Genomic DNA, 71818 nt, shown 5'->3' with positions numbered 1-71818 from the left:
CCTCTTCGATACGCTGCACTTCCTCACTAGTCAATGGAGAATTCTTCATACGGCGCACATCCTGCATTATTTCGACCAAGAATATGCTTAGTACTTTGGTAGTATGTTGATTTTTTCAAAGACAGCAGTCAAGTAAATCAACATCTACATCCTATCGGGGATCACCATAACAGCCAGTAGAGCACGAGGATCGGGTCATCCCAGTTTCAAACCAGTATTGGTTCTTGCTAAACGGGAACATATTGACCTACTATTTTAAAACACACAGGAGTGCTCTTTGGAACTTCCAGTGACAAGAGGTAAGCTCATAGAGCCCCACCAAAGCACTATAAATTTCGTCATTGTTCTATACCCTTTAAAAATAGAGCTGGTAGAAGTCATTTCTCAGCTTGCTTCTAATTATAATAACCAAATGTGATATGGTCCATATTACAGAAGTTGGCTTTTACAGTTTCCCAGGGATTTTTTGAGTCCTACTTTACGTTGACACATAAGAAAAACTGAAAAGATATGTTGCAAAAACATAAAAGATTAAAATAATGGTGATTCAAACACTGCCAATACTTCTTCAGGGGCTTCAGTACTTAGAATATCACTATAGAAAAGAAGTCACTGCCGAGGAAACACATATCAGTTTCAAAACTAGACGATGGGATGAACCGGCACCCCATACTTATGCTAATCAGTTAAGACCTTTAGAAATATTCTTGAACCTCAAAGGCTTATAAGAATTCCTTAAGCATATTATGTACCAGTAAATGGAAAGATGTATACTTACTTACCTTGACTGGATTGTCAGTAGCTTTCGCTGAGCTGCGGTTCTTCTGTCTCACAAATATCTACACTACAAAAAGTTATGTTACTGAAACAGCATAAAGCATACAAAGAGAAACCAGGATTTTGAGCAGCTGAAAACTTGGTCAAGAGACAAAACTAAGCACTGGGCAAAATAAGAATTTGCCCATATGATCTGGAGCTGTGGTTCTTAGCTGGGATTAGAGGATCAAGATTGATCTAAGCTTGCTCGTATAACGGCAACAAAAGCAGAACAATTTACAGGCAGTAGCCTTTGTTGAAATTAAGCATATAAGAGTCACCAAATCTTTATTCAAAACATGCAACCTGGTGTATTAGTTATTAGGAGTAGATATCAAATTAGGCCGGCCGTAGTGCCAGCACCCAGCAGTTTGGAAACTCTCACTTCCATGTCAATACAATCAAAACAACACTTGTTTCTAATACCGACTCTTTAATGAATTCCATTCCTTCATACTATCTGATAGTCAGACAAAGTCTGTCATAACACCAAGGGCACGAAACAAGTGATGAGAATACTAAATTGGTATGTCTAGCAAATAATAGAAAACTGCGAGGTACTCAATGAAACAAATAAATGACACCACAATAGTACCTGATGCGTTGATTTGCAAGGAAGAAAACGCTTTTGTATCGCTTCCCAGTCATTATTATATTCCAGAAGTCCTAGAGCTAATAACCTGCAGGCAGAACATAAAGTAAGAATGTTACATAGCCAAGAAAACAGATGATAGCACAGTTGTATTTGGATGATATATAATCATGCAATTGAAAAGGGTAATATATGATGCCACACTAAGCAAGTGGACAAAAAATATCAAACTTAATATGATTAACCACCCAAAAGGAGACCTTAAAAAAATTTCAATATGAAGATGAAAGGACAGCTTCGTAAAGCCATATACAAATTGCATAAAACAGTGACAGTAATACAGGAAAGAAAACATTACAATCTCAATGGAGACTACAAGAAAATTTTGACATTCAGCATTCCTTAAACCTTACATTTTGAAGATTGAAATTCATGCATTATGGATAGATTAGAATTAACAGAAAAGAAAACCATAATGCATGCCTTATAAACATTAGTGAAAATGTAAATCATACCCGTCCTCTGCATCAGTGAAAAGCAGTCTACTGACCATAGCTGCGGGAGGTGGCTTATGAGGAAACAGCGAAAAATTGAATAGTGGATAAAATCTCTGCGCCAATCTTGCAATATCAAATGGAACAAGAGCAACCGACTCCTTTTTAGTACTCTCAAAAAGGGTAGCAGCTAATGATTTCTTGGGCTGTGACTGGCCAGGTGAAGCTGGCGTTGATGTGGACACATTATTTGGTCTGTCTTGAGAAATATTGTTAGCATCTCTGCCAGTGCTAAGTACCGGTGATGGAAAAAGTGGTTCTTTCCTAAAGCGGATCCTCTCTGGAGTGCCATCCACATGGCTTTTTCTATACTTCACAACAGCTGTCAATTGAGTAAAAAAAAGATTTTAAGTCATGGCAAACAAGATGAAAAAGAGTATTTGCAAAAAAAAAAGGGTACTTGCTTACTCACCGCCTGCAACATCACTTAAATAGCTGAGGGCCAAATGAAGTGGTGAGACATCAAGGATGGACATAACAGGATTCTTAATTAATGGAATCCATTGGCATTGCGAGCTCTCAGAAGAAGCATGACTAATTGCTGACCGAAGATGCTGCCCTTCAAAATAGAATTGTTGACGAATAGTGTTTTTCCTAGCCAATGCTTGATCACGGTAGCCAACCAACTCAACTATCATTTTTTTAACATCAGCAGCCACACGCTGTTTAGATGGGTCGAGAACGCATAGAGAGAAGGTTTGGATCATGAGCTGAACATGTTCATATATCAAAATATGCAATTGGCCAAGTTGCTCATCAGTAAACCCCTTCACTACAGCAGCACCAGTTGCTGATGATGATGAGGAAGGGACATTGATGTTCTGGGATGGATACTGCCCAGGAACCTGGGGTGTAGGTGAGAAATTTGGGACAATCGGCCGCAAATTAGGTTTAGTTGATTCCTGTTGATGATTGACTGCCCTAGACAACTCAGGTCTCTTCTTCCTAGTCTGAGGCCTATGACCATCTTTCTTATTCTTACCATTTATGTTCTTATCATTCTCGACATTTTCACCACCATCACTTTCCAGGGCCTCCTCAATTTCGAGCTCAAAGTCTGCATCATTCTCATCTTCATCCTGGGTTTCATCCCCCTGGCAAGCCTGTGTGCCATCGCCTCCACCAGACAGGACAGCTGAAAGAAACTTGCGGTATTCCTCTTCCTCATCAACATTCTGCAGGTCACCATCATCGTCAGATTCCTGGAGAAAGGTCTCTAACTCGTCGAGTGCGTAATTTGCCAGAGAGTATCTTGCCCGTGTCCGCCTGCAGATTGCATCTTCCTCGGTACCTTCATGCAACAGGGGATGAGTATTCTGTACTGGTGGAGAGAAGGAAGCTACAGTCTGTAAGGGTTTCTTTCCCAATCCATTAACACGGCCTTCTCCATTCTCACAATGCAACTGGGTAGAACTGCTCTCTGGAACATTTTCTTTGCAGGCACCTTTGGCTGATAAACTTTCTTTGGGAAGCACACAATCACCTGCATTTTCTTTGCAGGCACCTTTGGCTGACAAACTTTCTGTGGGAAGCACACAATCACCTGCGTTTCCATTACCAGGACTATTGCGAAGAAGCACCTCAGTGCTTGGTTGATTTTGAAAGCTAGTTCCCTCGCATTCTGCCTCTGAGGTGAGGCTTGACGAGGTCTCGGATGGTGATCCTTCCCTATATAAAGGGTTGAAATCCATGTCATCGTCCTCCACATCATCATCGACGTCCATACTAAATGAAGCAAGGGTAGCTTAGGCAAACAGCAGAACTGCCTACACCCTGCCATTCATTAGGTGAAGACAAATAAGTCAACAGTCTTAAAAATGTTGCTTGCTAGAAACAATAACAAGAGGCACAGCAATGAAACTTAAGACTAATACATATATCAAATGCCTTAAATAACACGTAGGTAAAGCCGTAAAGGATCGTGGCGAAGTAATTTTAGCTTTTTATAGGAGATGACTTATAGGTGCAAGACGGCCATTTAAGTTTGGGGAATGATATTAAGTCACAAAAGCTCATTTAGTATTTAACTCGACGGTCGCAAATGTAAATTCTTTTATGATTACATCTTTAGTTACAGTGCATAAAGACCGACATAAGCATGTGATTATCAAGGATTAAGATGATGAACAGAACTTTCTTCGTGCATTTCACACGGCCTTGTCTAGAATAAATCATATCTTCCAAGTCTTTGGAGAATCAAGTCGCAATGGATGGTGACTAGAATGTATACAAGCACAAAGTAGACATGCCTAGAGTGTAATACTTAGGAAGAGGCATATATATCCTACAAACAACGCAATCCGGCCATAAGAAGGGTGAACCACGAACAAAATAGACTAGTTACCAAGCTATTCGAACCCTAGTAGCGTAATAGCGCCCGGATTTACAGAATTTTGGTGTGAAGGGGAACCAAAATTGCAGGTTTCCTCGCGAGAGAAACTTCCAAATTCGCGACCGACAGAGCGGGCCTTCGACAGTCCCGATGAAATTGATGAAAAAGATCGGGGCAAGGAGGTGAAATTAGGGCTTACAGTTCAGACCCGGTCAGGCGACCCCCTACGCCGAGGGGGACGAGCGAGAGGCGCGTTCAACTGGGCACGGGAGGAGCGGACCTCGTCGCCTGGGAGGGAGAGCTCGTCGCCGGCGGCGGCCTCGCGGGGGGAGGACGCGCGGCCTCGGCGGCGGAGGCGGACGACGGCGACGGGGAAAGAGGGTGCGGCCGTACGTGGTCGGTTACCCCCCAGCGGAACGAACCGATCGAAATCGGGTCGCGGACCGGCTCGCGACCCGTGGGCCTGGCGAGGCCCACGCGGAGAGGTGAAACAAGCCCACCGCCCAGCGGCCCATCTACCGCCGTGACATTCGTCAAACCCTAGCCCGCTCCGACCCACCGTGCCGAGGCAAATCGAGCCGTCCATCCCGCGCGGAGAGGCGATCTGCGCCGTCCAGATACCGCCCGCTGCCTACATATAAGCCGCCTCCGCCAGCGGCCGCCGTCGCGTCGCCCTCTCCCACACGAAGCCCCCCACCCAACCCCCGAGCTCCTCGTCTCCGGCGGCGGAAGGAAGCAGCGGCAGCGGCAGCCATGGTGAAGGGACGCACTGGGCAGCGCGTCAGGCTCTACGTCCGGGGCACCATCCTCGGGTTCAAGAGGTGAGCGGCCCCTCCTTCTCGCCGGATCTGGCCGTTCATTTCATGGCGGCGCGGATTGGGCGGCGCGCTGACGGGAAAGCGGGGAAATTTCTGCAGGTCCAAGTCGAACCAGTACGAGAGCACGTCGCTGGTGCAGGTCGAGGGGGTGAACACCAAGGAGGACGTGGCGTGGTACGCCGGGAAGCGCCTGGCGTACGTGTACAAGGCCAAGACCAAGAGCAACGGCACCCACTACCGCTGCCTCTGGGGCAAGATCACCCGCCCGCACGGCAACTCCGGCGTCGTCCGCGCCCAGTTCAAGTCCAACCTCCCCGCCGAGTCCATGGTCAGTGCCCGCCCGCCTCTAGTTTTTGATGTGCTGCTTGCTTGCTTGCCGGTGCCTTTTGCTGAGGCTGTTTGTTGCTTTGCGTTTGTTGTGTGCAGGGGCGCAAGGTCAGGGTGTTCATGTACCCGAGCAGCATCTAAGGTTAGCATCTGCCGCACTATCGCTGATGTTTGTTTAAGGCTGTTTCTTTGCTCTGCATGATTTACCCTACCATGTGTGTGACATTTTGTCCTACGTCTTGAGAATGACTAGGATGGATGTTATAGGATACCAAGTGTAGTCGCAATATATAACATGCCTGAATTATATGGACTTGTGCAATGTGTCCATCGAGAGATTGATGGTTTGGTTTGGGTCATTTAGTGTTGCTGATGTAGGATTCTGTGATCCTGCCATTTTTGTCCCTGAAAGATGCATACTCGGCTAGTCAATATTGTCATCATGAGTTATCAATCTGAATTGTGTCCACAGTTTGATCCGTTTACATTTAGTATCTTGTTGCTATTTTGGTGCCGTTTGTCAAGTTATATTGCACACAACTTTATTGTGTGAAGTTGGAAACACACTTAGATTAAATATTCTGCTTAGATTAGAAATCTGATTTCACTTTGGTGTTTTTACTTGTACCTCAAACTGCTGACTATTTAGCTATTACAAATTCATCTAAAACAAATAGCTATTGCAAATTGTTGGCAAGCTGGTATTAGTTTGGATGTTATGGTAGAGTTGCATAATTAATAATTAAGATTAGAAGTCACCTAACTAATGCTTTGACATCAGTTGTTATGGGGCATTCCTTGTTTTTAGCAGCATAAAGTGGCCTTATTTTTGGAAATGAGATACTGTCTTTGTTGCTTCAAATTATGTACATGATTTGCTATTTGTCGTTCTAGCCATGTCTGACACATCCATTGGGTTGGCTATGCTAACGTTGCCTCTCTTTTTGTTTTGTTCAATGCAGGTTTTTTCGATCTAGGGACAGTAATGCTTGTTTCTTGTGATTGTCATGAGCTGAGAAATGTCATTTTATGGTGAATCTATGCTATGTTGGCAACCGAAACTGATCATGTATTCCGAGAACCTGTGGAAGTTTTGGCTAGACTTGTTTGTCAAATGTGCGGACCATTTTAGTATATTTCTATATCAGCACTAAAGCGTAATTTGTCATGAGTTTGTGACTGTTTTGCAATGTTTGAGTGTTATATCAGATGTTCTCTGCTGTTTGATGCTTATGATAACTTGACATATAAGATGATGAAGCAGATGCATCCTTAGTACTGCTGATCCAAATTCCTGATGCCAGTGGTCTATTTCATAGTGCAGCCGCATTGTGGAATATGATGCCCAAGATCAGGCTAGGGAATGAGACATGGCAGCATCGGCTAATAATTTGCATAGTTCTCCAGCAGTTTTGGTTTATTTGACATTCCTTAAAATTTAAAAAAGGAATAAAATGATTTCTTTATGTTCTTGTGGCACGCTAGCTTGGCTCACCATATGTGAGCTGCATAACAATTTGCCTTCTTCTGGTATATTGGATTGGCAACAAGGGGAACCTCTATAAAACAACACAAATATTTGATATAAATACATTATTTATCTAAAATGGCTTGGTAGTGTAGCAGCTGAATATGGGGATTGAAATGTGGCATCCATCTCTTGCATCTGGCATAATAAACCAACGTTAAAGTTTTATTTTAGCACAACGACCATTGATTAGAACCCTTGTATAAATTGGCAAAAAAACTGATAGCCACCAGAACGGTTAACTCAACAACTGGCCACAAGACCATAAAGGCAAACAAAGATCCATCAAAGTCATATGTCCTTTAGGTTTGAGTGGCAACCGTAATCTCCCTCTTCCTTGGTTCAATGAGGTCTGCAAGGAGATTGAGCGCGGTTAGGAGTTGGTTGCGATTTTATTTGACCAATGCTTCTCATTGAAGGTACCAGATCAAACATTTTTGGCAAGCCGAGTGTGTTCACATATAATATTGCAAGAAATTTTTCATGTGCCACGACCTAGTGGAATATCCGAACAAAAATTATTGAGCTCTTTTCGGTAAAAGTACTATAGCGGGAGATGTTATGTGGACTGTAAAAATAACTATGCAACATACAGATTATGTTCCTGCTTCACAGTGTGAACAATTGCCATTGTTGTGTGTCTATTATTAGACTATCTAGGTGGTTCACTAGTTATATCTAATATTCTTCTTCACGAACTCATGACTACTCTTGAGTGATTAAATTGTCCAGTGGCTTTGAGGATTCAACATACTATTTGATCATACAATATGTTATTTCCTTATTTGAAGTTTTGAACATATAATGGGCTATTTGAAAATCCCAACGTTTAGAGGATTGATGTCTAATAGGATTCTGCTTTTGCATGTTAGCTCAAGTTTATCTCAATTTCATATGTAAATATTTGTATTGCCTAATTCCGCCAGTGTTTGCCTATATCACTATATGAGCACAATGCACTAGTCCTTTTGTACAAGATAAATAATGTTTATATAACTAGTTTGATTATGAGTAAGTTAGGATGATCCACATTCCGCAAAGTAGTTGGCTTCTCTACCAGTTCCAGCATATAAGCATACTTAGGTTGTGTGTTTGGGATTAATTTGATTCATCCCTAATTTTTCTTCCATGTGGTATGTGCCAAATACTATTTCCGCACAACTATTTACATATTTAGGTTGTGCATAAGTAAATGGAAGCAAGTTTATTTCCGCAACACTACATTGGGATAAAATGTCTTTGATGTGGCAGCAAAGTCACACGACACCTATGGAAGCAATTTTAGATAATAATGAAATCAAGATCTCACTAGTAGAAAAGAGGGCTTTGGTTCAGGCCGGGTCAGCCCATTAGTCCCGGTTCAGTCCAGAACCGGGACCAATGGGGGCACTGGTCCCGGTTCGTGAGGCCAGGGGCCTGCCGGGCCTCGTGGGGGCATTGGTCCTGGTTCGTCTGGCCCCTTTGGTCCCGGTTGGTGGGACGAACCGGGACCAATGGGCCTCGCTCCTGGCCCACCACCATTGGTCCCGGTTGGTGGCTTGAACCGGGACTAATGAGGTGCCTATATATACCCCTCGCCCGCGAGCAGAGCACTCCAGTGCTCTGTTTTTCTCTGGCCGGCGAGGGGAGGGCTTTGTGGTGCTCTAGCTCACCTCCTATGCACATGAGGTGTTCAATGAAATGCCCGAGCCACACTAGTTAAGCTTTCTCCTCTCGAAGCTCGACCTCAAAGCTCCATTTTCCTCGAGATTTGTCTAGGTTTAGCGGCCCGTCACGTCCCATTCCCGTCTTCACCGCCGTCGATCGCCCGCGCCGATCTCGTCGCCGGCACCACCGTGGTGAGCCTCTTGTTCTTATCTTCTTTCTGAAAGAAAAAAATTCTTACTTTAGATAGATACTTGTATAATTTTCTTACTATTGTATTGCTTGTTATTATATAGTGCGATGGTTTTGGTATCCGCCCCCGTCGGCCCTCGTCCTGTCTATGATTCGGATGTGGTATATATTATCTTTATAACTATTGGTTCATTTATTGTTTATGAAAATTATGCCGACCAACGTGACATAGATTTTATTTATCTTGGAGGTATGTGAACCGGAAATTCCAACCGACCCTATTGTCGAGAGGTTAAATTTAGTTGAAGAAGAAAACAATTTCTTGAAGGAAAAAATAAAAAAAATTGAGGAGGAGAAGATGATATTGGAGTTGCATGTTGCGGATGTCGTCGATGATCACAAGATCAAGATGGATGCAATGCGCTTGAAGATTAGAAAGATTAGAAAATATGCCATTCATACCGAGGCTTGGATCAATTGTTACCTTGATTGCGATTATGATCGCATTTGTTTTCGCATTGAAATGTTTTACATGGTTTCAATGTATGGTTTAATTAATTAGATGCTCTGGAGAGCTATACGTTGTTAGATGAGAACTATGTATGTACTTTGGTTTTAATGTGATGATGAACTTCTATTAATTTGGTCACTTAATTATCTATTCATGATGTTCTGTAATGGTTTTTGACACACTTAATTATATATAATGCACGCAGATGAACCGGCAATGGATGTACGGTGACAGACACACCTCCGAGTACATTAAGGGTGTGCATGATTTTCTCGAAGTGGCTGAGGCAAACAAGCAGAATGGTTTTATGTGTTGTCCATGCCCTAAATGTGGGAATACGAAGTCTTACTCTGACCGGAAAATCCTTCACACCCACCTGCTTTACAAGGGTTCCATGCCACACTATAATGTTTGGACGAGGCACGGAGAAATAGGGGTTATGATGGAGGATGGCGAAGAAGAAGAGGACAATGACAACTATGTGCCCCCTGAATACGGTGATGCTGCAACGGGGGAAGCTGCTGTAGATCAAGAGGAACCAGACGATGTGCCCAATGATGCTGCAACGGGGGAAGCTGCTGAAGATCAAGAGGAACCAGTGCCCGATGATGATGATCTCCGCCGGGTCATTGTCGATGCAAGCACACAATGCGAAAGTCAAAAGGAGAAGCTGAAGTTCGATCGCACGTTAGAGGATCACAAAAAAGGGTTATACCCCAATTGCGAAGATGGCAACACAAAGCTCGGTACCGTACTGGAATTGCTGCAGTGGAAGGCAGAAGATGTTGTGCCTGACAAAGGATTTGAGAAGCTATTGAAAATATTGAAGAAGAAGCTTCCAAAGGATAACGAATTGCCTGACAGTACATACGCAGCAAAGAAGGTCGTATGCCCTCTAGGATTGGAGGTGCAGAAGATACATGCATGCCCTAATGACTGCATCCTCTACCGCGGTGCGTACAAGGATCTGAACGCATGCCCGGTATGCGGTGCATTGCGGTATAAGATCAGACGAGATGACCCTGGTGATGTTGACGGCGAGCCCCCCAGGAAGAGGGTTCCTGCGAAGGTGATGTGGTATGCTCCTATAATACTACGGTTGAAATGTCTGTTCAGAAACGAAGAGCATGCCAAGTTGATGCGATGGCACAGTGAGGATCGTAAGAAAGACGGGAAGTTGAGAGCACCCGCTGACGGGTCGCAGTGGAGAAAAATCGAGAGAAAGTACTGGGCTGAGTTTGCAGCTGACCCAAGGAACGTATGGTTTGGTTTAAGCGCAGATGGCATTAATCCTTTCAGGGAGCAGAGCAGCAATCACAGCACCTGGCCCGTGACTCTATGTATGTATAACCTTCCTCCTTGGATGTGCATGAAGCGGAAGTTCATTATGATGCCAGTTCTCATCCAAGGCCCTAAGCAACCTGGCAACGACATTGATGTGTACCTAAGGCCATTAGTTGAAGAACTTTTACAGCTGTGGAATGGAAACGGTGTACGTACGTGGGATGAGCACAAACAGGAGGAATTGAACCTGCACGCGTTTTCGTTTGTAACCATCAACGATTGGCCCGCTCTCAGTAACCTTTCAGGACAGACAAACAAGGGATACCACGCATGCACGCACTGTTTAGATGACACTGAAAGTATATACCTGGACAAATGCAGGAAGAATGTGTATCTGGGCCATCGTCGATTTCTTCCGACCAACCATCAATGTCGAAAGAAAGGCAAGCATTTCAAAGGCGAGGCAGATCACCGGAAGAAGCCCGCCATGCATACCGGTGATCACGTACTTGCTATGGTCAATGATTTACACGTAATCTTTGAAAAGGGTCCCGGCGGACTAGCTGTTCCGAATGAAAATTATCATAAAGTAAAATAAATAAGTAATTAGAAACAAAATAAAATAAAATAAACAAGTTTTTTGTTGTAAGTAGAAACAAAACAAAATAAAGAAAACAAAAAAACAGGCAAAAAAAATTTATGCCACCTACTGGGCCACCACGGCCTGAATACGACTAGAAACCCATCCATGGGCCAGGATTCAGGCCCGCAGAAGGCCCAGTAGGCCCACAGGCATGTACAGAGAGGTTAGGCCGTAAGCCTGCTTTAGAGAGGAGCTCGACAGCTCAGGCGCACCGCACCTTATAAACAGGTGCGGCTCTCTCTCAGCTAGCGAGGTGGGACTAAACTCCCACCACCACGCCGCTGTGCAAGGCTTTCCGTCCCGGTTGGTGGCACCAACCGGGACTAAAGGGGGCCTTTGGTCCCGGTTGGTGGCACCAACCGGGACCAATGCCCCCCTTTAGTCCCGGTTGGTGCCACCAGCCTGGACCAAAGGCCGCCGCTTCCCGCCCTTTGGGCTGCTGAAAAGAGACATTTGGTCCCGGTTGGTGGAACAAACCGGGACTAAAGGGGTCATTGGTGCCGGTTGGTGCCACGAACCGGTACCAATGCCCCGGATATATAAGCAAACACTTAGCAGTTTCGACCAAATCCATCACTTCTTCACCCCCGACGCCCCTGCTTCTCCTCGTCGTCGCCGCCCGACGCCCCTGCTTCACATTGCCGTCGCCGCCGCCACCGATGCCGTCAGGCTGCTCGACGTCGCCGTCGCCACCGACGCCGTCAGGCTGCTCAACGTCGTCGCCGCCGCCGCTTTCGTCCTCTGCCCCGACGCCCCTGCTCCTCCGAGTCCCCGTCGCCACCCTCTGCCGTCGCCGTCGACCCTGCTCCACCGTGCCCCGCCGCCCCCTGTGAGCACCAGCCTGCTCCCGCGCCCCTCCCCTATCCCGCGCCCCTGCGCCCCGCCCCGCCGGCGCCGGCCCCTCTGCCGTGCCCCTCCGCCCCTGCTAGATATTTTTACATGTTTTTTAGATTATTTTAGTTTATGTTTAGTTTAGTTTTAAGATTAGGAAAATTTCATATGTGTAGTAATATTTATTTAGATGTGTAGTTAATTTAGATGTTGTAATTTGTTCATAAAAATTGTGCACTTTTGTATAGAAACTTTATTTTTTTCATATGTACGAAAATGTAGAGTGAAAACGGAAACAAACATATAAGAAAAAACAAAGGAAAAAATGAAGAAGGAAAAGAAAACCGCCCGGCCCGGCCACCACCGCATTTTCATAAAGTGTTTCCACCGAGTCCACGTTGCACCGATCGAGCACCCGCGGCGAAGCAAGTCTTTTTTTAAGGTAGTTCTTTGTTAAAGTGAGGGGGGGGGCGTCGGACATTACATGAGGCGGTTGGTGGGGCGTCGGACATGACATGAGGGGGACGTCGGAAAAAATAAGAAGAGGAAGAAGAAGAAAAAAAACAAATCTTCCACTCCTCTATTCCTTCTTCTTCTCCTCTTTTTCTTCTTCTTCTTTTTTATCGGGAATGAGGGTGTCGAGGATCGCCGAGCGGTCGAGGGTCGGGAACTAGGGCGGATGGTCGAGGGTCACCGAGGGGTCGAGGGTCGTCGAGGGTTCGAGGTGCGAGGGTCGTCGAGGGGTTGAGGGTCGAGGAACGCCGAGGGGTTTTGTTGAATCCTTTGACACTAGCTAGACAAACGTGAAGCGTTGCCGAGGCCACCCCAAACCCGGGAGAAGCTAGGTCTACGTTTGCCACTAATATATCCACCTGCTTCATGTTTAGAAAAGTGTATATATGTATGTATGTTCTCTGTGTACATATGTTCATATATGCAAAAGTTAGATTTTTAGAAAAGTGAGCACCCCCTCTCGGCCGTGATAACTTATACCACGGGAGCACCCCCCCGGCCCTCTCGCTCGACCAAAACTCTCGAGGACACCCAAACCCTAGAAAAAAAACGATGTCGGTCTCCTACCCCCTCCCGCCGCGCCCCTACCCTTGAAGCGTTGCCGAGGCCACCCCAAACCCGAAATAAGCTAGGTCTACGTTTGCACTAATATATCCACCTGCTGTCATGTTTGTGTAATAATTGCCATGTTGTAATATTTGCAGAAACAATGGAGCACAGACAAGACGAGGAAGCAGAAGAGGTGTTGGGGGACATAATCTTAGCCGGAGGTGATGTCTTCTCGTATCTTAACGACAATGATGGTCTGGAAGAACAGGGTGAAGAAGCAGGCTACGGTGATCGAAGAGTGGAGGAGGAAAGACATGATTATGATGGCTCCGGTGACCCAATGCTGGTGCAAGAAGGAGCCCGTGGTGACGGCTCTGGTGACCGAACAGAGTTCGGCCAGGTAAATATATTAGTTAAGCCTGTGCTGACTAGCTAATTGATGCATTCATTGTTTTGGTATGTACACATATTAATTAACTCTCGTCTTTCTTCTTTTTTCTAGCCCTCCGGATCGAGCACAACTTCGGTAAAGAGACGAGGCCCGAAGAGAAAGTTGCGCTCGGATGAAAGGTTTGAGATCACAACAATCGCGCGCGACGGCCAACCGATTGAACCCATCCGGACAAAGGAAGCATTTGCTGCTCAGTGCGGGGTTCTTGTTAGGGACAAGATCCCGATCAGCATCCACCAATGGTATAAGCCTAAGAAGGAAGACTCTGAGGTGTCTTATGTCAATGATATGCAGAAATATGATCTTTGGACTGAGCTGAAGGCAAATTTCACCCTACCGCCAGAGGAGGATCCGGAGAAGCCAGTTAAAGAGCAATTAATCAAGTCTCATGCTCTTAAGAAGATGGCAGACCTATTCAGGAGGTGGAAGAATGAGCTGAAAACGTTTGTCGACAAAGAAGAGACACCAGAATTCATCGGCAAATATGAGAAGATCAGAGATCACTGGCCCGCATTTGTGGCCCACAAGACATCGGAAAAGAGTAAGAAGTTGTCAGCGACAAACAAGAAAAATGCTGCGAAGAAGAAGCTTGACCATCGCACGGGGTCAGGTGGCTACCTCAAAGCCTGGCCTAAGTGGGCCAAGGCTGAGAATGATCTGCTTGATAAAGGGATCGAACCAGAGACAATGAACTGGCCAGACCGTTGCCGGACTTGGTTCTTCGGGGCTGGCGGAAAATTGGACCCTGTATCAGGGAGGTGCGTTTGGACGGACGAGCTTTTGAGAATACCAGTCAAGAGGCTTCAGCACTATATCGATGCAGCGCAACAAGGGACGTTCGTTCCAGACAGAGAGAACGACGAGCTCACAATGGCCCTCGGGAATCCTGAGCACCCTGGACGGACACGAGGCACGCCAGGCTCCGTTCCGTGGAAGGCTGGTTTTCCGGACGCAGGCGGTTACAAAAGCGAGGAGAGGGGGAAAAAAGTGGAGCATACCCAAATTCAGAAGCTGCACGAAAGGGTTCAAGCGCTAGAGGAACGAGACGGCAATCGACATGCCGAAACTACCCCCGAAGCTACCCTGCCATCTCAGCGGAGAAGCAGCGTGGCTTCCACCGAGCTGCTTCAGCCGGAGCATGTCTTGACGGCTCCTGCTAGCTACCCCGTGGATGCTATCACGGAGTCTCAACATTGCCACCTTATGACGCAATGGATGAAATTCAAAGTCAAGGCGGCTATTGGCTCTGTTTTACCTACTGAACCTGGCGCAACCTACCACTGCCGGCCGATTCCAGAAGGATATGCTAGGGTGATGGTGGATGAAATAATGGACGGATTTCAGGACCTCGAGCTTGACCACCCTACCGGTGAAGGGGAGACTCGGCTGGGTTTTGCTCTGAAGACTCCATGCCTATGGCGGAAGGAGCTCATCAACCTTTCGAACTGGACGCCTCCGGCGAGTAAGGGCACTCCGCCTCCTCCTCCGGCGAGTGATCAGGGCACTCAGCCTCCTTCTCCGGCGCGTGGCGGCACTCCGCCTCCTCCTCCGGCGAGTGATCAGGGCACTCAGCCTTCTTCTCCGGCGCGTGGCGGCACTCCGCCTCCTTCTCCGCCTGCGCCGGCGCGCCCGAGCAGCCAGCCTCCTCCTTCTCCGCCTCGTCAGCAAGGGCGGAAGAGACCCGCCGCCGCTCCGGCTGCTCCGGCGCGTCGTAGTCCTTCTCCTCCGCCTCGTAAGCAAGGAAAGAAGACAACCGCAGCCGCTCCGTCTGCTCTGCCGGCATCTAGCAGTACAGCCAAAGGCGGGAGGCAATACAGATTCGGTCCTTCACTGAAGACTCCAGAGAAGTTACCATACGAGAGGACCGAGGAGGAAACCACGAAGATCGTGCGAGCCGAAGTGACGAACTTCTTTGAAGGGGTGAAAGCAAAGAAACATCCACCTCCGGAGGAGAAGGTAGATCCGGTGAAAGCGAAGCGCACTCTGGCTGCCCTGACAAAACCACCAAAGTCTCCGCCGAGAGGCAACTATGAGCGCATTATTGCAAAGACATTTGCCGAAGCGGAGCGGTCGGGAAGTATTGTCAGTGATCAAAGGTTAAAAGAACGACGAGCTGGGAAAAAATTGCCCAGCTCGGCGAACAAGCGAACCAATCGTGCCCCCCGCTCAAGGTGTCTAGCGACATCATCGCTAATGATCCGAGGATGGTGCCCGGTTATAGCAATCTTGGAGATTACCTGCCCGACGATGTACATTATGATTTCTTGGAGGTGGACGAACACAAATACCATTACGGGAAGCCTCACAACGATGATGCGAAGATTACATAATTGGTACATGAAAACCTGCAGAGAGTCTGGGGGGAGGAATACTTTGACGCTGAGAGTTAAAGAGGAGCATGACTTCGTTGGAATTGAACTGTTGAATGTTCCATTTGAGGAGTTCTTCCAGTTTTTCAATCAAAAGGCCCTCGATAAATCAACGGTCACTTGCTACTGTCTGTAAGTAGTACTACTTCTGTCAAGTCTCTCTATATAGGTCAGCTCTTTTATTGCATGTATTTATAATTATCCTCACTATATTATGCAGATTGAAGATCGCCGAATTGAAGAAAAAACAAATCGGTGATATTGGATTCATTAACACAAATCTCATAGATGCAACTGAGGTTAAATATCATGCCGAAAATACCGAGGCCAACTTGCTACGATCGTTGGTAAAAAATGAAAACAAAGATATAATACTCTTTCCTTACAACTTCAAGTGAGTGTACTGTCTTGTGCATATTCGGTTTCCCTTATTAGTACAGGTTATAGTAATGTAATTGATGACTTATGCATGCGTGCGCAGCTTTCACTATATTCTCCTAGAGATTAAGCTTGAGCAGGGACTAGTAACCGTCTTAGACTCGAGAAGAAAAGATCCCCAGAACTATGCGGACATGACTCAAATGCTCGAGAAGTAAGTTAAATCGATCATTATCCACCATATCTGCAACTTTGTTCATTTCCTGATATCAAGTAATTGTTTTCTTTGTCTGACAGGGTTTGGAGAAAATTCACCAAAAAAGCTCCGGGATTGCCGAAGAAGCTGCAATTTAGACACCCGAAAGTAAGTACTATAGTAGCATGTTCCGCGCATCTCCTAGTGATTCAAGCGCTAGTTTCATCAATACCATTTAGCATGCTTGCTTATCAGTTTGATTGACCTCTATTTCTTGTAAAGTGGTTGTGGCAGGAACAAGGGAATGATTTCTGTGGATACTACGTTTGCGAGTCCATCCGTCACACGACCTGTGAGCGGGGCTACTCTGACGAACAATATGAAGTGCGTAAGCAATAATATTCATAATTTTATTTTATTACCATCATTTGTGTTGAGTTTCATTTATTTATATATATATGTATTGACCCCCTTCTTCAAATTAGATCTTTCGGATGCGGGATGAACTCCTAGCACCAGATCGTATGCGAGCAATTCAAGAGGAATTGGCGGCATTCTTCTTTGACCACGTGATCGCTGAAAACGGAGAATACTATGTGGACCCTGTGTTCTTACAATTTAATTAGGAGATTATATTGTAAGAGATAATTATTGTATATATGTACCCGGTAGTGTCGGATAGATATACGAGAACTTGTTGTTCGACCAATCTCTCGGAGAAGGAGAGGTGGTCGATATCACTTCTCTCTGTATGCATATGTTCATGACGATCTTCTGTTTCCTTCATTTGCTTACTAGTTAGCGTGTCTAGTCCTCTCTATACGTATATAGTACGTAGCGTCGACCAAGCACGGAGATAAGAGAGGACACTTCTCTCTATTAATTAGCTAGCTAACACAATATATGCAACACCTAAATTAACCCCCAAAACCCCCAACCCCCCCCCCCCTTAAAAAAAACAAAAACCCCATCCCCTGAAATGCTGACGCGTGGGTGCCTATTGGTCCCGGTTAGTGCCACCAACCGGGACCAAAGGCCCTCCTGCCTGGGCTCACCGCACCGGCCACGTGGAGGCCCATCTGTCCCGGTTCGTGTAAGAACCGGGACTAAAGGGTTAGGGCATTAGTAACGACCCTTTAGTCCCGGTTCAAAAACCGGGACAAAAGGCCCTTACCAACCGGGACAGATGACCCTTTTTCTACTAGTGTCTGCTTCCTAAGGAAGCAAATAGCCTCACGTGATTTTGGGAAGGATTACAGCCCTGATTTGCGGAAGAAATAAATTAGGAAAGCATTCCAATTCATCCTACTGATCATTGCTTCCTATCTTCCTACCGATCACGTCCCTATTCTCCTTGATTTGGAGAGAGCGAGGAAGCATTGTTTAAGGAGTAAAAAACACACACACACATACACACACAGAGACACACAGAGAGAGAGAGAGATGCGTGAGTTGCGGAAGCAGTTAAAAAGCAGCAAGAAATTAGGACGAGGTTCATCTAGCCTATCGTGTGGCTTAATTACCAAATTGGACGTATGTCATGCTTCCCATCCGATGGCCTCTGGCTAGTCTGATAGATGCAAACTATCTTTACTTTAGTCCTTTGAACTTAGTCTCAGTGACAGAGCCAGGGCTGGGCAGGCTGGGGGCCATGCCCCCTCTCCCTTCCATTTTTTTTCTTCTGAAAACACCCCTACATAATTTATCCACCTATCTATTGCCCCTATAAAAGCACGAAGCGTGGAGATCCAAATCCATTCTATTCGTCCATATGGCAGATCCTACGGCCTAAGGTCCTCAGATATTTGGCGCTAATTGCAATTAGTGTTGTACCTCCCGACCCCATGTCTTACGCTGTGCACCTCCAACGCCCCCGGAAAATAAAACCGCCCACGCCCATGCCCCACTCATCGCTCTCGTGTCCCACTCCCACGCATGTTCTTTTCGTGCTCTGTTCCTAGAGTGGTTTGGCTTGTTGGATTAGTTTTTGGGATTGAGTGTTGCCCCAATAGTATTTGGCAGTTCCATTCTTGGTGTTGTGCTTATTTACCATCTGGTGGAAGGTTCTACACGGTTGGGTTGGCTGTTATATGCTGGGCTATTTGGTTGGTTTTCATAACAAAGCAACCTTCAAAGAAGATGATCAAGTCTCCTTTTAAAATTGTTTTCGTATCCTGTTCTCTCTTGGTGTATTGGGTAGGTCTTTAGAAGGGAGATAGCGCGAAGGAGCTGAAGTAGGGAGCGGAGCTGCTCAAGATCAATGCCGCCAACATACTGAGGCTTTGCCAAGGAGCATTTCAAGGAACTTTTGGATGAAGATGGTGCACTGGGATACGTCATTCTAGAGTCTGGGATCATTGTCGAGGCTGCTGCTTTTTTGCTGATGGTGTTTCGTTGTTGGCTGTATGAACTATCTTGTGGCATATTATCTTTCTGGATGTTGTTAGGTCTAGATTAGTGCCTTCAGATTATTGCCCGATAGGGCAGGAGCTGATTGTGGGCGTGCGCAGCGGGTTTCTTGATGATGCCTCGAACTCGCACTCTCCCTTCTCTCCTCCTGTTTCTCTTGCTGTGTCATGATTGTTGTATTCTTTCCTTCTGTTTCTCTTGCTCTGTTGAACTCGCACTCTCCTTTCTCTCCTCATGTTTCTCTTGTTGTGTCGAGACTGTTGTATTTAGTATCTTTCTGGATGTTGTTAGGTCGAAAAAATTGTGCACATAACAACAGGGGGATTCAGTTCTTTTGACTTGTAAGGATTTAGTTTATGTACTACTGCTCCTAGAAGGTGTGTTTCAAGGACGGGAAGGTGAGTGTTAATAACTTCAAAGGATGATCTCATTTTCCTGTGAGTGACTTTTTTGTTTCCATCAGATAGGCTTGATTACTATGAAAATACATGGTTAATGCTCGCAGTTTATGCATGCAAGACCTTGTTTTGTCTTTGCATTTGATGGGCAAAGTTGTTTTTTGGGGGCAAAGTCGTTGTTTTTATTAGAATGGTAACCTTCAGATGTTGAGGCAAAAGACAAGTGTCGCATTACCCCAATGCAGTTTCCATATGCGTCACGTTACCCCAATGCAGTTTCCATATGGTTTATTACTTCAAGCGTCGCATTACTTTTTGTAAATATCTCTCGGATCAGATAGTCGGTTCACTCATGATTGATGACAAATATATTCAGTGAATTTGTACTTCGAGCTACATTTCTTTTGTATTATCACAACAATGTTCATTATAAGTACATTATTTTATTTTATTAACATATATTTTTTTCTAAAACGTATGATGACACGTGCATGTTTACTAGTTAGCTCAAAGTGGTCTAAATTTATGTGTTTGGCCTCCTCCAACCTCTCATGCTATGTAACACTTGATATGTATGTGTGCCGCTTCTGTTCTGTCCTGTATGGGACCGTGCAATTTGAAATGGATGTTTAGTTATGATTTGAAGTGGACGGATTAATGTTCTCATGTACTAGAATATTTTGTGATGATGTTCACATAATTTTTCATGACCAACTTGTTTGGATTTCTTTTATGATTCGTGATGTAGCAGAAGCTACTAATGAATTTAAATATACATAAAAAATGCTAACCCTTGGGTACATACGCACACTTTATCTAGGCGGTTCGTTTGCTCCGAGATCCCGTCTGCTCATTGCTGTAGGCAGAAAGATGTCCACATCTTGATCATCCTCCGTACCGTACCCCTGATTGGTTTCTCCAAGGCGATCGCTCTACTTGCCCACGGTGTCCTCCTGCTAGCCCTATCATAAACAATGCAAAAGCAATTACATATTGTATACAGGGTAGTAGAATTCCACTTCAGGGTGACTGACTGCATAACGTACTGATTTAGTATCAGTTTTGCAGGAAACAGCCACCCATGCGTTCTACTAGGGGCAGGGGCGCGCCCAGGGCACGCCTCCTCTGCATGCCTGTGCGTACTAACCTTGCTGTTGCATTTATCCATGGTCCATGGTCCTCTTGAATCGTTCAACAACTTATTATATTGGTGGTGCATCAGTGCTTGTGAGAGACAGACAGGAGCAGCAAAGAAACAAAATTCCAACTCCTACGCTATCTTTGACTTTTCTTTATTTAGTTCAAGGGCCAGTCTGAATAATACACACCAGAAATTCACTCAAAATATAATTAGCACCATCTTATTCATAATCCCACGATGTAACTATGAAGGCTTAAAGTCAATAGTTAGGAAACTCTTCAGAATGAAAAATCATTCTGTTTATTCTTACATAAGTTCAAGTTGCCACTACTGAACTTGTAATCTTGAAAGCGTGTCCTGGATCACCACAGTTACTGCAAATGATGCCAATCAGAGAATTCTTGTCAGCACAAAGCTCCAAACCTATACATGAATGGCATTGTACACGAAAAATGGTTAAGACAGTGAGAATTTAGCATGCTCTGTATCAGCTCCTTCACCTTCTAAATCTTTCCTTTAAACCTATTTCCAGATCTGCAGTAAATATGTGTGCAGAAATCAGTCCTCGTCTCATCGGCAAGAAGGAATAAAGATCTATAAACTTCGGGTACTATTTTCGTTACAAAACTGAAGAGCGAATTATTGGCATCTACATCATACAAAAGGAAAGTACTTGTTGAGTTCTTAACCATTTGAATGGTCTAAATAGGACAAAGAAATTTGTCAATTTGTATAAGAGAAAAATAAGAGATAATGAGTTCTTAACCATTTGTATGGTCTAAATAGGACAAAGCAATCTGACAATTTGTATAAGAGATAACGTAAACAACAGAACAAAAAGGTTAGGTTCAGAAAGTAAGGAAGCAGTGAACGGCAAATCATCATCAGATAAAAAACCGAACAACGAAAAAGAAACATTACCTATGCATAATTTTTTGGCTCTGTAGGAAATCAAGACCCTTAAGGATATGGCAGGTGAAGTTGTGGACAACAGATTCTGTCATTGCACCACAATGTTGACTAATGCACTTATTAACTGAACCCGGATGAACATATTCCAGGTATATCTAGAATCTATCTTGTGTCTGCAAGGATCCATATAACTTATTTAGCAAACTAATGTGATGGAGCCAATGAGCTATATATCTATGTCTATGTACTTTATTATCAAGAAATAGTTATGGATTATTTTGCCTTCTTTCTTCAGGGTACGGGTATGAACAATCTTCAGCACACATAAACAACTGTATCTTGGTTTCAGTTCAGTTGGTTAAATCCTAAAAAGGACACGACTCACCTGTTTCGATTTCGAAGTAGAGCAAGACAGTCCATCGTCTGAATGAAGCCTAGTAGGAAAAATATCCAGGTTATAAATTCGCACACATACAAGTAAAAAGTGAACACAAATTACCAAAGGTCAATTTCACACAAAGCAAAGAACGTTAGGTATTTACAGAGGACTGTGATATATGTACTCATACTTTGATATGCAACGGATCAAAAAAAGCTGCGTGTACATGTGTGTACTTCGTCCATGTCCAGAATAGGTATGGATGATTATCAATAACAGCGTCAGACCTGCATCGTGTACCAATGATCACCTAAGTCCAAAAGGCTTATACAAATCAAAAGTGAGAAAAAAATCATGTGCTAAACGAGAACCCCTACCAGCCTCTCACTGCAAGGAATCCATCTCCCGATGAGTAGATCTGGAGGTGAAACAGGGGGGAATTGAAGCGAGAACCAGACTCACTTCAAGCATACACCAACTCACCGGCTTCAATTAGTAGAACTGGAACCACAAAATAGTTGAACCGATCATAATCCAGATTGCCAGATTAGACGGTACTGAGCAATTTCATCCATCCCGCACTTACCTCAACCCATTAAAAAGCTTTATAAGGACATGCAGCCCTTGCACTGGAATGTGTAAAATTGCACATTTCAATGGAAAAATAAACTTTAGATAAATACTACTCCCTCTGTAAACTTCTATAAGACGTTTTAGGTGTACAAGTTTACAGAGGGGGTACTTTCTAAACTAAATGAGGAAACCAGAAGGAGTGTTTGATTCTACTGCGTCCTACGACAATGAGTAGCAACACCGTGATTGCAAGAATTATAGTAGGTAATTTTGTCACTTGTAACTACAAATCGATCCATTCATTGCGTTCTAATCTTGATTTTGTTTACTGGCCTATAAAAGGAACAATTGCATTGAAATACATTGTGTTCGCTTCGGTCCATATAATTTATCTGATTTCAGGCCCTAAGCATTAAGACTAATAACTATTTCATTAGTTCCCAAATGGCAGGGATGTGAGTACACCATACACCATATTCAGAGTTGATGAGACTCAAGAATATTAGTTCAAATAGGGCTGCATGATGGGAAAGAATATTTAATGGCATTTACAGGATGCAATCCAAACAACAGTACAAATTATTTCACGAGTGATATAACCTCCAAATAAAATGTTGTCCTACTTTATGCCGACAGTAGAGAGTAGAGCTCATCACAGTGGCATCAATAAGAAAATTACCTCGACTTCTGATTTCCTCGCTGTTTTAATCATGAGTAGATCATCTTGGATTAGATAAAAGAAACTTCTGCTCTCTCCAGGCAAAGGCAGCGAGCTTCTTTTGCTTTGAGACAAAGGAGTAGGAGAATGCGGTCCTGCCACAGATTGTGCCCTGCTCAACTCCTGAAAAAGTATATCCATACATAATAGTTAGATGCATAATTATTTTCCCTTTTTGTACGTAACTAATTTTCTATTGTTGGTGGATTGCCGGTGGTAGTTGCACTTGCAACTTTTCACTTTTAAAACCATAGGACCAACAATGTGGCCTCAGACTATGTTTAAGCACAAACCAAATTTTGGCCGTGACAGAGCATAATAGTGACATGCCTCTTAGGCATTAGTGCCAGCTAATGGAGAGAAAAACAACTCTGCTGCTCTCGCCAAAGCACAAAATATTTACCAGACTAAACAGCAAAGATCATTTTTAAGAATCTAAAGCATGCATTGTTGATTGTAAGAATAATAATGCAAGGTGCTAACTTCTCATGGTTTACCTGACTTATAAACTGATTGGCGCAGGAGTTTGTTTCCTTAGCAAAACTGGTGACAAAAGGGCATGAACAATGGAACCCTCCAACTGTGTTGTGGCAAGTTGCAGAGCCATGGCAGGGGCCTGGACTCTACGCACATTCATTGACATCTGCAGTGAAAATCAAACAAAGCGAACGATCCCTATAGTGAGTCTTTTGAAGGTAGTGCAATAAACAGATCGGCGATTGCAGTATATAAAGATAACTATAACGTGACACTTGATTTAGACTTTATGTTTGAAGAACTGGGTTGCAATTATACTTAAGAAAGTATCAAGTAAAAGTGAAAAGGTAATAACAAGGGCATTATCTGCACTGTCTTTTATCAATTATGGAAGTGAGATGACATTCAAGATGCAAGGCATATCTAATGTAACAATCTGATCAAAAGTAGGTGAAAAACAAGTACAATAGATATAGATTTTTAGTATAATGGTTTTCCCCTCCCTTTTTAGGTTGTTGGTCTCCCATTGATATCCATCTACTTACATAAGTATGCGTAGATGTTTATTTGCGACCTCCATTGCCCAATAGACACAACCCACACAGTGTAACCACTGATTTTCCTTCCTCTATTCCGATTTTGTGCATGATTCAGACAGGAAAATAATTTGGTCATAGTGCAAATCCTTTTGAGATTGATAGATAAAATGCAAACAAATGCATGTTGAGCTGGGAGAGCAACATGTTTGTGCATCCACCAGAGATCCTGACATTGAACTCAAAGAAATCAACCAAAATCAACTCTTTACCACTAGTAGAAAATTGGGCTTTTGTCACATGGCAATATTCATATTAGTCCCGGTTCAGTCACGAACCGGGACTAATGTGAGCATTGGTCCCGGTTCGTGCGGCCAGGGGCCTGCCGGGCCTCGTGGGGGCATTGGTCCCGGTTCGTCCGGCCCCTTTGGTCCCGGTTGGTGGGACAAACCGGGACCAATGGGCCTCGCTCCTGGCTCACCACCATTGGTCCCGGTTGGTGGCTTGAACCGGGACCAGAGGCTCACCCTTTAGTCCCGGTTCATACCACAAACCGGGACTAAAGGGTTGGTCCTAGTAGCGGTCAGAGTTTAGTCCCACCTTGCCAACCGAAGGGCGCTCACACCGGTTTATAAGCCCGTCCCTCTCTGCCTTGTTGAGCTCCTCTCAAAGTGAAAATAGATGTCCTTATATAGGGAATTTGACCTAAATTCACAGTAAATTTCATCGAAATTTATTATGAATTTAGGTTGAATTTTCTCTATAGGCGCATCTATGTTCTTTTTTTATAGTAAATAAAATAAGTAAACCTTAATAAAATAAATAAAAATAAATAAACCTTAATAAAATAAAATAAAATAAACTATAGTAACTAAAATAAATAAACCTTAATAAATTAAATAAAAATAGCAGCAGTAAAATAAATAAAAATAAAATAAATAAAGTAAAATACATAAGTAATTAGAAACAAAATGGAATAAAATAAATAAGTTTTTTGTTGTAAGTAGAAACAAAACAAAATAAATAAAGCAAAAGAGAAAACAAAAAACAGGGAAAAAAATTATGCCACCTACTGGGCCACCACGGCCTGAATACGACTTGAAACCCATCCATGGGCCAGGATTCAGGCCCGCAGAAGGCCCAGTAGGCCCCACAGGCAAAGAGAACGGTTAGGCCCGAATGCCTGCAGTTGAGAGGAGCTCGAGAGGGTGGGCGCAGCAGCGCTTATAAACCACTCTCGAGCTCTCTCAACTAGCGAGGTGGGACTAAACTTTTGACACGGGGCAGCACAAGGCCTTTGGTTCCGGTTGGTGCCACCAACCGGGACTAAGGGGGGGCATTGGTCCCGGTTCGTGGCACCAACCGGGACTGTCGGAGTAATTGGCCATGGATATCCCGAAGACGGCAAGACAATATTTCAAGACATCGGGGCTAGCAAAGCCCCTCAGTCCGACTGCCCGGCTGCTCCTGCCGGCTCCCCGTCCGACTGCTCTGCCTGGCCGGCTGCCGGCTGCCGACTGCACCAACTAGCCGGCTGCCGACTGCAGCCCGACCCGACATCGACAAGACCCCGACGAGACGGCCATACCGCGGACAAGACAACCGTACCGCGACACCATCATGTATAGTGTCACTTGTCCCCTGGCACTATTTATGAAGTGACCCAGGGGACAAGCATGACATGCACCATGCCTTGCTCCCATACCACCACATAGCTTAGATACTAAGCTATCTCACACTATAAAAGGAGACACACATCCATCCATCCAGAGGATGGACTCACTCTCACACACACTCACGCATGCATGCTTATGCACTCGCAGCCCTGCACACACTTGTGCTGATATGCATATACAAAGCCAGATACACTTGGCACTGATCTCAGATACAGCTTCAGGAGCAACTCTGTACCAGATATACTATAGATACACAGACATGCAGGAGTAGGGGTATTATCTCTCCGGAGAGCCCCGAACATGGGTAAACTAGCGCGTGCTACTCGCATACCCGCTCCCGGGCCTATCAGCAGCAGTCTTACCCTCACACTAAGCCCTTGTGGCATCTGTCGCCTCACACCCCCCCCCCCCCGTGAGAATACCACGACAGGGACCAAAGGCCTTTAGTCCTGGTTGGTGCCACGAACCGGGACCAATGAGTTGCCTATATATACCCCATCGCCACAGCAGAGCACTCCACAGTGCTCTGTTTTTTCTGGCCAGCGAGGGGAGGGCATTTGGGTGCTCTAGCTCACCTCCTATGCACATGAGGTGTTCGATGAAATGTCTGAGCCACACTAGTTAATCTTTCTCCTCTCGAAACTCGACCTCCGAGCTCCATTTTCTCCGAGATTTGTCTAGGTTTAGCGGTCCGTCACGTCCCGTCCCCGTCTTCACCGCCGTTGATCGCCCGCGCCGATCTCGTCGCCAGCACCACCGTGGTGAGCCTCTGGTTCTTATCTTCTTTCTGAAAGAAAAAAATTCTTACTTTAGATAGATACTTGTCTAATTTTGTTACTTTTATTATTCCTTCTTATTACATAGTGAGATGGTTTTGGTATCCGCCCCCGTCGGCCCTTGTCCTGTCTATGATTTGGATGTGGTATATATTATCTTTTTATAACTATTTGGTTCATTTATTGTTTATGACAAATATGCCGACCAACGTGACATAAATTTTATTTATCCAGGAGGTGGTTGAACCGGAAATTCTAACCGACCCTATTGTCGAGAGGTTAAATTTAGTTGAAGAAGAAAACAATTACTTGAAGGAAAAAATAAAAAAAATTGAGGAGGAGAAGATGATATTGGAGTTGCATGTTGCGGATGTCGTCGATGATCACAAGATCAAGATGGATGCAATGCGCTTGAAGATTAGAAATATTAGAAAATATGCCATTCATACCGAGGCTTGGTATCATTATGCCGTTGCATCAATTGTTACCTTGCTTGCGATTATGATCGCATTTGTTTTCGCATTGAAATGTTTTACATAGTTTCAATGTATGGTTTAATTAATTAGATGCTCTGGAGAGCTATATATATGTTGTTAGATGAGAACTATGTATGTACTTTGGTTTTAATGTGATGACGAACTTCTATTAATTTGGTCACTTAATTATCTATTCATGATGTTCTATAATGGTTTTTCACACACTTAATTATATATAATGCACGCAGATAAACCGGCAATGGATGTACGGTGACAGACACACCTATGAGTATATTAAGGGCGTGCATGATTTTCTCGAAGTGGCTGAGGCAAACAAGCAGAATGGTTTTATGTGTTGTCCATGCCCTATATGTGGGAATACGAAGTCTTACTCTAACCGGAAAATCCTTCACACCCACCTGCTTTACAAGGGTTTCATGCCACACTATAATGTTTGGACGAGGCACGAAGAAATAGGGGTTATGATGGAAGACGGCGAAGAAGAAGAGGACGATGAAAACTATGTGCCCCCTGAATACGGTGATGCTGCAACGGGGGAAGCTGCTGAAGATCAAGAGGAACCAGACGATGTGCCCAATGATGCTGCAAGGGGGGAAGCTGCTGAAGATCAAGAGGAACCAGTGCCCGATGATGATGATCTCCGCCGGGTCATTGTCGATGGAAGGACGCAATGCGAAAGTCAAAAGGAGAAGCTGAAGTTCGATCGCATATTAGAGGATCACAAAAAAGGGTTGTACCCCAATTGCGAAGATGGCAACACAAAGCTCGGTACCGTACTGGAATTGGTGCAGTGGAAGGCAGAGAATGCTGTGCCTGACAAAGGATTTGAGAAGCTATTGAAAATATTGAAGAAGAAGCTTCCAAAGGATAACGAATTGCCCGACAGTACATACGCAGCAAAGAAGGTCGTATGCCCTCTAGGATTGGAGGTGCAGAAGATACATGCATGCCCTAATGACTGCATCCTCTACCACGGTGCGTACAAGGATCTGAACGCATGCCCGGTATGCGGTGCATTGCGGTATAAGATCAGACGAGATGACCCTGGTGATGTTGACGGCGAGCCCCCCAGGAAGAGGGTTCCTGCGAAGGTGATGTGGTATGCTCCTATAATACCACGGTTGAAACGTCTGTTCAGAAATGAAGAGCATGCCAAGTTGATGCGATGGCACAGTGAGGACCGTAAGAAAGACAGGAAGTTGAGAGCACCCGCTGACGGGTCGCAATGGAGAAAAATCGAGAGAAAGTACTGGGCTGAGTTTGCAGCTGACCCAAGGAACGTATGGTTTGGTTTAAGCGCGGATGGCATTAATCCTTTCGGGGAGCAGAGCAGCAATCACAGCACCTGGCCCGTGACTCTATGTATGTATAACCTTCCTCCTTGGATGTGCATGAAGCGGAAGTTCATTATGATGCCAGTTCTCATCCAAGGCCCTAAGCAACCCGGCAACGACATTGATGTGTACCTAAGGCCATTAGTTGAAGAACTTTACAGCTCTGGAATGGAAATGGTGTACGTACGAGGGATGACCACAAACAGGAGGAATTTAACCTGCATGCGTTGCTGTTTGTAACCATCAACGATTGGCCCGCTCTCAGTAACCTTTCAGGACAGACAAACAAGGGATACCACGCATGCACGCACTGTTTAGATGACACTGAAAGTATATACCTGGACAAATGCAGGAAGAATGTGTATCTGGGCCATCGTCGATTTCTTCCGACCAACCATCAATGTCGAAAGAAAGGCAAGCATTTCAAAGGCGAGGCAGATCACCGGAAGAAGCCCGCCATGCGTACTGGTGATCACGTACTTGCTATGGTCAATGATTTACACGTAATCTTTGGAAAGGGTCCCGGCGGACTAGCTGTTCTGAATGACGCTGAGGGACACGCACCCATGTGGAAGAAGAAATCTATATTTTGGGACCTACCCTACTGGAAAGAGCTAGAGGTCCGCTCTTCAATCGACATGATGCACGTGACGAAGAACCTTTGTGTGAACCTGCTAGGCTTCTTGGGCGTGTATGGGAAGACAAAAGATACACCTGAGGCACGGGAGGACCTGCAACGTTTGCACGAAAAAGACGGCATGCGATCGAAGCAGTATGAAGGCCCTGCCAGCTACGCTCTTACGAAAGAAGAGAAAGAAATCTTCTTTGAATGCCTGCTCAGTATGAAGGTCCTGACTGGCTTCTCGTCGAATATAAAGGGAATAATAAATATGCCAGAGAAAAAGTTCCAGAACCTAAAGTCTCATGACTGCCACGTGATTATGACGCAACTGCTTCTGGTTGCATTGAGGGGGCTTCTACCGGAAAACGTCCGATTAGCCATTGTGAAGCTATGTGCATTCCTCAATGCAATCTCTCAGAAGGTGATCGATCCAGAAATCATACCAAGGCTAAGGAGTGATGTGGCGCAATGTCTTGTCAGTTTCGAGCTGGTGTTCCCACCATCCTTCTTCAATATCATGACGCACGTCCTAGTTCATCTAGTCGACGAGATTGTCATTCTGGGGCCCGTATTTCTACACCATATGTTCCCCTTTGAGAGGTTCATGGGAGTCCTAAAGAAATATGTCCGTAACCGCGCTAGGCCAGAAGGAAGCATCTACATGGGCCATCAAACAGAGGATGTCATTGGGTTTTGTGTTGACTTCATTCCTGGCCTTAAGAAGATAGGTCTCCCTAAATCACGGTATGAGGGGAGACTGACTGGAAAAGGCACGCTTGGAGGGGACTCAATAATATGCAGGGACGGATATTCTTGGTCTCAAGCACACTACACAGTTCTACAGAACTCTACCTTGGTGACCCCGTATGTCGATGAACACAAGAACAGTCTGCGCTCCAAACACCCGGAGCGGTGTGACGACTGGATTACATGTGAACACATCAGGACTTTCAGCAATTGGTTGGAAACACGTCTCAGAGGTGACACCATTGTTTGTGATGAGTTGTACTCGTTGTCCAGGGGACCATCTTCGACTGTATTGACTTACAAAGGATACGAGATAAATGGGAATGCATTTTACACGATCGCCCAAGATCAAAAGAGCACCAACCAAAACAGCGGTGTCCGCTTTGATGCAGCAACCGAGAGGGGAAGGACACATATTATGGTTACATAATGGACATATGGGAACTTGACTACGGACATGATTTTAAGGTCCCTTTGTTTAAGTGCAAATGGGTCAATCTGTCAGGAGGCGGGGTACAGGTAGACCCACAGTACGAAATGACAACAGTGGATCTGAACAATCTTGGGTACACTGACGAACCGTTCGTCCTAGCCAATGATGTGGCACAGGTTATCTATGTGAAGGACATGTCTACCAGACCGAGAAAAAGAAAAGATAAGGAAGCGAATACATCATACGATGAGCCAAAGCGCCACATAGTTCTTTCAGGAAAAAGGGACATTGTGGGAGTGGAGGGCAAGACAGACATGTCTGAAGATTATGAAAAGTTTCATGAAATTCCTCCCTTCAAAGTCAAGGCTGACCCAAGCATCCTGATAAACGATGAAGATTATCCATGGTTACGGCGCAATAAGCAAATGACACAAGCGAAGAAAAAGTGAAGACTTTCTCCCGCAACTATTATGATGATACCATGCCAACTTTGTAACGGACGAGTATGATACCATTGTCCGTTTTGTACACGAAGTGCATCTAGTTTTTGCCGTAACCCTCTCAACTTTTTTGCACATGCTATGTGGATTAAATGATGATACCATGCTAACTTTCAACCTTTTAAGAGTTCATTTGAAATGCTTTTCAATTTTAGGGTCTTATAGCTCAAAATAATTAGTAAATGCATGAAAAATAACAAATGAAGTCAGAAAGGGTTGAAAATGATGAGATGTGGCTTTGAATGGTGCATTTTGGACACACAAAAAGTCAGGAGTTCAAATAAGTTTTAAAAAATGAAATCCCTTTGTAACAGACGAGTTTCCGTATGAAATCCTGATACTTCGAAAGAGATTGTCCGTTTTGTACACGAAGTGCATCTAGTTTTTGCCGTAACCCTCTCAACTTTCTTGCACATGCTATGTGGATGAAATGATGATACCACGCCAACTTTCAACCTTTTCAGAGTTCATTTGAAATGCTTTTCAATTTTAGGGTCTTATAGCTCAAAATAATCAGTAAATGCATGAAAAATAACAAATAAAATAAATAAGTAATTAGAAACAAAATAATATAAACTTTAATAAAATATATAAGTAGAAACAAAATAAAATAAACTTTAATAACATAAATAAAATTTATGAAACTAAAATTATCAAAGTATTTTCTGTTCAAAACATTATAAGCAACCTCTAGTATTATTGAAACTAAAATTATATAAAATTGATGCAACTAAAATTATCGAAGTATTTTCTGTTCAAAAACATTGAAAGTAAAAATAATTTTCATAAAGAACTTTTTGTTAGAAACTTTAATAGCAAAAAGAATTATCATAAAGTAAAATAAATAAGTAATTAGAAACAAAATAAAATAAAATAAATAAGTTTTTTGTTGTAAGTAGAAACAAAACAAAATAAATAAAGCAAAAAAGAAAACAAAAAACAGGGAAAAATAAAAATTATGCCACCTACTGGGCCACCACGGCCTGAATACGACTAGAAACCCATCCATGGGCGAGGATTCAGGCCCGCAGAAGGCCAAGTAGGCCCACAGGCATGTACAGAGAGGTTAGGCCCGTAAGCCTGCTTTAGAGAGGAGCTCGACAGCTCAGGCGCACCGCACCTTATAAACAGGTGCGGCTCTCTCTCAGCTAGCGAGGTGGGACTAAACTCCCACCACCACGCCGCTGTGCAAGGCCATTGGTCCCGGTTGGTGGCACGAACCGGGACCAATGCCCCCTTTGGTCCCGGTTCGTGGCACCAACCGGGACCAATGCCCCCCCTTTAGTCCCAGTTGGTGCCACCAACCGGGACCAAAGGCCGCCGCTTCCCGCCCTATGGGCTGCTGAAAAGAGGCCTTTGGTCCCGGTTGGTGGCACCAACCGGGACTAAAGGGGGGCATTAGTCCCGGTTGGTGCCACGAACCGAGACTAATGCTTGGACTATATATCAAACACTTGTGAAAATTTTCAGTTTTCATCGCTAGTTGCCTCCCCCCTCCCCGCCGTCAGGCTGCTCCACCTCGCCGTCTACGCCACCGCCAACGCCGTCGCCTCCCCGAGCCCGCGCCGTCCTCGTCGCCGGCATCCCTGAGCCCGCCGTCCTCGTCGTCCCCGTCGCCGCGTGCCTCCCCGAGCCCACCCCTCCACGTCCCTGTCGCCGCCTACCGTCCCGAGACCGCCGTCCCCGTCACCGCGTGCCGCCCCGAGCCCACCGTCCTCGTCGCCGGACTCCTGCCATTGCCGCCCCCCTCGAAGTGAGCCCCCCTTTCCCATGGTCCCGATCGAGCGCCGCTCTTGCGCCTGAGTGCCCCTTGCTCTCTGCCGCCCCTGCTCCATGGTCGCCGCCGGCCCCGACGCATTGAAGAGCAGAAGGAGAGGAGAAGGAGAGGAGTGGAGCAACAGCAAGACGCCGTCCAATTTTCTGATTTTTTTTACAGATATGAACAGTGCATATAGAGGGTGTTTGATCAAATGCTAGATGGCTTTGGGCATTTTTAGAATTTATGATATTTTTAGAATGTGCTAAATATGTCAAAAAATGTTTTTTGGTTCATATACAAAAAGTTTTTTATATATGACTATGGATATATGAGCAATGATGATCCATGGATGTATGCATTGATATATATGAGAAACGATGTTCATAGAATATTTACCAAGTATATATGTATTTTTGTTCATAGCATTTTTTTCCATTTATATATGTATGTGGCTATAGATGGATATATATATGAGAAATGATGATCCATGGAAAAGTTTTATATATGCAAAAGTTACATTTTTAGAAAAGTTTTATATATCTAGCTAGGAAAGGAAGAAGAAGAAAAAGAAGGAGAGGAAAAAGGAAAATAAGAAGAGGAAGAAAGGAGAAGAAGAGGAGAGGAAGAAAAGGAGAAATAAATAAGAAGAGGAAAAAAGAAGAAAAATATATTTTTTCTTCTTCTCTTCTATTCCTTTCTTCTTCTCCTCTTTTTTTTCTTCTTTTTTTTCTTCGATCTTCTCCTCTATTCCTTTCTTCTTCTCCTCTTTTTATTTCTTCTTCGTTTTCTTATGTTTTATCGGGTCTGTCGTTGTCGATATACCCCTCTCCCGATAACTTCAACACGAGGGGGGGTCGATATACCCCCTCCCCGATAATATTATTTTCCCATGTACGTATGTCGTCGTTGTCGATATAACCCCCTCCCGATAACTTCAACACGTGGGGGGGGGTCGATATACCCCCTCCCCGATAACATTATTTTCCCATGTATGTATGTCGTCGTTGTCGATATATATAACTCCCTCCCAGATAACTTCAACATGATGGGCGGTCGATATTTATACCCCCTCTCGACCGTGATAACTTATACCACGGGAGCACCCCCCGGCCCTCTCGCTCGACCAAAACTCTCGAGGACACCCAAACCCTAGAAAAAAACGATGTCAGTCTCCTACCCCCTCCCGCCGCGCCCCTACCCTTGAAACGTTGCCGAGGCCACCCCAAACCCGGAATAAGCTAGGTCTACGTTAATATATCCACCTGCTGTCATGTTAATGTAATAATTGCCATGTTGTAATATTTGCAGAAACAATGGAGCACGGACGAGACGAGCAAGCAGAAGAGGTGTTGGGGGACATAATCTTAGCCGGAGGTGATATCTTGTCGTATCTTAACGCCAATGATGGTCTGGAAGAACAGGGTGAAGAAGCAGGCTACGGTGATCGAAGAGTGGAGGAGGAAAGACATGATTATGATGGCTCCGGTGACCCAATGCTGGTGCAAGAAGGAGCCCGTGGTGACTGCTCTGGTGACCGAACAGAGTCCGGCCAGGTAAATATATTAGTTAAGCCTGTGCTGACTAGCTAATTGATGCATTCATTGTTTTGGTATGTACACATATTAATTAACACTCGTCTTTCTTCTTTTTCTAACCCTCCGGATCGAGCACAACTTCGGTAAAGAGACGAGGCCCGAAGAGAAAGTTCCGCTCAGATGAAAGGTTTGAGATCACAGCAATCGCGCGCAAAGGCCAACCGATTGAACCCATCCGGACAAAGGATGCATTTGCTGCTCAGTGCGGGGTTCTAGTTAGGGACAAGATCCCGATCAGCATCCAGCAATGGTATAAGCCTAAGAAGGAAGACCCTGAGGTGTCTTATGTCAATGATATGCACAAAGATGATCTTTGGACTGAGCTGAAGGCAAATTTCACTCTACCACCAGAGGAGGATCTGGAGAAGCCAATTAAAGAGCAATTAATCAAGTCTCATGCTCTTAAGAAGATGGCAGACCTATTCAGGAGGTGGAAGAATGAGCTGAAAACGTTTGTCGACAAAGAAGAGACACCAGAATTCATCGGCCGGTATGAGAAGATCAGAGATCACTAGCCCGCATTTGTGGCCCACAAGACATCGGAAAAGAGTAAGAAGATGTCAGCGACAAACAAGAAGAATGCTGCGAAGAAGAAGCTTCACCATCGCACGGGGTCAGGTGGCTACCTCAAAGCCCGGCCTAAGTGGGCCAAGGCTGAGAATGATCTGCTTGAAAAAGGGATCGAACCACAGACAATGAATTGGACAGACCGTTGCCGGACTTGGTTCTTCGGGGCTGGCGGAACCTTGGACCCTGTATCAGGGAGGTGCGTTTGGACGAACAAGCTTTTGAGAATACCAGTCAAGAAGATTCAGCAATATATCGATGCAGCGCAGGAAGGGACGTTTGTTCCAGACAGAGAGAACGACGAGCTCACAATGGCCCTCGGGAATCCTGAGCACCCTGGACGGACACGAGGCACGCCAGGCTCCGTTCCATGGAAGGCTGGTTTTCCGGACGCAGGCGGTTACAAAAGCCAGGAGAGGAGGAAAAAATGGAGCAGACCCAAATTCAGAAGCTGCACGAAAGGGTTCAAGCGCTAAAGGAACGAGACGGTAATCGACATGCCGAAACTACCCCCGAAGCTACCCCGCCATCTCAGCGGAGAAGCAGCGTGGCTTCCACCGAGCTGCTTCAGCCGGAGCATGTGTTGACGGCTCCTGCTAGCTACCCCGTGGATGCTATCACGGAGTCTCAACATTGCCACCTTATGGCGGAATGGCAGAACTTCAAAGTCAAGGCGGCTGTTGGCTCTGTTTTACCTCCTGAACCCGGCACAACCTACCACTGCCGGCCGATTCCAGAAGGATATGCTAGGGTGATGGTGGATGAAATAACGGAGGTATTTGAGGACCTCCAGCTTGACCACCCTACCGGTGAAGGGAAGACTCGGCTGGGTTTAGCTCTGAAGACTCCGTGCCTATGGCGGAAGGAGCTCATTAACCTTCCGAACAGGACGCCTTCGGCGAGTAAGGGCACTCCGCCGCCGCCTCCTCCTCCGGCGAGTGATCAGGGCACTTAGCCTCCTTCTCCGGCGCGTGGCGGCACTCCGCCTCCTCCTCCGCCTCCTCCTCCGGCGAGTGATCAGGGCACTCAGCCTCCTTCTCCGGCGCGTGGCGGCACTCCGCCTCCTTCTCCGCCCGCGCCGGCGTGCCAGAGCAGCCAGCCTCCTCCTTCTCCGCCTCGTCAGCAAGGGCGGAAGAGACCCGCCGCCGCTCCGGCTGCTCCGGCGCGTCGTAGTCCTTCTCCTCCGCCTCGTAAGCAAGGAAAGAAGACAACCGCAGCCGCTCCGTCTGCTCTGCCGGCATCTAGCAGTACAGCCAAAGGCGGGAGGCAATACAGATTCGGTCCTTCACTGAAGACTCCAGAGAAGTTACCATACGAGAGGACCGAGGAGGAAACCACGAAGATCGTGCGAGCCGAAGTGACGAACTTCTTTGAAGGGGTGAAAGCAAAGAAACATCCACCTCCGGAGGAGAAGGTAGATCCGGTGAAAGCGAAGCGCACTCTGGCTGCCCTGACAAAACCACCAAAGTCTCCGCCGAAAGGCAACTATGAGCGCATTATTGCAAAGACATCTGTCGAAGCGGAGCGGTCGGGAAGTACTGTCAGTGATCAAAGGTTAAAAGAACGACGAGCTGGGAAAAAAATTGCCCAGCTCGGCGAACAAGCGAACCAATCGTGCCCCCCGCTCAAGGTGTCTAAAGACATCGTCGCTAATGATCCAAGGATGGTGGCCGGTTATAGCAATCTTGGAGATTACCTGCCCGACGATGTACATTATGAAATCATGGAGGTGACGAACACAAATACCATTACGGGAAGCCTCTCGTCAAAGATGAAAAATCTCTAACAACGATGATGCGAAGATTACATGATTGGTACATGAAAACCTGCAGAGAGTCTGATGGGATGAATACTTTGACGCTGAGAGTTAAACCGGAGCATGACCTCGTTGGAATTGAACTGCTGAATGTTCCATTTGAGGAGTTCTTCCAGTTTTTCAATCAAAAGGCCCTCGATAAATCAACGATCACTTGCTACTGTCTGTAAGTAGTACTATTTCTGTCATTAAGTCTCTCTATATAGGTCAGCTCTTTCATTGCATGTATTTATAATTATCCTCACTATATTATGCAGATTGAAGATCGCCGAATTGAAGAAAAGACAAATCGGTGATATTGGGTTCATTAACACAAATCTCATAGATGCATATACGGTTGAAAAACATGCCAAAGAAGCCGAGGCCAACTTGCTACGATCGTTGGTATTAAATCAAAACAAAGATATAATACTCTTTCCTTACAACTTTAAGTGAGTGTTACTGTCTTGTGCATATTCGGTTTCCCTTATTAGTCCAGGTTATGGTATTGTAATTGATGACTTATGCATGCATGCGCAGCTTCCACTATATTCTCCTAGAGATTAAGCTTAAGCAGGGAGTAGTAACCGTCTTAGACTCGAGACGAAAAGATCCCCAGGACTATGCGGACATGACTCAAATGCTCGAGCAGTAAGTTAAATCGATCATTATCCACCATATCAGCAACTTTGTTCATTTCCTGATATCAAGTAATTGTTTTCTTTGTCTGGCAGGGTTTGGAGAAAATTCACCACAAAAGCTCCGGGACTGCCGAAGAAGCTGCAATTTAGACACCCGAAAGTAAGTACTATAGTAGCATGTTCCGCACATCTCCTAGTGATTCAAGCGCTAGTTTCATCAATACCATTTAGCATGCTTGCTTATCAGTTAGATTGACCTCTATTTCTTGTAAAGTGGTTGTGGCAGGAATAAGGGAATGATTTCTGTGGATACTACGTTTGCGAGTCTATCCGCCACACGACCTGTGAGCGGGGCTGCTCTGACGAACAATATGAAGTGCGTAAGCAATAATATTCACAATTTTATTTTATTACCATCATTTGTGTCGAGTTTCATTTATTCATATATATATGTATTAACCCCCTTCTTCAAATTAGATCTTTCGGATGCGGGATGAACTCCTAGCACCAGATCATATGCGAGCAATTCAAGAGGAATTGGCGGCATTCTTCTTTGACCACGTGATCGCTGAAAACGGAGAATACTATGTGGACCCTGTGTTCTTACAATTTAATTAGGAGATTATATTGTAAGAGATAATTATTGTATATATGTACCCAGTAGTGTCGGATAGATATACGAGAACTTGTTGTTCGACCAATCTCCTGGAGAAGGAGAGGTGGTCGATATCACTTCTCTCTGTATGCATATGTTCATGACGATCTTCTGTTTCCTTCATTTCCTTACTAGTTAGCGTGTCTAGTCCTCTCTATACGTATATAGTACGTAGCGTCGACCAAGCACGGAGATAAAAGAGGACACTTCTCTCTATTAATTAGCTAGCTAACACAATATATGAAACACCTAAATTAACCCCCCAACCCCCCCCCCCTCAAAAAAAAAACAAAAACCCCAGCCCTTGAAATGCTGACGCGTGGATGCCTATTGGTCCCGGTTGGTGACACCAACCGGGACAAAAGGCCCTGCCTATTGGTCCCGGTTGGTGGCACCAACCGGGACCAAAGGCCCCCCTGCCTGGGCTAGCAGCAGCGGCCACGTGGAGGACCTTCTGTCCCGCTTCATGTAAGAATCGGGACTAAAAGGTTAGGGCTTTAGTAACGACCCTTTAGTCCCGGTTCGAAAACCGGGACAAAAGGCCCTTATCAACCGGGGTAAAAGCCCCTTTTCCTACTAGTATACTTAGGTGCTCTGCAGAAACTCCTTCAAATTCTTCAGTTGGGGACCCAAAGAAAACGATCCACATCTCCACCCCGACCTCGTCCCCGTCCTCCGTGGGCTTTCAGTTCGACGCAGACGGCGTCGTGGGGTGGGAGCAGCGCGAGCATGAGCTGAGGTTGGATCTTCGGGGGGCTGGGATGGACGGATCGAAGCGAGGAGGGTCCTTACCGGGATCTCGCACGGTGCCGCGGACCATTCAGTGGCCCTTGGAGAGGAGGAGCTTGATGAGCCACGAGGCGATGAAGCCTCCTGCGCTGGTCACGCACACGCTCTTCCTAGCCGCCGCCTCATGTGCTGGTAAAAAAATCGTTGGATCATGCGTTGCCTCCGTATGAGTTTTGCGCGTCTGCGCATGCTACCTGACACGACGCATATTTTCTGGTTGACGCGCGCATTAATCGGCCGGCGATACATTGATCCTACGTTGACGTATGCATGCATGCAATGTGCTCGACGCGCTCGCCAGACGGGGCAGCTCTCGGCTCAGCGTACCAGATTTTTTTTCGAGCGCCAAAGGTGTACCGTGTTTTTATAGAAGAAAGAAATAAATTTTACAAGAGACGTAACGGATGTGAATATCGTCACGGTTACACCAACTCCAACTGAGGAAAAAAAACAGTTTCCATAACTTGATCTCAAAGATTTGATGCACTAGATTAGCCGGTGCTCTGATTTGGTCTACCCGATTGAAAACCCTCGCATTCCTTTGCTTTCATAGCTACCAAGCTGTCACAATGACAAAGGAGTCGAAACCTCTCTTGTCCAACCCTGTAAAGTATCCCGAACCCTTCCCCACCACTCCATGAAGGAATCACCATGGCTCGGGATGTGTATGTTGACTTGCAAATACTCAAAACATCCGTGCCACACTTGCCTCGCAAAGACACATTATGCCAAGATGCGATCCACGTTATCCTCCTCTTGGCAACACGTGTAGCATGCCAAAGGAGCGTCCTGCAGCCCGTGCCGCGCCCTCCGATCGGACGTCCATAGCCGGTTTTGCGAAGCCAGCCAAGCGAAAATTTTGCACTTGAGGGGCGCCTAGCTACGCCAGATGCGTTTGGCTGTGGCAGAACGTGTCAAGCCCTGACACAGCCGACTTTAGGTGGACTTCATGGTGTAAGTGTCTGAAGTGTCGCAAGGCCAAGTAAACTGATCCTCCTCCGAGACATTCCTGTCGACCGTTGCAATCGCCTGCTGTAATTACCGTCTGAAAAAACTTCTTCCAAGCTTGTTAGTGTTAGATATACCAATTTGAGAGACAATTTTTTTGGACGGAGGGAATACTCCGTAAGACTCTGAGTCCACGCCGTTTCCAAACCGGTACGCACAGCTAGCAGCCGGTTTGCACCCGGACTCGGAGTCCACACCGTTTCCAAACCGGATCCCTATCCAACCGACCTCGTTCCAACAAAAAATAACAAATCCAACAGACCCGGGCGCCCGGCCGCATCCATAAATAATCTCCCCAGCCCCAGCTTTCACCTAAAACGATCGATCTACCGCCAGACTTCCTGCCGCCGCCGCCGAGATGACGACCTCTGTAGTCCCCTTCAACCGGCTGGTGAGGCTAGCCGCGCGTGCGTTCTACGACGATCTCCCCGCCGCCGGCGGCCAGCAGCACGCGCAGGGCACGGCCGTCGTCGTCCTCGACGCCCTCACCAGACGGGACGGGCAGTGGGTCCGCGAGGACGACCTCGCCGCGTCTCTAAGGCTGCAGCCCAAGCCGCTCCGCCGCGTGCTCCGCTACCTCGAGGAGGACAAGATAGTGTCGAGGGACCACCGGAAGGAGCCGGCACCGGCCAAGCCAGCCGCCGGTGTCGCCGAGGAGGGCGACGAGAAGGAGAAGGTGAAGCTGCATGTGAAGTCCTACTGCTGCCTGGACTACGCGCAGGCCTGCGACGCCGTCAGGTACCGGATGCACCGCATGAGGAAGAAGATCAGGGACGAGCTGACGGCGGACAGCAGGGCCACGATCCAGCACTACCTGTGCCCTGACTGCGGGAGGAGGTACTCGGCGCTCGACGCCCTCCGGCTCCTCGCCGAGGACTGCCAGAGCTTCCGCTGCGAGCACTGCAGCGGCGAGCTGGTCGTGGAGAAGGCTGCCACGATCGCGACCGACGAGGCCGGGGACGGCGGCGATGATGGCAGCCGCGCACGGAAGCGTAGGCGGCTTGAGAAGCTGCAGGACATGCAGCGGAGGATGGAGGAGCAGCTGGAGCCGTTGCAGGCGCAGATCCAGAGGGTGGAGGGCCTGCCTGCTCCAGAGTTCATGAGCCTGCGGTCATGGCAGAAGGAAAATAATGTCGCTGCAGCAGCTGCAGCTCCATGTCACCGGGACCCGGAGGTTGAACTTGGAGTATTATTGCACGGTGCAGATCAGTCTGGCACGGTCAGTGATTCAGCACCGAAGGTCTTTCCTCCATGGATGGTAAAACTAGGCATGGATCAGACCGGTGGGAAAGCAAGATCGGAAGGAAAGTCGGAAGGCGAGGATGATAAAAAGATGAACTCGAATGAAGAAGAAGAAAAGCAGCGTATACTGCTGGAACAGGAATACGCCAAGGCTTATTATGAAGCCCTTCTGAAGCAACAGCAGCTGGGCGCGAATGTCAAACACGAGGACGAACAGCAGCTGGGCACAAATATCAAACACGAGGACGAACAACAGCTGGGCACAAATATCAAACACGAGGACGATGAAGACGTGGAGGAAGAAGCTGGGATTGAGTGGGAGGATGGCGATGCTGGGATTGAGTGGGAAGATGGCGAAAACTAAAAGACAGCGGCAACATGACGAACAAATTTGCTACTGTACGTTTTAACGTCGCCTATTATTTTTCTATGTAGATCTAGTTGAACATTATTAAACTAGCACAATTGTTATGGCAGAAACGTGAGAATAAACTATGGCCGGTGCTAGGCGTAGGTCGGATGATTCCAACGAATTCTAAACCGCCTTGCGAGCCGTTGGATTAGGCGTTGTACAACCGAGCTCAACGCAACGCCGACGACCACCGGGGAAGCTCCACTGCAGATCCATCGCAGCACCGCGGCACGAAAAAAAGCTCCGACGCAGCACCGCCGGCGTCCCGGCGAAGCTCCATTGCCGCCCCCGCCGTGCTCCATTGCAGCCGCGGCGGAGCTTCATTGCAGCCACCGGCGCGCGGCGTTCCGACGAAGCTCCATTGCAGCCAACGCGGAGCTCCATTGCAGCCACCGGCGCGCGGCGTTCCAACGAAGCTCCATTGCATCCCCGGCTGCGCTCCACTGCAGCCGCGGCGGAGCTCCATTGCATCCCCGGCCGTGCTCCACTGCAGCCGCGGCGGAGCTCCATTGCAGCTGGCGTGGTCCGTTGCAGCCCCCTGGCACGCTCCATTGCAACCCGGCCGGCGGTGGCGGGAGCTGCGATGCAGCTCCGCTGGAACTTCAATGCAACCGCGGCGGAGCTTCAACAACCTCGCTCCCTTGCGGCGGCCATGGCGGGCGCTACGACATAAGGCGCGGCGATGACGGCGGAAGCTGCGATGCAGCTCCGGTGGCGCTTCAACGCAGCCACGGCAGACCTTCGACAATCCTCGCTCGCGCTCTACTGCAGCCCCGGCGGGGTGAGGATGAATCAGGCTGCTCCTGTTGCCTCTCCTCTGCCATTGAACGAGAAAAGGGGGAAAAAGAAGGAAGAAGATGAGAAGTGGAATGAGCGGAGGAGAGAGCGTCCGAGGGGATAAGGTGGGGATGGAAGCGGTGGCTGAGTGGGGCACGTGGCGCGCGTACGAGGCGGCTTACAGAGCCAGAAAATCAACCGGTTTAAAGCAAACATTTCCCATAAACTATATATATCGCCTCTAGTGAGCACTTACCTATGAGCGCCTGACGTGGTCTGGCTGCCCTGCCCATTTCCTTTTTCTGGTTATTGCTGGTTTCTTTTCTTGGTTTTTACCTTGTTGTTTATTTATTTTTCTGGTTGTTGTTTCATTTTTCTTTTCATAATTTTTGGTTTTTTAATTTGCTAGTGTAGATCGGGTCATCGCATGCCAAGTTTATTCGCTACCGATCACAAATTTCCACGTGTTTTAGCTTTTAAGGCAGTCTGTGCCTAACTTCTCTACACACTATATGCCTTACCTATGTCTATTCCCAGAGCGAAAATCAATACATCTATTGACGTGTGGGTAGGTGCAAGTGTTTTCCTAGTAAATCATAATATCAGCATCCCTGAATCAGTATGTACATTTCCTGAAGTTCTATAGGTGCAGAGATTAATAGCAGTGCACTATCAGCGACATAGCACTTCTACCGGCTAGCAAATCCAAGAGTACTCTCACACATCCACCCAGCCTAGATTACTTCCGATCCAGCAATTTCCAAAATGCAAGACACAAATAGTTTTTGGAACGCACCTATTTTACCAGCCCAATGCTTGCGTTGTGGGCTCAGATAACTGGGGCAAGCTCTCCCGTCTTCCATCCACGCCTGCCTGTTCCTCACAAATTGCCGCATCTGCGCTCACGAATTCCATCAGCAGTTCTTCTGCTGCCCTGAGCCGGAAAGACACCGCTATCCCGATAGCCGGCAGATGCATGGACGGTTGACTTTTGTCCAAATCGTCGACCAAAGGGAACCTGGTAAACACAAGAACAAAACCGCGAAGCAAATAAAGACAGAGCTTTCCCCCACCAGTTTCCGCTGATCCAGATTCATAGGTGCTTATTACCTTCTGATCGGCTGCATTAGGAACTCCATCACCGGCAGCAGCAGTTATTTCTAAGGCAACGTGGGCATTCAAATTCCTACACTGGTTATTAAGTACGATGACAAACCGGCCGCAGTGTTTTCAGGCCAGAAATTATTATCACAACTAATTTGCTACAGTTTTGCAATATATAAGGTAGTGACAAAATCATTTGATTTTTCGTGCTGACATAGTACTGGACTATAATGGCCCACTACCTCCATGACTAATCTGTGCACAATTTGCTATTGCTAATTAATCAGTAAAAAGCACACTACCTGCATGATAAAGAGCACAGCTAATTTGCTAATTTGTCAGTTAAAACTTCAAAAGCACACTGCCTCCATGATAAAGAGCACACAACTAATTTGCTAATTTGTCAGTAAACAGCACAGCACACTGATCTGTCACACTACCAAAATCATTGATTTTTTGCGCAGATGCACTACTGGACTAAAATGTCACACTACCTACATGACTAATCTGTGCACCAGCTTAGTAATTGGTGACAAGTTCCAGGACTCTTTACTTTCAGAGTTTTATGATGAAATTCAGACTGTACGCCTGAATTCTGACATACCTTCAGGCCCATCCAGGAGCTTTAGTGTTCATCTGGCCAATCAACTGCCCGGATGCCTGCGGCGAGCCTTCCCTTTCAGCATCTGCCGCCGCCTGTGTCGCAGATCTGGCCGTTGACACTCACTGCCTGCATCCACGCGAGCTGCTGCTCAACAACCGGTGGGGCGACTTGGTAATGCAGCGGCTTCATCAGGATGTCGCTATCGTTAACCTCCTCTAGCAAGGTGAATCTGTTTAGTGACATGAGGTAATGGAAGATCAATCTTACTCAACGGAAACACAACTCAAATGGCAGTACATACCAATGGTTCAGATTCGCACCTTCTAATCGGCTGCATCAAGAACTTCATCTTCACCGGCAGCGGCAGTCTTGTTCCCACTGAAGGTGCGCCACCGAGACGACCGCTCTCGCTAATGGAAAAATCCAGCCGCCTGAGGTAGGAGACAACACCACCCAGCCACCCACATTTACTATGGTTCTGTCCCTGTAGCTGGAAAGCATGTTTCCTGATCCACGGATCGGGAAGGGACATGACGTCATGAGCCACAGCCCTGCTTCCAACCATCCACAGTGATCGTCCATCTGTTACAATCCTGACCCACAGCCCAGAAGTCACGGCGTACGTATATGAACATCTCCATCATTATGAGCGGACCCATATCTCGCCCAGAATTAAATGCAGCACATCCTGATGCTCTATTCAACCGCCCAGATAAAGGGCACATATGTGCTCATGTTCAGAAACTTCACGTCCATTATACATGAAGTTTCATACAGTACATGTGTGCAATTTTTGTGTAAACCTAAAGAGGAGGGGCACCCGTACAGATCTGAAAAATTGTCTTATTTGTGATTGATACTCAGACATGGTTCCTGACAGACTCTCCCAACCGCACACACAAAAGTACCACTTCGGTGAAATGCAAAGTCGAATTGAATAATTCTCCTGCTTACCCTTCGGTTCACTAAATTGACAATTGAGAAAGCAAAATGGAAAAAGGAAGGCGCCATGTGAAAGAGATGGTGATACTCATTTCTTCTAAACAAGGACATTGCTCTGAGCTTGAGACCAAGTTAGCTCTCTGATCATTAATACAACACAAAGGGTTGTACAGCATAGCTTGAAAACAAAGCGACATGAATAAGCACCTGAGATGATTCAATGGAACACAGATTCTGCAAGAATTTACAAATAACTCTCAATTATAATTCTCGTATCAGTAGGTGCATGTTTCTCTTTTCTTGAATTTACAAACGCTGCAACATATGTAAGTACAGTCGTTACCTTGAATTTATTAGGTCAGTTTGGCAGGATACACCATAAAGAATTTCTGCTGAATTGGGTGATCAAAAGAGGGGGAAATGAGGGGCAGCACCAGGTATAGATTCTATATTTGATAGACCAACAAATATAGCCAATAGCTGCAGTACCTTACTAATTCAGTATCAGTAAGGTTTATGGTATGGCAAAAAACTTTGTACATTGTTTCCATTTGCAGCAGCAGTGCCCTAGTGCTTAATGAAAGCTTCTCTAGTGAGGCCAATCATTATTCAAGGTCATATTGCTTCTGAGCCTGCAAATAATAATATGAAATTAGTATTCACATAGAAATGGGAGAATCAGATAGGAACATGTCTGGTATTTTTCCTTAACTGGAAGAGCATATCTGGTATTGCCATAGAAAAAAATATCAAAATAGCTAGCATTAATTTTAAACATGACAAGTTGTTCCCTGAGATTTCAAACTTAATGTAACTTCCAAATGGAAGCCAAATACCACTTATGCATGTGATGGAAACCATCCAAAGATTCAATAAATCTCAATTAGATTTACTCATGAGATACATAGATTCACATGATTCTGAAAATATAGAGGCCCACTTTCCAAGCTTCCTTTCTGACATCCTATCCCCCTAAATGCGTAAGCAGATAACTAAGTGAAAGTTCAGGTCCGTTGGCACCTGAGACCCACTGGGTATTTCCATCCAATGACCTAATTATAATAATAGCATATGATGTGTACTCTCTCTTTTCCCTTCTATAAGGCATATATTGATTAGGTACATCAGAATCAAGGATATTATCCTTCTATTAGTTTCTTATACGTTTAAGTGAGAAAATATTGAGAGCAAATGAGAGGATTATTAAAACTGATGCACGCCTTATACATTCAAATAAGACTGAAGAAGAAATTTGTCCTATATATTGAAACGAAAATGGTGCTTGGTAGAATTAACTTACTGGAGATCATCGACGAATCCCATTAATCATATGCATAGAGGCATGCAACCATTCAATACGTGGTTGAATTATAAGCATAATCTTGCATGTTGTGCCACTTGCAGTGATCTGTGCTACCAATTCGTTTACAATGAATTCACTAATGCTGGGAGCATGTATCATCTGAATGGCTTTGTTTTAATGATACCAGAGCAATAATGTTTTATCCGGAGATAGAATTCCTGGAAAGGCTAACCCCCAAGTGCCAAGTGTCAACTATACAAGAATGGTGGACTGTGTCAGAACAAGCGCTGAAGAATTTGTGAAAAAAACAAGGCTGCAACAACCTCTTACCTTTATACTAATGTTGAGGCCATATTCAGCGTCAATAAAATTCAAATACAATGCAACCTCTTGCTGAGGTATGTGATGTAAAAATATGATGAACAACACTGTTCATACAGTTAGCTGGCTGTATTCCTATATCTGGAACATTTCAGTCTAGCCACCTGGCAGCCTCATTTGCCCAGCTGACTTATACCCGTTGAGTTTACCAATAATCTTCACAAGAGCAATTACCATTCTCAAACTTGTGCAAATACTTAGGATCCTTGATCAGTATCTGACGCCCATACTTCTCCGAAACTAACTTAGCGAAGGTGTGACAATGGTTACACATCCTTGCAGTTTTGATTATCCGTATGCTTCTGAAGTGAGGGGAATTAAAAATCCCAACAATAATTGCTAATTTCTCACAATGGATTCCCGCAAGTTCTTCCTTCTCTTCTTCCACTTCTAGAGTTCCATTACCAGCGCTAAGCATAGAGGGTCCCATCTCAATCATCATCAATTTTAATTCAGCTGCTTCATGCTCCGAGGCAACCTTATCACCAGTTGAGAACAAATATACCATATTTCTGATTTCTGTTGAACAACTCTCAACCCCACCCAACATTCTTTCCTTGCTGTGTACTGTCACCTTTGGCACATCAAAAGATTGTCCAGCAAGATCCTGCAGACTAGAAACCACTACTTGGATTCTAGGATCATTGGGTTCAATCATGGACATCTCTGTAGCCGCCAGTAGTGCCAGCCTTACATTTCCATGCATTCTTGCTGAGGTTAGTAATGACTCCCACAGTGTTAAATTGGGTGCGAGTGGCATTTCATCAATAATTGCATATGCCTCTTGCAGTCTCCCAGACCGTCCAAGAAGGTCTACCATTGCTGCATAATGATCTAAATCTGGAGTTACATTATAGTCTTTGTCCATATTGAGAAATATTTCTCTCCCTTCAGATACCATCCCCTCCATACCGTAGGCCCTGATAACAGCTGTCAAAGTTGTATGATCTGGCAGTACACCTTGTTGCTTCATTTTAAAGAAGTAATCCACCACTTTAGTTGGAGACCCATGCAGCAAATGTGCAACAATGATGCAATTCCATGAAATAGTGTTCCTTGATGAGTGCCTATCAAAAACAGCACAAGCACCAGCAAGATCACCAGATTTTGAATAGGCATTAATAAGCGCATTTGCGATTTTCCCATCCATTTCTAAGTTGTGGTGAAAAATACAGGCATGGATCTCCCGTACTTTCCACGCTGCCACCAGATTTGCGAACGCTGGGATGATACTTAGGATTGTAATGTAGTCGGGCTTTATCAGAACTGATTGCATCTGCCGAAATATTCTTAGGGCTCTATCAAAATATCCATTATGCACTGAACCAGCAATGAGTATGTTCCAGGAAGCTGTGTCCTTTTTCACTCCATAACTTTCCATGGTCTGGAATAGTTCAAAAGCTCTCTCGTCATCCCCATTCCGTATGTACCCTGATATCATTGTATTCCAGGTTATCACATTGCGCTGGATACCATAACTTTCCATCTTGCAGAAGAGTTCGTACGCCTTGCCACAGTATCCCGCTTGCGCATACCCTGCAACCATTGAATTCCAGGAGAAGATGTCCTTCTCGGGTATCTCATTAAATATTCTATATGCTGCGACTATTTCGCCACATTTAGCATACATGTCAACCAAGGAGTTCCCTGACAAGACGTTGTTTACAGTCCCAATCTTAATCGCATGGCAATGGAGCTGGCTTCCCTGTCTCAATAACTTCAAACTCGCACAAGCTGAGATGGCACATGCAATTGTCATGCCATTTGGTTCCACTCCAGCCACACGCATCCGGATAAAACACTGAAGTGCCTCATCCCCTCTATCGCTATGAACGAAACCTGACACAAGGCTTGTCCACGTGACAACATCTGGCTCTACTCCACACTCTTCCATCTGTCCCAGCAGGTCCACGGCCACATCAAGATCCCCAGACCTGGCATAGCTCGAAATCAATGTGTTCCATGTGACAACCCCTGGCTCTGTCCCTTCCCGCCTCATCTCATCAAGAAGCCTCCGCGCTTCCTCCCACTGGCAAGACCTGCAGCACCCAAAGATCATCGAGTTCCACGTGCCCAGGTCCCGGCGCCTCATCTTGTCAAACACCGCACGCGCGCGCCCCAGCTCTCCACATTTGACATACATCACCAGCACCGAGTTCCCCACAGGCACATCCTTCACCCTGCCCATAAACCCTCTCCGGATAGCCATGGAGTGCAGCACGCTCCCGAGCCTCTGGTCCTCGGCGTAGGCACACGCCTGCAAAATCCGAGTGATCAAGAACCTGTCGGGGAGCACGCCTTCCCCGATCATGCTCACCGCGAGCGCGAGCACCTCGTGGAAGATGCCCCTGGTGGCGTACGCGCCGATCATGGCCGACCAGGCGAGCAGGTCCCTGTGGCCCATTCCGTCGAACACCTCGCGGGCGGCGCCCAGGCGCCCCGCGGAGGAGTGGAACGTGATGAGCTTGGTCTCCGAGACGAACCGGGGCTCCCCGCGCGCGAAGGAGGCGGGCGGGCGAGCTCTTGTCTCTTGGACGGGCCGCGCGTGGTGAGGGACATGGGCGCTTCTCGCCTCGTCGAGCGAGAGCGCCAGCCAGGGCGGCGGAGCTTGGGCCAGCGCCATGGCCGGTTCTTGGAGGCGGCCATGGCGAGGCCGGGAGGGCGGATGGGGCTGGAGGTGGTGGGATTTGGGGAGGAGAGAGGGGAAGGGAGGGAGGGCGAGCTCCATGGGAAGGGGAGGGGGAAGGAGAGGTTCTTGCGAGGCTTTGGTTTTTGCATGTTATCCTCTTTGGGTATTTTGTTTTTTCGCAAATGCAGATGCTGCAGGGAGGGCGCGCGCGACCAGAGCCAGAGCCGTCGGTTACTCGTGGAGATTGCGCCACGTGGAGTCAACACTCCTCTCGATTTAACCGCAACAATTCTTCGCTTAGAGCATCTATCTATATCTATCTATCTATATCTATCTATATCTTCTTCTGTATTAATTACAGACTCCCAAAAAATTACCACATTAATTAGAATTTATGAGTTGTTTATTTGGTGGGCCCAAAATTATTACGGTGTACATCATCCAATTTTTCACAACAGAGGAAAAAAATTATTGAAAAAAATTAATATTAAGGAGAAGGGATTTCAGGCTCCCACGTTTATAATCTAGAGATAGAGAAACAACTAAAGTTTATAATCACGATTCCAAGAGGCTCACACATTTATAATCTAGAGATAGAGAAACGACTAATATTTTATAAGGCCAACCACTAACAGAACTCTCAGCCTGGAGCACCAACCTTCCCCCGATCTTCTACTTAAAAAAAAATAAAAGGCAACCCTTTCCCTGATCTTCTTAATTACGTGCACCTCATCTAAAAGATAAAAGAATTCAATCATGGCCGCCTCATACTCATACATGGCTGGCTCATCTAAAAGATGACCGTGCCTATCTCCCTCCGACGCCTCCTCTCCAGCATCGTTCTTCCCATCATGTGGCTGCTGCGTAATCACGTGAGACCGATCTATCGTGCATCTGGCCGCCCTGAATTCCTCATGGCAGCGTTCTTTCGTGTTCTCACCATGGTAAATTTCTTCTGGCAGCGCAGAGCCGCCACTTCCTAGACAAAGTGGAGATCGGTTAAGAAGAGGAAGAAGATGCGCTCCGGCAGCACCGATACATCAAGGCGGCAGAGGAAGATGAGATGAATCATGCAGCCAGAGGACGAGGTACACGGTGATACACACCACACACAAGTCCTGCAGGCAGCCGGACATGGGCAGCTTCATCGAAGATGGCAAGATCGACTTGGTGTTGCAGTACTTTCCTCCTTCCTCTACCAACAATGTCTTTTATCTCCTCACGTGCTTTCCTCTACCAGTTTGAGTCCAACTTATGTCTTTCTACTTGAAAGTGCCCTTGAAGTGTTTGATGAATTTTCAACTTTGCCAAGACATGAATTCCTGTAGAAGAGTTTTCCGACAGAATTTTTTTAAGCATATAAAGTTATGGTAGAATAGCAAGCACCATGATGTACTTTGGTGTAACCTTTCCATGCAATCTTTTTGAGTACATACTCTGTTTGTTACTAATGTGGAACTAAGTTCTTCATGTACGGTGTATCAAAATTGCATCTGTAAACTTTTGACATTGATCTTTGCTTTACATCACGTCACTAATTACATGTTAGCTTCCATGAATACTTGCTCTACTTTGAATCAAGACACTGCATGTGATTTAGTTGTACGAGGTACGGTTTGAAGCCAAATACTCCCTCCGTCCGGAAATACTTGTCGGAAAAATGGATGAATCTAGACGTATTTTAATTATAGATATATCTAATTTTATTCATTTCTCCGACAAGTATTTCGGGACGGAGGGAGTACATATCAATTGCATCCTGGATGTCTAAGGATAGCACAAACAAATTTCAGGTTGTGCCTTTCTTCTTCTTTTTTTCTACCTTTAATCCTTTATCTTCCAGCTCTAAATGATAATTAACATGAGTTTTTATGTTGTTAGCATTCCACCACACCAATATGAAGTATATCTACACATATCTTAATAACTTAAAGCAAATCTTTGCACTGGAGCAGGTATACTGACTGCAGTGCTGATCAGGTGACTGCGGTCTTTGGTGATGCTGCTGACCCGAGGAAATATGGGGGCCTGGTGCTGCAGCAGTTCATCTGCTCTAAACCGTTCTAAGTCTGAAGCACGTAACTCCTGCGGGCTGCGCCCTGCCCCAGACTCCATAGGCAAGTGAACCCATTACCCTGAAAAATCATTTTTTTTTCGGTTCTTTAGCTGGGCAAGTTCATTACAAAACCCCCAATTGGTTGGCTTAATTGCATTCTTTGGTCAAGAAAAATTTGTACTATTAGATGTCTATCTATGAGCAGCCTGACTAAGGGGTGTAGGAGACGAATGAAAGCCAGCTGCGGTGGTCTCCATCACCTGTAGGAGCACCGTACCATAGAATCCCCATAATAGGGCTTTGTTCGCTAGAACAGTAATTAAAACATGGGCAAACCAGTTCAGCTCAATGGACGTTGTTGATTCTTATTGAAGGCTCAGTTTATAGGTATTTTTCTATGTCACGCCATGTTATCTAATAGATTTATGTAATGTTTCCTATGCAGATGGTTTACGTGTTGCATATCCTTTCTTCTAAATACATGCTAATTCTCCAGTTATCTGCATGCATGCTATATATTCTTATTCTGCCATGCAGCATTAGGGAAAGGTATGATGACTATAATGTAAATATTTTCTTTTCATTTGACATTTAACTTAAGTTCACAAATTAGTCAGAATCATGTCTAATACAGTAATCTCTACATGTGAAGGTACTTGAGTGGCGGAGCAGCTTGCAGGTTGTACGCAAATAAAAATCTTCGAGAGATCAATTATTTATTGCAAGTTTTGGTTTTAACAATACTTTTGGTTCTCAGTTAGGATTCTTTATTACACGCGGCCATACTAACTTCTCGGATGATGTGTCAGAGTCGGTTACTGTACGTTTCTCTTTGTTGTGCTCGGTTGCGGCAGAGTTTCTGGTGCAATAAGCTAGCTATACAGATCACTTGAGTGTACAAGTTTATTTACATTGTTCCTATGATGAATGTGAAAAGGACTATTCTGATGATGTCCAAGTGAAAAACAAATTGTTCCTATGATGAATGTGAAAAGGACTATTCTGATGATGTCCAAGTGAAAAATAAAACATTTCGATGATTTTTTCATACAGTCGTAACATGACTATGATGTCCATATTTGCCAAGCCCGTTTCAAACAACATGCTTGATTCTTTTCAAACAGGTCCGACATTCTGATGTCATAGCTGCTACTTATAGAGATATAGGAAGGTACTTTCAGTTTCGGAAATAAACAATAGAAAGTACTTTATGTCTTTTCATAATTTATAATAGTGTGTCAAGTAGATTGATTAGGGTGTACATTATGCCAGTTAAACTAAATTAGTACATATATGCATGGACTGTGCTTTTGAAAAGTAGTTACAGATTGAAGAGCTCTTTTTTGGGGGGATAGACATATCAAAAAGCTGACTACACAAAAAACATCCTGCTTTTTTGAAGTAATAAAAAAATCCAATTAGGAAATAACAAAGAATTATAATTCCTTAGTTCCACAAATAACCATAGCAGAGTACACTAGTAGAAAACAGGGCTTTGGTCACAGGGCAGTTCTCACATTAGTCCCGGCTCAGTCACGAACCGGGACTAATGTGAGCGCTGGTCCCGGTTCGTGCGGCTAAGGCATTAGTCCCGGTTCACCTGGGCCCTTTAGTCCCGGTTGGTGCCGCGAACCGGGACTAAAGGGTGCGATGCCCATTAGTACCGGTTGGTGCTTTGAGGCATTAGTACCAGTTCATGGCACGAACCGGTACTAAAGGTCTCATTTTCAAACTCTACCCCCCCGGTCCGCCTTTTCAGTTTTAGAAAAAACAAAAGAAAATGATGGCAGTGTCAAAAAAATAAAATAAAATAAGTTTCCCATGTGATATGTGGTCTAGTTGTTGGGAAAATTAACAAATATGAATTTCGACTTTATTTGCAAAATCTCTCTGGAATTTCTTAAAATGGGCATAACTTTTGCATACAAACTCGGATGAAAAAGTTTTTTATATGAAAAATCATCTACTCGAAAAGTTACATCCGAATTTAACTGGGGGAACCCCGTTAAACATTTTCAAAATCCTCAAAAACCTAACAGAAAAAAAGATACGGGGCTTTTAAGATCTGGAGAGGCAAAAAATTCAAAAAATTTCAAATTGTGGTCAAACAATGGTCAAACTAATTATTCTAGAATATTAGTGTTACTAAATAATTATTTCAGTTGTTTTGAATTTTGGTCAAATCTGGTCAAACTGTGGTCAAACAATGGTCAAATTAATTATTCCAGAAATATTATTGTTACTAAATAATTATTGTTTTTAAAACAATAGTTTCAAACTCAAACAGTGAAATGTGTCACTTCATGCTCAAGCTAAATTCCTGAGGGTTAATAGGATTGACATCTTACTATTGTTAGGAAAACAACATGTGCAGACTTGGAAACGAGGGAGAATAGAACCCGGAAGTTAAGCGTGCTCAGGCTGGAGTAGTGAGAGGATGGGTGACTGTCCGGGAAGTTAGATGATTTGGAATGATGAGGGGTGATTAGAGATTAGAGGATAAATTGAGCAGTGATGAGGGGTGGTGATTAGAGATTAGAGGTTAAAATAATTCAGAAATTTGAAAATCAAAAAAAAATTCGCAAAAAAAATTTTCAAAAAAAAAATATCATAAAATTTCCTTTAGTCCCGGTTGGTGTTACCAACCGGGACTAAAGGTGGAGCTCTAGTCTGCGTCCACGTGGACAGCCTTTAGTCCCGGTTCGTGTAAGAACCGGGACTAAAGGGGGGAGGCATTAGTAACGACCCTTTAGTCCCGGTTCAAAAACCGGGACTAAAGGCCCTTACCAACCGGGACAAAAGCCCCCTTTTCTACTAGTGCTACTATAACTTTTACAAATTTGTATACTAACAATTTTTCAATATTTATATGTTTCCCTGAATATCTAGCTACAGCTGGTGCCTTTTTTTGTTTACTACAAGGATGAAATTGATGCAATCATACTCTCAGATCCCCATATATGAGTTTTTACCATTTTTCTCATAAAATTCTCTATGTGATTGCCTTTCCCCTTTAGTTCTGATAGTTTTATGTCTGACATAGGTAGGTTCATGTTATTCTTATATTTAACCTTCACCAAAAGGTTGCAAGTCCCTCAGAGTCTGTAGAGTTTATTGAAATAAATATTTCTATCGAGTTACGTTACCATTAGATCTTACTACCACTACAACCTGTTAGGAGCTAGGGTTTTGCCGGTTCTAGGGCGGAAATTGTAGGGGAAAGATGGAGGAAGACGAGGTCGAGGGTGCGGCGGCAGGCGGCTGGGCGCCGTCCTTGCGTGGTGGAGAAGAGGCGGCGGCGGCGCAAGAGGCGGCTAGGGTTAGGTCTCCCGGCTCCCTAAGGGAAGCCGAGCAAATACTGATTGCTTCTTGCTTGATTAGATTGATACATCTCCTCTCCTTATATAAAGAGGTTTACTTGACTCCTAAGCAAACGACCCTAATACCTATAAGATAATTGGGCTAAGCCCCTAATAACAATAAGATAACTTGGGCCACAACCCACCTAATATGTCGGTCATAACACTTCTCCCCGCCTGCACAAACAGCTCGTCCTCGAGCTGTAAGGCGGGGAAGCGCTTGCTGAACTCCTCGAGGTGATCAACCGGCGTCAAACACCTCCGCGACAGCTGGGGCGGCCAGGTCGCCGAGCCCGGCGGCAACGTCGTCCTCCTCAATGTAGTCTGCAGCCTCCAGCTAGAAGAGTCGGGGGCAGACGTGGCCGGGCATGTAGGTCTCGTCGCAGTTGAAGCACAACCCTTGGCGGCGACGCTCGAGTAGCTCGGCCGAGGTGAGCCGGCGGAACGGGCGCGCCGCGGTCGCGGCAAGGGGTGCCGCGGAAGCCTGAGCAGGCCGACCCTGCGCAGGAACATCCGGCCAGGGTGGCGGCCCAGCGGCCCGGGACGGTGATGCCTGCTGGATGGCCACCGCGCGGCGCTCGAACGCGCGGGCGCAGTACATGGCCGTCTGGAGGTCCTGGGGTCCCTGCAGCTCGACGTCCACGCGGATATGATCTGGTAGACCGCCGACGAAGAGTTCGGCCCGCTGGTGAGCCGTCATGCCGGACGCGTGGCACGCCAGGGCCTGAAAGCGGTCGGTGTGGTCCTGCACCATAGAGGTGAAGGGAAGGCGGCCCAACTCCGCCAGCCGGCTCCCACGTATCGGAAGTCCGAATCGAAGGAGGCAGAACTCGCGAAAATGCTCCCATGGGGGCATGCCGCCCCTCGTACTGCTTGAGGGCGTAGTACCACGTCTGTGCGGCGCCGCGGAGGCGAGCCAGGTGCGGTCCGACGCGAGCGTCCGTTGCCCCCGGAAGAACTGCTCGCACTGGTTGAGCCAGCTGAGGGGGTCCTCAACGCCGTCGTAGGTGGCGAAGGCGAGCTTGGCGAAGCGCGGCGGTGTCTGAGCATGACCGCCGTGAGTGTACAGCTCGGCGGTACGGAGCAGCGAAGAGGATGGCGTTGGTCCGGTGTGCACAAGTCGTTCGCAGGAAAGCGGTGGCCCGTCGAAGCCAGCATGGAAACCTGCGGAGCCGGAGGGCCCGTCGTACGACAGGGAGGGCGCCGGCTGGTCCGCGGCCATGGTGTAGACTGGCGGCGGTGATGTCCCGGCCAACCAGGCTGGAAGCTGGGACAGCGAGGGCAGGAACCACACTTGCTGAATCGGCACGCCCGACGGCGCGGTTGTAGTCAGCCCGGTGCTGGGCGGCGGAGGCGCCGACAGCGGCAGCTTGGAAACGGCGGAGGTGGCGGGCGCGGCGATGGCCGTGGCCGGCCATTGTGGCCAGATCGGGGCGGTGGCGGGGGCTGGCTGTAGCTGCAGCGAGGGCTGCAGTGGCCCGACCAGCGTCGCGGTGGCCCTGGGGTGCGGCGGCTGCCAGGGCGGTGGCGGCGAGGAATCGGGTGGCGTGGGTGACGCGGCTGAAGGAAATATGCCCTAGAGGCAATAATAAAGTTATTGTTTATTTCCTTATTTCATGATAAATGTCTATTATTTATGCTAGAATTGTATTAACCGGAAACATGATACATGTGTGAATACATAGACAACCAGAGTGTCACTAGTATGCCTCTACTTGACTAGCTCGTTGATCAAAGATGGTTATGTTTCCTAGCCATAGACATGAGTTGTCATTTGATTAACGGGATCACATCATTAGGAGAATGATGTGATTGACTTGACCCATTCCGTTAGCTTAGCACTCGATCGTTTAGTATGTTGTTATTGCTTTTTTCATGACTTATACATGTTCCTATGACTATGAGATTATGCAACTCCCATTTATCAAAGGAACACTTTGTGTGCTACCAAACGTCACAACGTAACTGGGTGATTATAAAGGTGCTCTACAGGTGTCTCCGAAGGTACTTGTTGGGTTGGCGTATTTCGAGATTAGGATTTGTCACTCCGATTGTCGGAGAGGTATCTCTAGGCCCACTCAGTACACATCACTATAAGCCTTGCAAGCATTGTGACTAATGAGTTAGTTGCGGGATGATGTATTACGGAACGAGTAAAGAGACTTGCCGGTAACGAGATTGAACTAGGTATCGAGATACCGACGATCGAATCTCGGGCAAGTAACATACCGATGACAAAGGTAACGAGATTGTTATGCGGTCTGACCGATAAAGATCTTCGTAGAATATGTGGGAGCCAATATGAGCATCCAGGTTCCGCTATTGGCTATTGACTGGAGAGGTGTCTCGGTCATGTCTACATAGTTCTTGAACCCGTAGGGTCCGCACGCTTAACGTTACGATGACGGTTATATTATGAGTTTATGTGTTTTGATGTACCGAAGGAGTTCGGAGTCTCGGATGAGATCGGGGACATGACGAGGAGTCTCGAAATGGCCGAGGCGTAAAGATCGATATATTGGACGACTATATTCAGACTTCGGAAAGGTTCCGAGTGATTCAGGTATTTTTCGGAGTACCGGAGAGTTACGGGAATTCGTATTGGGCCTTATTGGGCCATACGGGAAAGGAGAGAAAGGCTCCAAAGGGTGGCCGCACCCCTCCCCATGGACTAGTCCGAATTGGACTAGGGAGGGGGGGCGCCCCCTTCCTTCTTTCTCCTTCTCCCTTCCCTTCTCCTACTCCAACAAGGAAAGGAGGAGTCCTACTCCCGGTGGGAGTAGGACTCCCCCCTTGGCGCGCCCTCCTCCTTGGCCGGCCGCCTCCCCCTTGCTCCTTTATATACGGGGGCAGGGGGCACCCCATGGACACAACAATTGATGATAGATCTCTTAGCCGTGTGCGGTGCCCCCTCCATCATATTACACCTCGATAATATCGTAGCGGAGCTTAGGCGAAGCCCTGCGTTGGTAGAACATCATCATCGTCACCACGCCGTCGTGCTGACGAAACTCTCCCTCAACACTCGGCTGGATCGGAGTTCGAGGGACGTCATCGAGCTGAACGTGTGCTGAACTCGGAGGTGCCGTGCGTTCGGTACTTGATTGGTCGGATTGTGAAGACGTACGACTACATCAACCGCGTTGTGTTAACGCTTCCGCTTTCGGTCTACGAGGGTACGTGGACAACACTCTCCCCTCTCGTTGCTATGCATCACCATGATCTTGCATGTGCGTAGAATTTTTTTGAAATTACTACGTTCCCCAACAGTGGCATCCGAGCCTGGTTTTATGCTTTGATGTTATATGCACGAGTAGAACACAAGTGAGTTGTGGGCGATATAAGTCATACTGCTTACCAGCATGTCATACTTTGGTTCGGCGGTATTGTGAGATGAAGCGGCCTGGACCGACATTACACGTACGCTTACGCGAGACTGGTTTCACCGTTGCGAGCACTCATTGCTTAAAGGTGACTGGCGGGTGTCTGTCTCTCTCACTTTAGTTGAACCGAGTGTGGCTACGCCCGGTCCTTGCGAAGGTTAAAACAACACCAACTTGACAAACTATCGTTGTGGTTTTGATGCGTAGGTAAGAACGGTTCTTGCTAAGCCCGTAGCAGCCACGTAAAGCTTGCAACAACAAAGTAGAGGACGTCTAACTTGTTTTTGCAGGGCATGTTGTGATGTGATATGGTCAAGACATGATGCTATATTTTATTGTATGAGATGATCATGTTTTGTAACCGAGTTATCGGCAACTGGCAGGAGCCATATGGTTGTCGCTTTATTGTATGAAATGCAATCGCCATGTAATTGTTTTACTTTATCACTAAGCGGTAGCGATAGTCGTAAAAGCAATAGTTGGCGAGACGACAACGATGCTACGATGGAGATCAAGGTGTCGCGCCGGTGACGATGGTGATCATGACGGTGCTTCAGAGATGGAGATCACAAGCACAAGATGATGATGGCCATATCATATCACTTATATTGATTGCATGTGATGTTTATCTTTTATGCATCTTATCTTGCTTTCATTGACGGTAGCATTATAAGATGATCTCTCACTAAAATTTCAAGATAAAATTGTTCTCCCTGAGTATGCACCGTTGCGAAAGTTCTTCGTGCTGAGACACCACGTGATGATCGGGTGTGATAGGCTATACGTTCAAATACAACGGGTGCAAAACAGTTGCACACGCGGAATACTCAGGTTAAACTTGACGAGCCTAGCATATGCAGATATGGCCTCGGAACACGGAGACCGAAAGGTCGAGCGTGAATCATATAGTAGATATGATCAACATAGTGATGTTCACCATTGAAACTACTCCATCTCACGTGATGATCGGACATGGTTTAGTTGATTTGGATCACGTAATCATTTAGATGATTAGAGGGATGTCTATCTAAAGTGGGAGTTTTTAAGTAATATGATTAATTGAACTTAAATTTATCATGAACTTAGTCCTGATAGTATTTTGCAAATTATGTTGTAGATCAATAGCTCGCGTTGTTGCTTCCCTGTGTTTATTTTGATATGTTCCTAGAGAAAAATTATGTTGAAAGATGTTAGTAGCAAAGAAGCGGATTGGATCCGTGATCTGAGGATTATCCTCATTGCTGCACAGAAGAATTATGTCCTTGATGCACCGCTAGGTGACAGACCTATTGCAGGAGCAGATGCAGACGTTATGAACGTTTGGCTAGCTCAATATGATGACTAATTGATAGTTTAGTGCACCATGCTTAACGGCTTAGAATCAAGACTTCAAAGACGTTTTGAACGTCATGGACCATATGAGATGTTCCACGTGTTGAAGTTAATATTTCAAGCAAATACCCGAGTTGAGAGATATGAAGTCTCCAACAAGTTCTATAGCTAAAAGATGGAGGAGAATAGCTCAAGCAGTGAGCATGTGCTCAGATTGTCTGGGTACTACAATCGTTTGAATCAAGTGGGAGTTAATCTTCCAGATAAAATAGTGATTGAAAGAATTCTCTAGTCACCATCACCAAGTTAGTAGAACTTCGTGATGAACTATAGTATGCAAGGGATGACGAAAGTAATTCCCGAGCTCTTCGTGATGCTGAAATCGACGAAGGTAGAAATCAAGAAAAATATCAAGTGTTGATGGTTGACGAGACCACTAGTTTCAAGAAAAGGGCAAAGGGAAAAAGGGGAACTTCAAGAAGAACGGCAAGCAAGTTGCTGCTCAAGTGAAGAAGCCTAAGTCTGATCCAAGCCTGAGACTAAGTGCTTCTACTGCAAAGGGACTGGTCACTGGAAGTGGAACTACCCCAACTATTTGGTGGATAAGAAGGATGGCAAAGTAAACAAAGGTATATTGGATATACATGTTATTGATGTGTACTTACTAGTGTTTATAGCAACCCCTCGGTATTTGATACTGGTTCAGTTGCTAAGAGTAGTAACTCGAAACGGGAGTTGCAGAATAAACAGAGACTAGTAAAAGGCGAGGTGACGATGTGTGTTGGAAGTAGTTCCAAGATTGATATGATCATCATCGCACACTCCCTATACTTTCGGGATTAGTGTTGAAACTAAATAAGTGTTATTTGGTGTTTGCATTGAGCATGAATATGATTTGATCATGTTTGTTGCAATACGGTTATTCATTTAAATTAAAGAATAATTGTTGTTCTGTTTACATGAATAAAACCTTCTATGGTCATACACCCAATAAAATGGTTTGTTGGATCTCGATCGTAGTGATACACATATTCATAATAATGAAGCCAAAAGATGCAAAGTTAATAATGATAGTGCAACTTATTTGTGGCACTGCCGTTTAGGTCATATTGGTGTAAAGCGCATGAAGAAACTCCATACTGATGGGATTTTGGAATCACTTGATGCTTGCGAACCGTGCCTCATGGGCAAGATGACTAAAACGCCGTTCTCCAGAACTATGGAGAGAGCAACAGATTTGTTGGAAATCATACATACAGATGTATGTGGTTCGATGAATATTGAGGCTCGTAGCAGGTATCATTATTTTCTGACCTTCACACATGATTTGAGCAGATATGGGTATATCTACTTAATGAAACAGAAGTCTAAAACATGTGAAAAGTTCATATAATTTCAGAGTGAAGCGGAAAATCATTGTAACAAGAAAATAAAGTTTCTACGATCTGATCGTGGAGAAGAGTATTTGAGTTATGAGTTTGGCCTTCAGTTAAAACAATGTGAAATAGTTTCACTACTCACGCCACCTGGAACACCACGGTGTAATGGTGTGTCCGAACATCGTAACCGTACTTTATTAGATATGGTGCGATATATGATGTCTCTTACCAATCTACCACTATCGTTTTGGGGTTATGCATTAGAGACAGCTGCATTCACGTTAAATAGGGTACCATCTAAATCCGTTGAGACGACATCTTATGAACTGTGGTTTGGCAAGAAACCAAAGTTGTCGTTTCTTAAAGTTTGGGGTTGCGATGGTTATGTGAAAAGGTTTCATCCTGATAAGCTCAAACCCAAATCGGAGAAATGTGTCTTCATAGGATACCCAAAGGAGACAGTTGGGTACACCTTCTATCACAGATCCGAAGGCAAGACATTCGTTGCTAAGAATGGATCCTTTCTAGAGAAGGAGTTTCTCTCGAAAGAAGTGAGTGGGAGGAAAGTAGAACTTGATGAGGTAACTGTACCTGCTCCCTTATTGGAACGTAGTTCATCACAGAAATCTGTTCCTGTGACTCCTACACCAATTAGTGAGGAAGTTAATGATGATGATCATGCAACTTCAGATCAAGTTACTACCAAACCTCGTAGGTAAACCAGAGTGAGATCCACACCAGAGTGGTACGGTAATCCTGTTCTGGAGGTCATGTTATTTGACCATGACAAACCTACGAACTATGAGGAAGCGATGATGAGCCCAGATTCCGCAAAATGGCTTGAGGCCATGAAATCCGAGATGGGATCCATGTATGAGAACAAAGTATGGACTTTGGTTGACTTGCCCGATGATCGGCAAGCCATTGAAAATAAATGGATCTTCAAGAAGAAGACTGACGCTGACGGTAATGTTACTGTCTATAAAGCTCGACTTGTTGCGAAAGGTTTTCGACAAGTTCAAGGGATTGACTACGATGAGACCTTCTCACCCGTAGCGATGCTTAAGTCTGTCCGAATCATGTTAGCAATTGCCGCATTTTATGAAATCTGGCAAATGGATAAACAAAACTGCATTCCTTAATGGATTTATTAAAGAAGAGTTGTATATGATGCAACCAGAAGGTTTTGTCAATCCTAAAGGTGCTAACAAAATATGCAAGCTCCAGCGATCCATCTATGGACTGGTGCAAGTATCTCGGAGTTGGAATATACGCTTTGATAAGTTGACCAAAGGATATAGTTTTATACAGACTTGCGGTGAAGCCTGTATTTACAAGAAAGTGAGTGGGAGGACTACAACATTTCTGATAAGGATATGTGAATGACATATTGTTGATCGAAAATAATGTAGAATTATTCTGCAAAGCATAAAGGAGTGTCTGAAAGGAGTTTTTCAAAGAAAGACCTCGGTGAAGCTGCTTACATATTGAGCATCAAGATCTATAGAGATAGATCAAGACGCTTGATAAGTTTTTTCCATGAGTACATACCTTAACAAGATTTTGAAGTGGTTCAAAATGGAACAGTCAAAGAAAGAGTTTCTTGCCTGTGTTACATGGTGTGAAATTGAGTAAGACTCAAAGCCCGACCACGGCAGAAGATAGAAAAAGAATGAAAGTCATTCCCTATGCCTCGGCCATAGGTTCTATATAGTATGCCATGTTGTGTACCAGATCTATTGTATACCCTTCACTGATTTTGGCAAGGGAGTACAAAAGTGATCTAGGAGTAGATCACTGGACAGCGGTCAAAATTATCCTTACTGGAATAAGGATATGTTTCTCGATTATGGAAGTGACAAAAGGTTCGTCGTAAAGGGTTACGTCAATGCAAGTTTTGACACTAATCTAGATGACTCTAAGTCTCGGTCTAGATACATATTGAAAGTGGGAGCAATTAGCTAGAGTAGCTCCATGCAGAGCATTGTAGACATAGAAATTTGCAAAATACTTATGGATCTGAATGTGACAGACCCGTTGACTAAAATTATCTCACAAAGCAAAACATGATCACACCTTAGTACTCTTTGGGTGTTAATCACATAGCGATGTGAACTAGATTATTAACTCTAATAAACCCTTTGGGTGTTGGTCACATGACGATGTGAACTATGGGTATTAATCACATGGTGATGTGAACTATTGATGTTAAATCACATGGCGATGTGAACTAGATTATTGACTCTAGTGCAAGTGGGAGACTGAAGGAAATATGCCCTAGAGGCAATAATAAAGTTATTATTTATTTCCTTATTTCATGATAAATGTCTATTATTCATGCTAGAATTGTATTAACTGGAAACATGATACATGTGTGAATACATAGACAACCAGAGTGTCACTAGTATGCCTCTACTTGACTAGCTCGTTGATCAAAGATGGTTATGTTTCCTAGCCATAGACATGAGTTGTCATTTGATTAACGGGATCACATCATTAGGAGAATGGTGTGATTGACTTGACCCATTCCGTTAGCTTAGCACTCGATCGTTTAGTATGTTGCTATTGCTTTCTTCATGACTTATACATGTTCCTATGACTATGAGATTATGCAACTCCCGTTTACCGGAGGAACACTTTGTGTGCTACCAAATGTCACAACGTACCTGTGTGATTATAAAGGTGCTCTACAGGTGTCGCCGAAGGTAATTGTTGGGTTGGCGTATTTCGAGATTAGGATTTGTCACTCCGATTGTCGGAGAGGTATCTCTGGGCCCACTCAGTAATACACATCACTATAAGCCTTGCAAGCATTGTGACTAATGAGTTAGTTGCGGGATGATGTATTACGGAACGAGTAAAGAGACTTGCCGGTAACGAGATTGAACTAGGTATCGAGATACCGACGATCGAATCTCGGGCAAGTAACATACCGATGACAAAGGTAACGAGATTGTTATGCGGTCTGACCGATAAAGATGTTCGTAGAATATGTGGGAGCCAATATGAGCATCCAGGTTCCGCTATTGGTTATTGACCGGAGAGGTGTCTCGGTCATGTCTACATAGTTCTCGAACCCGTAGGGTCCGCACGCTTAACGTTACGATGATGGTTATATTATGAGTTTATGTGTTTTGATGTACCGAAGGAGTTCGGAGTCCCGGATGAGATCGGGGACATGACGAGGAGTCTCGAAATGGCCGAGACGTAAAGATCGATATATTGGACGACTATATACGGACTTCGGAAAGGTTCCGAGTGATTCGGGTATTTTTCGGAGTACCGGAGAGTTACGGGAATTCATATTGGGCCTTAATGGGCCATACGGGAAAGGAGAGAAAGGCTCCAAAGGGTGGCCGCACCCCTCCCCATGGACTAGTCCGAATTGGACTAGGGAGGGGGGGGGGGCGCCCCCTTCCTTCTTTCTCCTTCTCCCTTCCCTTCTCGTACTCCAACAAGGAAAGGAGGAGTCCTACTCCCGGTGGGAGTAGGACTCCCCCCTTGGCGCGCCCTCCTCCTTGGCCGGCCGCCTCCCCCTTGCTCCTTTATATACGGGGGCAGGGGGGCACCCCATGGACACAACAATTGATGATAGATCTCTTAGCCGTGTGCGGTGCCCCCTCCACGATATTACACCTCGATAATATCGTAGCGGAGCTTAGGCGAAGCCCTGCGTCGGTAGAACATCATCATCGTCACCACACCGTCGTGCTGACGAAACTCTCCCTCAACACTCGGCTGGATCGGAGTTCGAGGGACGTCATCGAGCTGAACGTGTGCTGAACTCGGAGGTGCCGTGCGTTCGGTACTTGATCGGTCGGATCGTGAAGACGTACGACTACATCAACCGCGTTGTGTTAACGCTTCCGCTTTCGGTCTACAAGGGTACGTGGACAACACTCTCCCCTCTCGTTGCTATGCATCACCATGATCTTGCATGTGCGTAGAATTTTTTTGAAATTACTACGTTCCCCAACAGCGGCGAGGGCCGGCGCCGGCCACTGCGGCCATTGAGGCACGGCGGCGGGCGGCGGCTGAAGCGGCCAGTGGTGGTGTAGAGGCCCGGTCGGCGCCGCGGGTGCCGAATACCATGGCTGGGCGGCTGGCTCGGGCGCGGCGGCGGCGGCCCGTAGGGCCCGACTAGGTATAGCCGTATCCCCTGGACGGCGGTGATGAGATCGTTGAGGACCCCGGAGATCTCCGCCGGGGAGTAGACGGCGGCCGGTGGTGCGGTGGAGAGCGCCGTCATCTGGGTGGTGGCGGCGCCGGAAGATGCGACCAGCGGCGTGGACGGGGAGGGCAGCGGCGCGGTGGAGAAGGCCAGCGGCGCGGTGGTGATGGTCGGCAGCGGAAGCGACGGGATGGGCGGCGGTGAAGACATGATCGGAACTGAGCTACCTGATACCAAGGTGTTAGGAGCTAGGGTTCTGCCGGTTCTGGGGCGGAGATTGTAGGGGAAAGATGGAGGAAGACGAGGTCGAGGGCGCGGCGGCCGGCGGCTGGGCGCCGTCCTTGCGTGGTGGAGAAGAGGCGGCGGCGGCGCAAGAGGCGGCTAGGGTTAGGTCTCCCGGCTCCCTAAGGGAAGCCGAGCAAATACTGATTGCTTCTTGCTTGATTAGATTGATACATCTCCTCTCCTTATATAGAGAGGTTTACTTGACTCCTAAGCAAACGACCCTAATACCGATGAGATAATTGGGCTAAGCCCTTAATAACGATAAGATAACTTGGGTCACAGCCCACCTAATATGCCGGTCATAACACAACCACTTTTAAATAATGATGTACGGTTTGTCTAAAAAAAATGATGTACAGAAAAAAATGTGAAAGGACTCTAGGGATTCACCATTACTATTTATGTGTCAAATTAATTGTAGTTTCGTGGATGTGCCAACGTACGTAAATACGCTTAGCGTTCCCACCCTTTACTAAAAGTACGTCAGTACAGTTTGTCAGTATATGCAACCTTAATTTGTGAACACTACTGGTGTAGCATGTTTGAAAGAGGCTTTTGTTTTGAATTTACTTGTGTCTCCAAAATAGAGGCACGTGATATAGGCTTCTCACCCATTGAACTTTTGTCAACCGGAATACGCATGTTATATTTCGTACCATATAGACTGAACAAGTTGTATGTTCATTTCCTATTAACTTTGGAAATGTGGTCATCTCCACTGTGAAAGCTAACATTTGCCCTGTTTAACACATATCAAAATTATATCATTATTTTGTGATTTTTAACAAATTGTTTGCTATTTATATAGCTAACCCGTGGAGATGCACGGGTTGACGACTAGTGGTTAATAGTTCTCCCTCCATTTCTTTTCACTATGCATATAAGATTTGGTCAAAGTCAAACTTTGTCAACTTTGACTAAGTTTATAGAAAATAATATGAAGATTCACAATATGAAATCAATATTGTTAGATGCATCATAAAATTAATTTTCATACCATATAGTTTTAATATTGTAGATGCTGATATTTTTTCAAACAAAGTTGTCAAACTTGACTTTGATCAAATCTTATATGCAGACTAAAAAGAAACAGGGGGAGTATAACCAACCGACTATATAAAGTTATAAGGCCAATGCTTAATAATACTAGACACACGGGCAACCTTCAACAGACTCTACGGGAGGAAGAGCGTGCCCTCATCCTGTCATCCACACGGAGCGGTCTGGGTCAAGTCCGCGGAGAGCATTCGGGTCAGCTCCAGCGTCGGATCATCTTCAGGCTGAGGAGTCGGAGAGTTGAGGGCGGCTGACCAGGAGCCCCACTTCGGCAGCGGTGATGCCAGCCTAAAGTATCTGCGGGGTCAATGGTATTATTTGGAATTTTTTTCTTCACGGTGAACAGTAATTGTACTGTAATTTTAGGTTTGTTTTCAAAAAAACTGTGGGGTCAACTGACCCCACAGCTAACACGTAGCTTCGCCGCTGCACTTCGGTGTGCATTTTAAATAAACAATTCAAAAGGGGCGCCTTAGATTATCCGAAGACATGACGAATTCTGCATAGAAACTCACCTGGGCGATCTGGGTGGGCCACACTGTGGCCGATGTCGTCCTTGTGGTCCGGGAAGTCGCTGATTTTTTCCTCGAAACATGAGTAAGAGTGATGACCCACAAGTATAGGGGATCTATCGTAGTCCTTTCGATAAGTAAGAGTGTCGAACCCAACGAGGAGCAGAAGGAAATGATAAGCGGTTTTCAGCAAGGTATTCTCTGCTAGCACTGAAATAATAGGTAGCAGATAGTTTTGTGATAGGATAATTTGTAACGAGCAACAAGTAAAAAAAGTAAATAAAGTGCAGCAAGGTGGCCCAATCCTTTTTGTAGCAAAGGACAAGCCTGGACAAACTCTTATATAAAGGAAAACGCTCCCGACGACACATGGGAATTATCGTCAAGCTAGTTTTCATCACGTTCATATGATTCGCGTTCGGTACTTTGATAATTTGATATGTGGGTGGACCGGTGGTTGGGTGCTGCCCTTACTTGGACAAGCATCCCACTTATGATTAACCTCTATTGCAAGCATCCACAACTACAACAAAAGTATTAAGGTAAACCTAACCATAGCATGAAACATATGGATCCAAATCAGCCCCTTACGAAGCAACGCATAAACTAGGGTTTAAGCTTCTATCATTCTAGCAACCCATCATCTACTTATTACTTCCCAATACCTTCCTCTAGGCCCAAATAATGGTGAAGTGTTATGTAGTCGACGTTCACATAACACCACTAGAGGATAGACAACATACATCTCATCAAAATATCGAACGAATACCAAATTCACATGACTACTAATAGCAAGACTTCTCCCATGTCCTCAGGAACAAACGTAACTACTCACAAAGCATATTCATGTTCATAATCAGAGGGGTATTAATATGCATATAGGATCTGAACATATGATCTTCCACCAAATAAACCAACTAGCATCAACTACAAGGAGTAATCAACACTACTAGCAACCTACAGGTACCAATCCCGGACTATGAGACAAGAATTGGATACAAGAGATGAACTAGGGTTTTGAGAGGAAATGGTGCTGGTGAAGATATTGATGGACATTGCCCTCTCCCGATGGGAGGAGCGTTGGTGATGACGATGGCGATGATTTCCCCCTCCCGGAGGGAAGTGTCCCCAGCAGAACAGCTCTGTCGGAGCCCTAGATTGGTTCCGCCAAGGTTCTGCCTCGTGGCGGCGGAGTCTCGTCCCGAAAGCTTGGTTATGATTTTTCTTCGGACGAAAGACCTCATATAGCAGAAGATGGCCACCGGAGGGCCAACAGGGGGCCCACAAGGCAGGGGGCGCGCCCAGGGGGTAGTGCGCGCCCCCACCCTCGTGGCCAGGTGGGGCCCCCTCTGACGTACTTCTTCCGCTCAATATTTTTTATTATTTCCAAAAAATAACTTTCGTGGAGTTTCAGGACTTTTGGAGTTGTGCATAATAGGTCTCTAATATTTGCTCCTTTTCCAGCCCAGAATTCCAGCTGCCGGCATTCTCCCTCCTTATGTAAACCTTATAAAATAAGAGAGAATAGGCATAAGTATTGTGACATAATGTGTAATAACAGCCCATAATGCAATAAATATCGATATAAAAGCATGATGCAAAACGGACGTATCAACTCCCCCAAGCTTAGGCCTCGCTTGTCCTCAAGCGAAAGCCGATAACGATAAATATGTCCACATGTTTAGAGTTAGAGGTGTCGAAAAAAATAAAATACGGACATGAGGGCATCATGATTATTCTCATAACAACAACATATATGGATATTGTCATATGATTTCTTATGTTCAAGTAATAATCTATTCACAACGCAAAGTATGAAGCAGAAACTTTATTGAGAACTAACAAACTATAATCTCAGTCATTGAAGCAATTGCAATTTATCATAACATCAGAAAGAGTCTATGTCAGAGCTTTCTAGCAAGTCCACATACCCAACTATCATTTAGTCTTTCATAATTGCTAACACTCACGCAATACTTGTGGTTACGGAGTTTTAATCGGACACAGAGAAAGATAGGAGCTTATAGTTTCGTCTCCCAACCTTTTACCTCAAGGGTAATGTCAACAATAATAGTTCATGCTAACCCACATCCAATTAGATATATCTATCAGGATCTTTCCATCACACTGTGCTTGCCAAAGGATAAAATATAAAAAGGAAAGGTGAAGATCACCATGACTCTTGCATAAGGTAGAAGATAATAATAAAAGATAGGCCCTTCGCAGAGGGAATCAGAGGTTGCCATGAGCTTTCAGGGTTGGATGCAGTAAATCTTAATGCGAAAGAACGTCACTTTATATTGCCCCTTGTGATATGAACCTTTATTATGCAGTTCGTCGCTTTTATTTCTTCCACATCACAAGATCGTATAAAGCTTATTTCTTCCACACCAATCAATCATACATATTTAAAGAGCAATTTTTATTGCTTGCACCGATGGCAACTTACTTGAAGGATCTTACTCAATCCATAGGTAGATATGGTGGACTCTCATGGAAAAACTGGTTTAAGGGTTTTTGGAAGCACAAGTAGTATCTCTACTTGGTGCAAAGAATTTGGCTAGCATGAGGGGGAAAGGCAAGCTCAACATGTTGGATGATCCATGACAATATACTTTATCTCAGATATAAGAAAACATAACCCATTACGTTGTCTGCCTTGTCCAACATCAACTCTTTAGCATTTCATATTTTAATGAGTGTTCCCAATCATAAAAGATGTCCAAGATAGTATATTTATATGTGAAACCTCTCTTTCCTTATTACTTCATATTAATTGCAACGATGACCAAAGCTATGTTTGCCAACTCCCAACAATTTTTAATCATCATACTCTTTCTATGTGAAGTCATTACTCTCAATAAGATCAATATGATCTCTTTGTTTCTTTTTATTCTTTTCTCTTATTCACTCAAGATCATGGCAAAATAATCAAGCCCTTGACTCAACACTAATCTTTATTATATATAGCTCACAGACTCGATTACATGGAGGGATCATAAAGCAAAACTCAAAACTAGATCATACCAAAACTTTTATTCTACTAGATCAAGATACTACTAATAGGATCGAATTAAGAAAAACGGTAAAGATAGGAGTGTGATGGTGATACGATACCGGGGCATCTCCCCCAAGTTTGGCAGTTGCCAAGGGGAGTGCCCGTACCCATGTGATTATGTCTCCTTCTTCGGAGGTGATGGTGCGATATTCTTGGCGATGATGCCCCTCAAGATACGATTCTCCTTCTCAAGCTTATTGACTTGCTGCTTGAGGTCCATTACTTCCTTGCGAAGCTTTCCTGTAACGGCTAAAGCTCCTTGCACCCAAGGGTGTTGCATAGCTGCGGGAGAACAAGTGACACTCTTCTTCATATTTTCATAAGAAAGAAATCTAACATTGGAGGGGATAACCGAGTTTGGAATGGCTGAGCTCTGTAGTTTCTCCCATCGTGAACCCAGCTCGGAAGCGAGAAGTGACTTCTTGATCCTCCATGGCATCTATCCTCATTAAATCAGCCTCCATCTCTTCCTCCGTTGCTGGCCCAAAGTGGTCAGCATCGCTGTTTGTCCTTGGTTCCGATGCCGGATGGGACACCCGGCTCTCCCCAACTGACTCTTGAGAAGACATCTTGCTCTAATCTGCAGCAGCAACAACTCGAAACAAGAACAGAGAATATTTGCGTGATACAGGAGTCAAAACCTTCGGGAGGTTATATAATGAATTTTTACCGACCAAAGTACGTATCGTGCAAGAAAACGGAGTCCGGAGAGCACACGAGGTGCCCACGAGGTAGGGGGCGCGCCCTCCACCCTTGTGAAGACCTCGTGTCCTTCCCGGACTGCTTCTTATTTTTCTATTTTTCTAAATATTCCAAAACGGAGAAATATTGCCATAAAAAACTGTTTTGGAGTCGGTTTACTTACCGTACCACATACCTATTCCTTTTCGGAGTCTGAAACGTTCCGGAAAGTGTCCCTTATGTATTCCTCCGGGGTTACGGTTTCAATAACATTGGTTTCAACATTTATGGGATTACCTGAGATATAATGTTTGATTCTTTGACCATTTACCACCTTCGGATTTGTCCCTTCGAAGTTGTTGATTTTTATGGCACCGGAATGATAGACCTCCTCGATAACGTAAGGACCTTCCCATTTAGAGAGAAGTTTTCCTGCAAAAAATCTTAAACGAGAGTTGTATAGCAATACATAATCACCTACATTAAACTCACGCTTTTGTATCCTTTTGTCATGCCATATTTTAACTTTTTCTTTAAACAACTTGGCATTTTCATAAGCTTGGGTTCTCCATTCATCAAGTGAGCTAATATCAAATAACCTCTTCTCACCGGCAAGTTTGAAATCATAATTGAGCTCTTTAATAGCCCAATATGCCTTATGTTCTAGTTCGAGAGGTAAGTGACATGCTTTTCCATAAACCATTTTATACGGAGACATACCCATAGGATTTTGATATGCAGTTCTATAGGCCCATAATGCATCATCAAGTTTCTTGGAGCAATTCTTTCTAGATCTATTAACAGTCTTTTGCAAAATTAATTTGAGCTCTCTATTACTCAATTCTACTTGACCACTAGACTGCGGGTGATAAGGAGATGCAATTCTATGATTAACATCATACTTAGCAAGCATTTTACGGAAAGCACCATGAATAAAATGTGAACCACCATCAGTCATTAAATATCTAGGGACTCCAAACCTCGGAAAAATAACTTCTTTAAGCATTTTAATAGAAGTGTTATGATCAGCACTACTAGTTGGAATAGCTTCTACCCACTTAGTAACGTAATCAATAGCAACTAAAATATGTGTGTAACCATTAGAGGCAGGAAAATGTCCCATATAATCAAAGCCCCAAACATCAAATGGTTCAATAACAAGTGAATAATTCATAGGAATTTCTTGACATCTACTAATATTACCAATTCTTTGACATTCATCACAAGACAAGACAAACTTACGGGCATCCTTGAAGAGAGTAGGCCAATAAAAACCGGATTGCAATACCTTATGTGCAGTTCTATCTCCAGCGTGGTGTCCTCCATAAGCCTCGGAGTGACACTTGCGTAGGATCTGTTCCTGTTCATGCTCAAGTACACAACGTCTAATAACACCATCTACTCCTTCTTTATAAAGATGTGGGTCATCCCAAAAGTAATGTCTCAAATCATAGAAAAACTTTTTCTTTTGCTGGTATGTGAAACTAGGTGGTATAAATTTAGCAACAATGTAATTAGCATAATCAGCATACCATGGAGCAGTATGAGAAGCATTTATGACATTCAGTTGCTCATTAGGAAAGCTGTCATCAATAGGTAGTGGGTCATCAAGAACATTTTCTAACCTAGACAAGTTGTCTACAACGGGGTTCTCTGCTCCCTTTCTATCAACAATATGCAAATCAAA

The 71818-nt window shown here is 45.3% G+C and overlaps 4 protein-coding genes across 6 annotated transcripts in view; 2 read left to right on the top strand and 2 right to left on the bottom strand.

Annotated features, from left to right (window-relative positions):
- LOC109778722 (uncharacterized) overlaps positions 1-4727 on the bottom strand; it is a 7689-nt gene extending 2962 nt beyond the window's left edge. Inside the window, exons 1-6 of one of the 2 annotated variants that reach the window (XM_020337299.4) lie at positions 4494-4727; positions 2375-3735; positions 1924-2284; positions 1412-1496; positions 783-839; positions 2-61 (exon numbers count right to left, since the gene is read on the bottom strand). In XM_020337299.4, coding sequence (XP_020192888.1) covers positions 2-61; positions 783-839; positions 1412-1496; positions 1924-2284; positions 2375-3686 — 1875 coding nt within the window. In that variant the 5' untranslated portion in view covers positions 3687-3735; positions 4494-4727. The remainder of the gene's footprint in view (position 1; positions 62-782; positions 840-1411; positions 1497-1923; positions 2285-2374; positions 3736-4493) is intronic. The other variant, XM_020337305.4, reaches the window with a different exon arrangement.
- Positions 4728-4900: 173 nt separating this feature from the next.
- On the top strand, positions 4901-6610 carry LOC109778733 (large ribosomal subunit protein eL33w). Its single transcript, XM_020337308.4, has 4 exons — positions 4901-5115; positions 5212-5440; positions 5539-5581; positions 6402-6610. The coding sequence occupies exons 1-3, from the start codon at positions 5048-5050 to the stop codon at positions 5578-5580; spliced, it is 339 nt and encodes a 112-aa protein (XP_020192897.3). The 5' UTR covers positions 4901-5047; the 3' UTR covers position 5581; positions 6402-6610.
- Positions 6611-38793: 32183 nt separating this feature from the next.
- On the top strand, positions 38794-41342 carry LOC109739650 (uncharacterized). The gene has a single exon (XM_020298725.4). It carries the CDS (start codon positions 39824-39826, stop codon positions 41069-41071), a length of 1248 nt encoding a protein of 415 aa, XP_020154314.1. The 5' UTR covers positions 38794-39823; the 3' UTR covers positions 41072-41342.
- A 3091-nt stretch (positions 41343-44433) lies between these two features.
- LOC109739649 (pentatricopeptide repeat-containing protein At1g19720) lies at positions 44434-49067 on the bottom strand. 2 transcript variants are annotated; one of them, XM_020298723.4, is made up of 5 exons: positions 46180-49022; positions 45847-46101; positions 45036-45178; positions 44890-44935; positions 44434-44780 (listed from the first exon to the last, which is right to left on the bottom strand). In XM_020298723.4, exon 1 carries the CDS (start codon positions 48956-48958, stop codon positions 46376-46378), a length of 2583 nt encoding a protein of 860 aa, XP_020154312.1. In that variant the 5' UTR covers positions 48959-49022; the 3' UTR covers positions 44434-44780; positions 44890-44935; positions 45036-45178; positions 45847-46101; positions 46180-46375. The 2 variants fall into 2 exon arrangements, with proteins under 2 accessions (XP_020154312.1, XP_073359190.1); XM_073503089.1 differs by having other exon boundaries at positions 44890-45178; positions 46180-49067.
- Positions 49068-71818: the final 22751 nt, after the last annotated feature.

This window comes from Aegilops tauschii, chromosome 7 (assembly GCF_002575655.3).
Source record: "Aegilops tauschii subsp. strangulata cultivar AL8/78 chromosome 7, Aet v6.0, whole genome shotgun sequence".
NCBI lineage: Eukaryota > Viridiplantae > Streptophyta > Magnoliopsida > Poales > Poaceae > Aegilops > Aegilops tauschii.
Note: the sequence above shows the minus strand (reverse complement) of the source record. Positions and strands in the feature narration are given on the sequence as shown.

What these genes read in the sequence shown, in the direction of transcription:
- LOC109778733 (XM_020337308.4), top strand. Translation starts at nt 5,048, where the DNA reads ATGGTGAAGGGACGCACTGGGCAGCGCGTCAGGCTCTACGTCCGGGGC. An exon ending in ACCATCCTCGGGTTCAAGAG is followed by an intron (nt 5,116 to 5,211) that starts GTGAGCGGCCCC and finishes AAATTTCTGCAG; the next exon opens with GTCCAAGTCGAACCAGTACG. An exon ending in ACCTCCCCGCCGAGTCCATG is followed by an intron (nt 5,441 to 5,538) that starts GTCAGTGCCCGC and finishes TGTTGTGTGCAG; the next exon opens with GGGCGCAAGGTCAGGGTGTT.
- LOC109739650 (XM_020298725.4), top strand. Translation starts at nt 39,824, where the DNA reads ATGACGACCTCTGTAGTCCCCTTCAACCGGCTGGTGAGGCTAGCCGCG.
- LOC109739649 (XM_073503089.1), bottom strand. Translation starts at nt 48,958, where the DNA reads ATGGAGCTCGCCCTCCCTCCCTTCCCCTCTCTCCTCCCCAAATCCCAC.